The following is a 67,300-nucleotide window of genomic DNA, read 5'->3' on the forward strand; positions in this document are numbered from 1 at the left end:
AAACATCTAACTTCACATCATACTACTTTGCTCCAACTGTTCGTACGAGAAAAAGAGTTCCTAAAAGATATGATGATGGTGGAGTACCGACATCATATCCAATTGATGGTGTTCCTGACATTTTCTGCGAAATTGCACGGTTTGGTGGTAAAACGAAAGAAGTATGGTGGTCATGTGAAGAGGATAAACATAGTGCCCACACTTATATTCTGCTCAACTGCGAGGATGCAGTGACCCGTTACTTTGAAAGGTAAATATTTTTGTGAATGTTAATTATATGAATTGAAGTTAATTATGTATGACTTGATTATTTGTTTAATTTGCAGCATGTTTGTATCTCAAGTTGAAGAAGCAATACCAGGAATATCTGCAACTGATGTGGACACATGTAAAGATAAGTACTTTGTCAAGTGGTTAAAATCACAGGTACGTAATATATCTCATACATTGATTAATTAAGTAAGTGTTTTGATACTTCAATATTAATTAAGAATATCTGCTTTTTGCAGGTTGATTATGACGATCCTTATTATCCCGTATGGTTTCACGATTTGGTTCAAGGTCCAGTTGCAAAGGTCACCACATCACCTATGTATTTCACACGAGGATTTACCTTTCACACATACGAGTATGGGAGACATCGGGCAACGAGTAACTACGGAATATGTGTGAAAGGTGAAACAGACTTTTACGGGATCTTGCAGGAGATTATTGAAGTGGAATTTCTGGGGTTATTGAAGCTAAAATGCGTCCTCTTCAAATGTGAATGGTTCGATCCTGTTCTGAACCGAGGGATTCGGTATAACAAATTTGGTGCTGTGGATGTCAATTTTGGGAGAAGATACAACAAATTTGAGCCTTTCATTTTAGCTTCACAAGCCGAGCAAGTTAGCTTTCTTCCTTATCCTCGGCTTCGAACTTCCGGGATAAACTGGTTAGCTGCTATCAAAATTACACCTCGTGGACGCATTGTCGCTGGAGAAGAACCGCCCTTGCAAGAAGAAGACGCTATCAATGAAGTTGAGGTACCAGAACAACCAACTGATGAAATCCTTTTGATCGACCCGCAAAACTTTCAATATGAAGATATTCCCGAAGATGCGACAGATGAAGCACGTGAAGACGAGTTCGAGAGAAGCGACGATGATGATTGTAATGATAGTGATGAGAGCGAAAACGATTTAGAGTGATGTAATATTGATGAGAACGAAAACGATTTAGAGTGATGTAATATATGTAACAAATGTTGTATTTCTCTATTGTAACGTATGTTTAAAGAAATATTGTTTTTTACCATCTTAATGTATGTGTAACAAATGTTATTTTATATAATATGTATTTCTTTAGTTTTTAAAAAATTATTTGGAATTTTAAGGTAGTAGAGAAGAAGATATGATGTTAGATGATATGTGACTTTGGGGTTTAGGGATTTCATTCTCGGTGTTTATGGTTAAGCGTTGTAAAATCGTCGTAAATGAAAAACGCGGGCCTGGTAACTTCGTCGTAAATGGAAAAACGCGGGCCTGGTAACTTCGTCGTAAACGGACGTTTCGACGTAATTTCGTCGTAAACCGAAAAACACGGGCCTGGTAACTTCGTCGTAAATGGAAAAACGCAGGCCTGGTAACTTCGTCGTAATATTACGTCGCGTTTACGATGAAACCTTTTCTATATATTGAGACGCCGAGACGAGGCTGCCTCGTTCATTCCTCCCAAACTCCTCTCCTCTCCCTCTAAGGTACACTCTCTTTCCTCTTTTTTTTTTTAAGTTAGTTTAGGTGATTAATTAGTTAGGTATTTACTTTAGGTGATTAGTTAGATGACAGAATACTATAGTTTAGGTGATTAGTTAGGTAACAGAATAATTTTTTAATTATTTCATCATAATTGATTAAATTTATTTAAATTTTTTTAGATGGCTCCTAGAAGGAAACCAGCAGCACCTACTTATGCCCAGTTGTTTGGCGATGGTTCCGGTACATCTTCTTCTGGTCCATCGTCTTCCGATGCAGTTCCAGACTCTCAGACTTCTCAGAGAGTTTTTTCGAGTCCTCCTCTTCCACCGCAGATGCCTCCACCTCCTCCTCCAGCGGCTGCACCTCAGCCTGTCCCAGAAGGGGCAGTTCATCCGGATTTGCGTGTGCCTTCATATGCTCCATTCGCGAGATATACGGTGGAAGATTTGCTTGCCCAGCCTGGACGGGAGGGTTTAGATGTTCTAGACCCCGATAGATCCCGATGAACTTATTGGTAAGTTATTAATTTTTATTACATTAAAATTTAAATTATTTTTATTTTCTAACGGTTAAATTGTTTTTTTTCAGGTTTGGGGCTAACAACCGTGTTAGCCGGAGCGTTTCGGCGACGATTAAGGGTTACTACGACGGGGCATATCCGAACTGGAGTAAGACACCAAATCACGTTAAGATCACGTGGTTTAAATGTTTTGCGGTAAGATTTTTAAATTTAATTAAATTTTGACTTTTATATATATATATATATATATATTTTTAATATTTATTATTAATTGTAATTTTTTCAAAAATTTTCTGTTTCAGCAAAAGTGGCATTGGTCTTTGGGAATCACCGAGAGGGTGAAGGCGGAATTCGTTCCAAAGGCAAAGATCCGCCTCTGCAACACAGTCTCCGATTGGAAGGACAAGTGGGAGATCTACGGGTATGAGGGAAAGCCGACTGAGCTCACGACGGATGTGTGGGATGGCCTCATCGCCTATTGGGAGCACCCCTCTTCGATCAAAAAGGCCAATTCGTGCTCGGCTTCTCGAAGGACGAAGGATAAAGATGGTCATTTGCCCATGCTTCACAGAACCGGACAAAAACCTCATGCGGGAGTCCGTCTAGAAGCTGTAAGTTTTGTTTTAAATATATATTTTAAAATATTCAATTAATATAATTTATAATATTTAATTTAATTTTTTTTTGTAGTTCGAGAAGACGGGAGTCTTACCATCTCTGTCTGACCTATTCAAGATGACTCACGCCACATCCGACGGAGTTTTTGTGGATCCTGCATCTGAGAAACTCTTCCAAGCAGTGGCTGGTCGGATTGAAGAACGGGAGACGCAACTAACCCAGGAGTCTCCCGATGGATTACCAGTCACATTGTCCACCGAATAGGTCGACAGAATTCTCGAAGATGTACAACTTAAAATTTTTGTTTACATTATTTTAAATATTTTAACATAATTAACTATATTAATATATGTTTTGATTTTATAGTTGGCTCCTAAAAAGAAGGGACGAATAGTCGGTATAGGCTCTGTTAACGAAGTTGCAAGGGCAACTTCGTCATACACTTCGAGACGGGATGAAGAGACTGCTCAGATGAATGCTCGAATGGATAGCCAGCAGGTTCGCTTAGACTCTCTTGAGGATTTGCTAGACGTGATGGCCTGTGGGAAACCCGATTATGCAGAGAATGTTGAGTGAGAGACGAGCCGCTCTTGGGTTGCCAGTACGAGATCCCCAAGAGTCCGATCCAACCCGTCAACAGCCGAGCAACCCCACCAACTACTTCGAGGATATGTAGTTTTTTTTATATTTATGTTTGTATTATGAATTTAAATATTATTGTATGACTTTTTCAATGACTTTTTAAAATATGTTTTTCAATTTCATATTTCGTTTTAAAATTTAAATTATTTTAAATTATGAATTTGAAATATAAATTAAAATTTATTATATACTAATTAATAATAATATAATAAGAATCGATGTAAACTCCTCGTAAACATTACATGGAGTTTACATCGAATGTTTATGAGTGATTAACATCGAAAGATTTACAAGGGTTTTACATCAAAATGTTTACGAGTGATTTACAACGAAAGTATTTACGTGTGCTTTACATCGAAATCATTACGTGGGCTTTACCACGAAATCATTACGTGGCTTTACCACGACAAATTATTTCTCTGCACTTTACGAGGAATATATTTCGTCGTAAAGGTAACGAGTCGTTTACGACGAAACCTCCGTTACGACAGAAGTTTAACAACGAAACGTTTTTCGAGGTTAATTCGTCGCAACACCCCGTTTACGACGAATTTACAACGAATACTGCCCTAGTAAAAAATATGTTTTCTTGTAGTGAATATGTTAATGTTTTTATATATATTAAGGTGATTTAGATATTTTAGAGTATTCAAAATATTTTTGTAGTTTGTTTTATTTTTTATTTTGAATACTTTTTAGTTAATTTAGATAATTTAACTAACTTTTAATTAGATCCGTAAATAATTTATATATTTTGAAAAAAATTTGGTCAATTTACGAGATTTTTAAAAATATATTTTTGTACGATTTTAAACATGGGTTAAATCTGATCCAAACTGAACCCGGAAGGAACCGAACCGAACCCGATCCGATAATTAGTAAAAACTGAATGGTACTTATGAGCATAACACCGAAAATCCAAAAATCCAAAAATCCAAAATTCCGAATCACCCGGACAGAAACCGAACGGACCACCGAACGCCCATGCCTATTATCACTTTTGTAGTACCACGATATCTCATTCACAAACATGCTAGAAGATAAGCCAACATAACATTAATTGTTCAAACCTTGAACAAAAGAAGACAAATTCGGGGGAAAAACAATAGATTTTGTTTTTGCCATCAACATAAATCTAGTTACTTCTAAGCAGTGCGCCGCCGTCGTTATATTTGTTGCCTTTGTTTTGAAAGTAGTCTTTACTCTCTAATCATCAACAATATCCCACCTAAGAGAAGAGTCTGTTGGAACTATTTTTTGAACATTACGAATAAGGTATTCATATCATAAAAATGAAGTTTTATTTGAATGAGAAATGAAGGTGTAATGTATGTGATTTGAGTATTCTGTATAAAGTAGCAAATACATACATTAGATTTTTGATCTTGGATTTGTGTTTTGATTTGTTAGTTAGACTTCATATTCATTAACTTAAATCAAATATATGTTGATCTTTTATATTGATAAAATACAAAAAAGAAATTCATTTTAAAGTATATTATTTAGTTTGAATTGGTCAAACAAAAAAATAATTTTACTCTTTAATTTCTTTGTCAAAATGTGGAATAAATTCACATAATAATTGACAAGAATTAAAGACTTCATTAGTGCACCATGGAGGTTTCTTTTTTGTGTTGAAAAATGAAACTTGTGCTTCTCATGATTTTTCTATAAAAGGGTTTGCTAGCGTTATAGAAAAGATATACATTCATACAATCAAAGAAACAATTCTCCCACTCAGAATAGTTATGCTAGTATTTTTGTTTTATTTTGAGTCTGAGAGTACATCACAGAAATATGGTCGATAGATTCTGTTTTTTCGTTGATGGTAAACAGAAACAATGCTGCAGTTGTATCCTGGGAATCTGAGCGCCATGAAACCGTCACACTACGGGGCGTTTAAAGATATAAGGAAAGAGATTAACTATCTCGACTTTGCAATTCTTCTTTATTTTTATATTTCGGTGTTGTAATTTTAATTTATGTTCTTATTATTCTTTACAAATATCAGTTGTCCTATGTTAGTAAAATAAAATTCCTACACTCTTAAATCTTTAAATATTGTTTATGCTTTTGCACTAACAATACTGATATTTGTTAAAAGTTGATTTTTAAGACCAGGTAATGGAAACAAGAATTAGAAAATTCTTGGAACCGGAATATTCAAGATGTGAAAATCTGGATGTGTGCTTTCTCCAAAAAGTTTTTGATATTGTGTAAAGCTTGTGTTCTTGCGCTAACATTTTTTTTTTTGCAGGATCGATTGAATTATTTAAAATAATTCTCTTGCACTTATGTGTTTCTGGTTGTGATTTGCATGATTCACTGGTTAATATGGTTGAGAATCATCATATAAAATTGTGTGGTTTTGATGGCAAAAATAATATTTGTAATGATATGTATATTTGCTAAAAAAAGTGTTTGGAAAAGATCCAAAACATACAAGTTAGATTTATTAATTAACTTGAGAGAACTATGAAAATAGTTGTATGTAAAATGTGAATTTCTAAGAATGAAATACATTTTCTGAAATTGCTTTTATTCATTTAAATCTAAAAGAGTTGTAGATCAATTTTCTAAACTCTTAAGAGATGTTAAATGTAATTAAATATGCATATTCTTAAGTTATCTCAAGAAATGTGGGGGAAGCTTTGCTTACCATATAAAGTCATTGGCAAGAGGCCAAATGAACTTAGTGATAGTTATCACAATATGATTTTATTTTTTAAAAGAAAAGAAAAAAAAAACTAGTGTCATGCACTGAGTTTTGTGTACAATGATCAATTGTATCTTAAAAAAAAAGATGACAAAAATTATTAGACAATTGATCTCGACTAATCTCAAGAGATTATGTTCACTATGATGACAACCTAGGATCCTTTAATTAAATGTGTGTCATGAGATCAAGTTGTTATATCATCTAAAGGAATGGGTAGCCTGTGAATTAAGATGAGGTTTGGCGGTAACTCTACCTAACTGACTGGAGATCCCAAGAAATAGGTTCAAGGAGACAACTAAGTCAAACTAAATCTGCCCAAAGCACTGTAAGACTTCGGGTCTATATTCAGTTCCTATGATGATTAAACAGTGCTACATGTAAGAAATATAGGATAAACATTAGCTTTTAATGATTTGTGTCCATTGTTTTGAGATATGAATGGAGTAGTACATGATACTCCTCTAAACAAAACTAATGGCAAATCACCTTGTAAGTGTGAAATTGGGCCGTTTCTAGGAGAATGAAGGAAATGCTATATTCTCCAAGTTCACTCATGATTAACCTGGACTGTTCACGGCCAAAATGAACACAATAGAGAACCTAGTTCTGTGAGAGAATGAAGCTGTGTTATAGCTATTGTCTAGGTTTACACCAAAGCCCGGGAGGTTCAAGACATCATGGCCACCTCCTGGCCGAGTAAATCTGATAGCTATTAACAATGACTGGTTCAAGGCTGAAAAATTGCTACCAACTCATCATGCAGTGGATTTTTCGTTTGTACTCTCAAAAGTCCTAAGGTCGAGTCTTGTCTAGGAAGTCAAGTCTGTCGAGTCGTCTAGTGTCTAGAGTCATTTCTATTCATGTGGGGGATTGTTGAAACTATTTTTTGAACATTATGAATAAGGTATTCATATGACAAAAATGAAGTTTTATTTGAATGAGAAATGAAGGTCTAATGTGTGTGATTTGAGAATTTTGTATAAAGTAGCAAATACATACATTAGATTTTTGATCTTGGATTTGAGTTTTGATTTGTTAGTTGGACTTCATGTTCATTAACTTAAATCAAATATATGTTGATCTTTTATATTGATAAAATATAAAAAAGAAATTCATTTTAAAGTATATTATTTAGTTTGAATTGGTCAAACAAAAAAATAATTTTACTCTTTAATTTCTTGGTCAAAATGTGGAATAAATTCACATAATAATTGACAAAAATTAAAGACTCCATTAGTGCACCATGGAGGTTTCATTTTTTGTGTTGAAAAATGAAACTTGTGCTTCTCATGATTTTTCTATAAAAAGGGTTGCTAGCATTATAGAAAAGATATACATTCATACAATCAAAGAAACAATTCTCTCACTCAGAATAGTTATGCTAGTATTTTTTTTTTTGAGTCTGAGAGTACATCACAGAAATATGGTCGATAGATTCTGTTTTTTCAGTGATGGTAAACAGAAACAATGCTGCAGTTGTATCCTGAGAATCTGAGCGCCATGAACCGTCACACTACGGGGCATTTAAAGATTTAAGGAAAGAGATTAACTATCTCGACTATGCAATTCTTCTTTATTTTTATATTTCGGTATTGTAATTTTAATTTATGTTTTTATTATTCTTTACAAATATCAGTTGTCTTATGATAGTAAAATAAAGTTCCTACAGAGTCGTAGTCACATCACGCGACCAAGGACAATCCCAATATAGTGTAATGATATGTTGAAGAGAAGATCCCATCTCGAAAGTTTTGATGTGGAATCCTCTCTCCGGGACAATCCTACCAATCTCAATTTTTTTTTGTCTATATATTGATTTTTGAAAATCTGAGTAAACCAGTAATCTAGCATAATACACTACAATCAGTGTTAATTCATGATTACATGCTAAAGACCATTGCATATTGATTTTAATATCAATTTCATATATCTATACTATTAAAGCAGAATCTCTACTATGATTATTTCCTTACTTTTCAAGTTATTTACGATAGACTGCTACTACCTTTTCTATATTCTTTTAATAAAGCAGAATCTCTACTATGATTATTTCTTTACTTTTCAAGTTATTTACGATAGACTGCTACTACCTTTTCTATATTCTTTTAATAAAAACGTGAACATTTATTATCACCAATCAAAATAAAAAATCATCTAATTAATTAATAAACTTCTTTAGACCAATCGCTTTGCAACCAAATTTTATCGTAATCTCGAAGCCCATCAAAACAAGGTATTGTAATTATTACTGTCTATGACCCACCCATTAATTCTAACTTTACAAACTCTATATCCTAAAGAAAAATACTAAATACAAGTCTTAATCTCTAAAATATAACGAAAAATTAACAGAAACTAACATTGGACACCACAAAAAATTCAAAAATTATATAACGAAAGCAATTATATCATCTAGATTTCATTCAATTAAATTTACTTTTTATCCAAATTTTCAAACTATCAATCATAGATAAATGTATGTATTGTTTCATAACTGTTACGAAAATAAATTTCCTAAAATATTGGCAACACTCAAATCTATAGGTAATATATATTAAAAAAAAATAACTTGGGGTAGACAATATGTATTAACAAACTACATATACTAAATTGGGCATAAGTATATGCATTTAATGGAACTATATTTCAAACAATATATTATATTTCTATATTACGGTAACTTAATACCAAAAGTAGTTAGGATCCGCTTCAACAGATTTTATAAGATTTGAGAAAAAACCATTAATATAGGAACTTCTCAACTAGGCGATTTATTCCTAGACCAAAAGATTTTATTCCTAAGAATATATCGTCCATATTAATTCATTTCTAAAAATTGACTTATTATAAATTATCAACAATTTTTTTATAAAACTCAAAATTTGTGTTTACACCAACTTTTAAATTGTATGTTTAAAAATTTCCAAAAATGTTTACCGAAAAATGTACTAGAAACCTATAAAAGTCCCAAAAGTTTATCTAATTAATCAGCATAAAATAATAATGATGACAGCGGACAATTACAAAATTGATATTAATAAATTTTTGAAAAATATTACTTTTTAAAAATAAAATTTTAAAAGAAATCCGCACTTTGAAAACGCGGGTTAAAATCTAGTATACTATTAAAGCAGAATCCCTACTAGAATTATGCCCTTAATTTTTAAGTTATTTACAAAAGAATGCCATCATATCTTTTAGAATTTGTTTAATTATTTTCACAAACAATATATCTATACTATTAAAGCAAAATTCTGCCTTTAACTTTTGGAGATAATTACAATGGAATGCCATTAAAGAATATTCTGAAATTCAAAAAAGGTAACCTAAAACAATACATAGTTAACGCCAACTATTTCAAACGATGAATGTAAAAGCGTTTTCCTATATCAACAACCTATGTGACTAGAAACTAGAAGCAATAAAAATATATACATTCTCTTTCTAATAAATTTATTAAGTTGGGGAAAAAAAATTCTACGATTCTTTTCTAAATAAAATATTACTAGGTGTCTTCCTGCATCTTGTGTAGTAAAAAAATTTAAAATATTTTTTAACAGATAAATATAAATTATATTTTAAAATATTTTTTTTTAATATTTTAAATTTTCTTATTCATATCAATATTTTAATATAAATTTGTTTTAATTAAACATAAAAATTATATTTAAGAATATACATATATATATTTGAAATTATAATCTTAGATAGATTTTTCTATCTATTTATTTTAATTAAATATATTAAATAAATTTGTAAAAGTTGCATAATTACCAAAAATTAAAATCTCTCAATATTTATAAAATTTATAGATATATAAAAAAATAAAGATTTTACGATTAAATTTTTAGAAATTTCTAAAAAAATGTATACATTTTTGAAAATTTTAGTAATAAAATTGTATAATTTAATAATATATAATTAAATTATATTTCGAAATTTATAATGCTATATTTGAATATCTTTATTTTAATGATGATTTATGAGTTATTCCCATATTTTAAAAAAAAAATTCCAAAAATATAAATTGACATTAAATGTAATATATGAGTTATTACCATATTTTTAAAAGTTTACCAAAAATATAAATTAACATTAAATGCAATTGTCCATGTCATATTAAGTTATAAGATATGTCATCAATTTCAGTAGCCATGTCATATTTGTTTTGTGAAATTGATTGTATAAAGGACATGTGGCAAAATCACTTCGCAGATATAGTTTAGGGGATAACATTGGTTTCTTTCCTAGCTATAGGGAGGAGGTAGCTCTGAGTGGCGGATGCGTGAGAGATGGGAAATGCAGACAGTTTCTTTTTTTGACTGAAGAAAAAAAGAGAAACTCTGGTTGCTTAAGTATTAAGGTACTTGGTGTTTTATAGGTCATTAAAAGCCCATCTTGGGGCGAATTAGGGTTGAAGTTTGATGAAACATAGAAATGATATTAGGATAAAAATAAGATGTGGTGGTTGAGTGTATTGATCAGAGAGATAATCTCTCTTGCTTTGGTTAAAATATTTAGTGCATATCATTCTCTATGATGAGTAGATTATTATCTCAATTCCACTACTGTTATAAACGTAAGGAGTGAGATTAATTTGTTCTTAGACAGTTTTGTTTTGACAGAATTAACTGAGATGGCAGCAACCATCATAGGTAGAAATTTCCAATAGATAGTTAGGAAATTTAAAAAGATTTAATAACACCAATAGTTTAGGAATTTCCAAAACTAATTGTGTATATTCCAAAGAATATATTTTTCATTAACTAACTTTAATATCTACTACCAAACTTTAGCAAAAACAAAAAACTTTAAGATCAACCAACCTAATCCTATAAATACAATTATAGCTACTGTAAGTTTTCTCATCTTCATTCCAAACAAAATCCGAAAATGTCTTCTATTATACAAATCACCTTTTTGAAAAATGTGAAACCTTTCGACATAGGTTGTAATGTTAATCTTACATATGCGGAAGCATTACAACTCCATGTATAGAGATATCATAAACCTATTACAGTGGAACCTCTATAAATTAATACGAGATCAATTAATAATCTTGTTATAAATCATGGAATGGATTGCCATTAACCAGGCCCGGTCCAAGACTGGCCCAAATACCTAAAAGATAGAGGGACGGCCGAAGCCTAGAGAGAGGAGAGAGAGAGCCGACTTCAGGAGAGAGAAAGACGGCCACAAAGCTTACAGAAAAGGAAACCCTTTCCTTTTCTTAATAGATGTAATCTTTCCATTATTATGTTTTATTAGTTTTTCTATTTCCTGTTGGATTAGGATATGTCAATTTTCCTTTTCTCTTTATCTTGTAATCCTTATATAAAGTAACCCCCATTGTTCATTAATAATAACACAGAAATATTCAGTCTCTAAACTCTCTAATTACAACACGTTATCAGCACGATAGACTCCAAAAACCCTGAGACAAAACCTAACCTAAAATCCGTCACACATAAACCCTAAAACAGGTGTAACTTAAAATCGATATATCTCTCAAACCCTGAGGAAACAGGTGGCGAACCATATATCAAATTGAAGCTCTTGACGAGACGAATCCATCAGCGAAAACCGTTCGTCGATCCGATCTCAAGCGCGCCCACACTCGCAGAAACAATACACGGTGCCGTCTTGGTCTTTTGGAACCCTAATTCCGAAAAAACCCCAAATTGTTCTTGCTTGCGTTCCGGCTTACAAACACCCGATCAGCTCCAGCCCTAAGGTGTTCCTGATCCTAGACGACCTTAGTTTCCAGTTCACATCACAGCCAGCTTGAGTTCCCAATCAACCCGCTCGCGAACTCAAGAAGAAGACGCGTCTGACGTCCTCGGCGCACATCCGCGACCAGACGCCAAACCATCCGATCCCGATCAGACGTGTCCCGCGTCAGCACGCGACCGTTCCAGCTCGTCCCATCTCGTGTCCGTTCGAGGTTCTTTTGGTGGTCCGGGTTCTACAATCTGCAAAACAAAGGTAATCCTAATTGTGAGAACATGAATTGAACATGGTTGTTTTGTAAAGATTGAAACCCTAAAATCAGAACTCTAAAGATGAAAGCCATAGGAAAAATAGATCAAATCCTAAAGAGTAAATCGGAGCTCGAATAAGTCCGATCTCCTAAACCATAATTCGAGATTGATCCATTGATCAATTAAAATCAAAGTCTTAATGATTTTGAATCTCAAATCAAATCCCCTTGATCAAAGATCAAAGTTTTTCGAAATCCCCTAAAAACCCTAATTTTGGAAAATCGGTTTTAAAATTGTTTGATTTGAACTTTGATTGTTAGATCACCTAGAGCTATTGATAGGATTGTTTAAATTCGAATCTAAATCACTCAAACTGAAACCCTAAAAAGTTTAAATTCGGTTTTAAAATGTCTTTGTTTGATGATTGATGATCTGAGATGTTAGGATTGATAGATTGATTAATAGATCTAATCTCAAGATTCGAAATCCTTAAGGCCTTGAAACCATTAATCTTAATTGATATTCCTAAAGGTCTTGAAACCTTAAATCTCTCATTACTTAAAGATTGAAAGATTGATTTAAAGAATTTACATATTGAATGAGAGTTAGGTTGCTAGATCGTTTAATTCTAAAACTTAATAGATATACAACTAAGAAATAGAATTGAATCTAGATCTTGTTTAGTATATGGCCGTGTGGCCTAATGCATTGCTCACACTTGCGGCCTTGTGCCCTTGATTGATTAAAAGCCGTGTGGCTTAGTGAATATCAAAGTGACTGTGTGGTCTAGTATTCGAATGGTTATATAAACCGGATTGCATTATGATCTGATCCTTAAGATCGTTGTATCACATAATAGTCATGAGGTATAAACATCACAATGCAAAGCCATATGGCGTAAGAATCATATTGCAAAGCCGTGTAGCCTAAAGTATTATGGATAAGACTTATGAAATCATATGCACTGATTATTTAAATTAGTTGCAAGAATTCTAAATCATGAATTTATTGATGATTTCAGATGTCGAGATTTGAGCCTTCGGATTATGCTGCCCTAGATATCTCTGGAGATAATTATCCAGAATGAGAAATGAACATTTCAATTGCCCTGAAGTCTAGAGGACTCGGGAAATGTATCATTGAAAGAAATGATGAAATTGAAAGTGAAAAGCATAGAGCCATAACAATTATGCGCTATCATCTCACTGAGAAACTAAGAAATAAGTATGAAGATATTGAGGATCCTTATGATCTTTGGATAAAACTAAAATCCATATACTCAATGGAATTATGGCGAAAAGCCATGAATGATTGGAAGATACTCAGATTCCAGGATTTTAAATCCGTGGAAGAATACGATTCTGCTCTAATGAAAATCGCCCATAGTCTTGAACTATGTGATGAAGTGGTTACAAATAATGATCTACTGTATAAAACATATTCCACATTCCATCCAAAGGATCGGTTGCTATCATATACAGCTAAGGTTTTCACAACCTATAATGACCTATTGTCATACCTATTGGCAACTGAGCAAAGAAAGCAGAAAGTTAAAGATACCATTGACAGATTTGAGAAACTTCATAAAAGATGCATTGAGCAACAAAACAGTGAGATGAGATATCCTGAGGCATTGGATCAGGATGAATCCAAGAAAGCCGTGTGGAGTAATATAGATTGTGAGGCCGGCTTATACATTGACTAAAGAAAGATCTTGACATGATAATTTTATTTTAAGTCTATGATTTTGTGATTTGCTTTTGACCTACTTGATGATTCACGATTTTTATATATATATAAAAGAGTTTGCTTTGATTTCATTATATCTTGCCTGATCTTACTTGAACATATGAATGTTTTTACTGATAAAGAATTGCCTAAAGGGCATAATATCCAAGAAATCGTGAAAGTAGTATAGTGAGCCTAGTAAAGAAACTATGGCTAAGGCATTGTCTAAAGGACATTAGATACACCCAATAATATGTGACCCATTGAGTTATGATAATATGGTTTCTAAATAGAAACAATGGGCAAACAAAAGGAAACAAGTTCCTTCAGATTTTGAAAGAAAAATCGCCTAAGACCGTATAAGAAAGTCACTACAAGAAAACATCGGTATTCTGACGGACATTCCGACGGAAAATGAAATCCTCGGAATTTCCCGAAGAATTTCCGAGGAAATTCCGAGGAAACCCAAAATTTGGGTTTCCTCGGAATTTCCTCGGAATATACCGACGGAATTCCGAGGAAACATCAATCCGTCGGAATATTCCGAGGAAATTCCGACGAACTAGTGATCGATCGATGCGTTTTTGGACATATACCCATCGATCGATCACATTGTTACGCTTTGGTCCATCTTAGTGATCGATCGATGCGTTTTTGGACATAAATACATCGATCGATCCTTTTATAAAAAAACATTCGAGATTTTGAAACCCCAAACACTAGTTCCTCAGAATTTCCTCGGAATATTCCGAGGAAATTCCGAGGAACACTTGATATCCTTGATCGATCGATGGGATATCTCATCGATCGATCACATTGTTACGCTTTGGTCCATCTTAGTGATCGATCGATGCGTTTTTGGACATAAATACATCGATCGATCCGTTTATAAAAAAACATTCGAGATTTTGAAACCCCAAACACTAGTTCCTCAGAATTTCCTCGGAATATTCCGAAGAAATTCCGAGGAACACTTGATATCCTTGATCGATCGATGGGATAATCTCATCGATCGATCACATTGTTACGCTTTGGTCCATCTTAGTGATCGATCGATGCGTTTTTGTACATAAATACATCGATCGATCCGTTTATAAAAAAACATTCGAGATTTTGAAACCCCAAACACTAGTTCCTTAGAATTTCCTCGGAATATTCCGAGGAACACTTGATATCCTTGATCGATCAATGGGATAATCTCATCGATCGATCACATTGTTACGCTTTGGTCCATCTTAGTGATCGATCGATGCGTTTTTGGACATAAATACATCGATCGATCCGTTTATAAAAAAACATTCGAGATTTTGAAACCCCAAACACTAGTTCCTCAGAATTTCCTCGGAATATTCCGACGGAATTCTGAGGAAGAAAAGGGTTTCCTCGGAATTTCCTCGGAATATTCCGAGGAAATTCCGAGGAAATAGGGTTTTTAAACCGAAAACAACGTTTTGCGGTTTGAATAACACCTATATAACCCTTATTAAGTGTCTTACGTTCATTATGAAGTCAAAAATTTGTTCATTACCCTATAATAAACACTTTTCCGATTGTATGAACGAAATCCCCACAACATAAGAGAAACACTTATACACTTTAATGAACGGTAAAGAGAATACTTACAATTCGTTTTGAAATTTATTATTTCATGGTTTATGCTCATCTATACAAAGAATCCTCAATGGTATGCATTACAATTGTATAAGAAATGAAATACGGCAAAAAAAATTGATGTTTTGAAACCCCAAACACTAGTTCCTCGGTGTTTCCTCGGAATATTCCGAGGAAATTCCGAGGAACAATATAAATTAATAGAAATACATGCACAGGATATTCTTTTTCCTCGAATTAATAAAAATATTCCGAGGAAATTCCGACGGATATTTAAGTGGCCGTCGGAATTTCCTCGGAATATTTTCATTTAACCGGGCAAACAAGCCGCCAAATATTTCGCGAAAATTGAAATTGAAAATACTGAGGGAATTCCGACGGAAAATATCCGTCAGACCCAAGGTTTTATAAACTCGAACCGCATCTTCTTCCCCATTTCTCTCTTCTTCCCCATTTCTCTCTTCTTCCTCTCCGGCGATCTCTCTCTCCTTCCGGCGTTCTCCACCTTCTCTCGCGACGATCTCTCCGGCGAATCCTTTCCATTCCTTTACAAATCATGTAAGGACCTTATCCCACTCTCTTAGGTCCTATTTGTTAGGTTTTTAAGTAGATTTGATGATTTTAGAAGTTTTTTGATAGATTTTTGTTAGGGTGATTGGGTAGGATTGTGATTTGTTGTGTAATAGGTTTAGAATTGTGATTTGGTTGTGTTGAATTGATTTAGAACTTTTTTTATAAATTGTTTATTATTTTTGTATTTACAAAACCTTTATATAAATTCGATTTTACAAAACGTTTTTGTATAAAAATTCGATTTTTGGATTTATAAAAGATGATTTCATATTTATAAAAATATTTATATTTATTAAAACTAATTTTGTATTTATAAAACATTTTTTTGATTTATGCACTATTTTTTTATTTTTGTATTTATAAAAACTATTTTTAAATATACAAAACGTTCTTTGTATATAAATTCATTTTTTGGATTTATAAAAGATGATTTCATATTTTAAAATTAATTTTGTATTTATAAAAAAAATTTTGATTTATAAACATTATTTTATTATTTTTTGTATTTATAAATACTATTTTGTATTTATAAAAAGATGATTTCATATCTATAAAAATATTTATATTTATTAAAACTAATTTTGTATTTATAAAACATTTTTTTTATTTATAAACACTATTTTATTATTTTTTGTATTTATAAAAACTATTTTGTATTTATAAAAAGATGATTTCATATTTATTAAAACTAATTTTGTATTTATAAAACATTTTTTTATTTATAAAAACTATTTTATTATTTTTTGTATTTTAAATATGTTTTCTATTTCAATTTTAATTTTATATTTTTGAATTTCAATTTAAAAAAATAAATTTATAATTTTTTTTTTGAATTTTGGAAATATTCCGAGGAAGTGTATCCCTCGGAATATTCCGACGACATATTCCTCGGAATATTCCGAGGAATTTCCGACGAAAAAAGTCCTCGGAATATTCCGAGGAAATGAATTTCCTCGGAATTCCGTCGGAAATTTCCGAGGGATTTCCGAGGAAAGATGAATTTCCGAGGAGTTATTTCCGAGGACTTTTTTCGTCGGTATGTCGTCGGAATAGCGTTATTCCGACGACATACCGACGATTTTTTCCCTCAGTATGCCGCTGTTTTCTTGTAGTGAGTGGTCGAGACTATACCTAATGATCTCTACTGATTTAAACTATGCTATAAGATCAGTATGATGAGAGGCAAGAACCGTGGTGACCATATTGAGATACACCACGAAATTTTACACTATATGGCATGATAGGATTAGCCATCCTAAAGTCTAAACTCGATGCAAAGATTGAAAAGGCACAGAGTTATCCCGTAAAAGATCTCACGTTGTGAAACATGTACACAAATGGAAACTCATTAGGCTTAATTGTCCCAAGCACCACGACCTTATAGTATGGTCATGAGGGGGAGAGAGGATAAACCCATGATCAATACTACAAGTTCGTGTACCGCTATGGTCTAAAGACCATGTTATAAATGGCTCGGCCATAAAGGCCATTCCTCGGCTGTAGAGGCCATGTTTTAAAACGGCCAAACCATAAGGCCATTACTCGGCCAAAGAGACCATGTTATGAACAGGTCGGCCGCAAGGGCCATAACCGGCCGGAGAGGCCATTACCTATAAAGGTTCGGCCATATAAGCCATTATCTATAAGACTAAGATTCTACAGTCTATAAGCTTGGGGACATTATGAATTTACATGTATATAATGATAATATGCACCAGGCCATATAAGTGAGCATAGATATTCTCATCTCAGATTGAATACGGGTCATAAACCCAGACATACACCATCTTAAGAGATTTTGAATAAACCACCACATACATAAATGTGCCGTATAAGATGGAACCTCATAAGAGGATTGGAAATATATGTTGGATAGGAGTATTACTTTCTCCCACGATTTATAAAGAAAACTTGAGCCAAACATGGGTGATCAGATTGTGGCCAAGTACACGGATTGCATCAGTCTATCCAAACAATAAAGGAGAAAGATTATAAGCTGGATAAAGAATGATAAGAATGGTTTTAAACCATCATTGTCTTGGCAAAGATCCTCGGACTATACATTATGATTTAAGACGTCCAAAGAAAGATTATAAAAAGCTATCTAATTGAGAAGCTAATCGAAATGCCAGACACTGACCCGAGAAATGACTAACCAGCTTAGCAACAAATGAATGTCCTAGAAGAGACATAATCAAGTTGCTATAGAGTCTATACAAGATAGACCAAGTGTTCCATAAGATAAAGGAATCTCGGATAGAAAAGAATGGTGCAAAGAATACAGATCCGAGATTATAAGAGAAACCATACCAGACATTGAGAAAAGGCTGCGCAGCTACACATCTAAGGTACCGAACCATGTAGCTTGGGACGCCAAGCTACTAGGTATCAAAGGTCCTGGATAATGAAATCTTAAAGTGATCAGATCATGTCTGGAACATAATGAAACCACATGAAAGTGTCGACACACACACATTTGTATAAAGATACATAAAGTTATAGCACTTGAACATAAAGAGATGAACGAGGATCATTAACCCACGAATGAGTATTCATACAATCATAAAAGATCATAGAGATTAGAAAAGATAAAACGTGGAGGTTCAAAGTATCTAAAAGAGAGATGGGCGTATTGGCCATATACATGTACAGAAACGCCATCTGATAAACCAGTGAAATAGATGGATCTTGTGAGATAAAGAAACCGTGAGAGAAGGCACATGATCACGAGGTCTAAGAGTGTTCATGTCTTCCTACTTAACAGCATTAGATTATAGCTCGTTACACAAGGTACTCACATAGATCAAAGGAACAGATTATAAGGAAATAAACTCCTATGTGGTGGTTGCTGCTACAGAATTTTCGAAATTGACAATGGTTTGGTCATAAGAAAGAAATTAGATACAAATGATGTAGTAAGCAGCATATGGATCACTGGATAAGATGAAAGAACAGCTTCTTTCCTAAGCTGATTCATGGACTGAAACCTAAAGCAGCTGCATATAGTATGTAAAAGAAATTGATCACGCATGATCATTGATCTTGGAGTTGTATAAAAGACAATCCAATAACAGTCCATATACATTTGAAATCCCTTGTGTTTGTACTAAACCTAAAAGAGGTTAGTAGACTGATACATAACGTATCAGTAGGCGTCCGGTCCTTCGACTAAAGACGTCCAGCCCTTAAGCTAAAAGGCATCCGACTTTCTGCTAAAAGGCGTCCGGCTCTTATACTTTGATCACAGGCTAGTAGAGACAAAAGATCAACAGGATACAAATGTATTGTAGTCCATAAACTTGTGAGAGCCGAGATCTATGACCTAATAATATATATTTCAGTGTGTGATATAATCCACAGCAACAGAGGTCATGAGACACCATCAAGAGATGGATAAAGGACTACAATGTCCGAGATAGATATGGTACTACCTAAAGTAAGAAATATCGATGTCCACATGTGAGATACATGAGAGTGTTCGGCCACAGAGCCATAATGAGAGATTATAAAACTCACAGCAATGATCATTGATCTTGAACACTCATGAGGCAAGTAGTGGACACTTATAGACGAGGTCTATGACCCGGTCATGATTCGGCCAGATTGATACATGGTCGATGGTAACCATAAATCGCCAAAGTAAAGAGCAGTTGATAGTAGAAGATCACATCTAGACTATGGACATATGCAAACACGATTTGCAAAGACCCAATAGTGATCTCCGAGGACAATGTGATTCACATTGCTTAGCACATATGCTTTACCGGGACACTCGATGTCAAAGGACATGAGAAACGACCTAAGAAGTCGAAATGGTTTAATTACAGTTCAGTAATGAAACTGGCCGATTACTCTCATCCTACACATACAGGAAATATCACGCACCAAGATGCGTAGAATGTAGAACCTACAGTGAGGTTCACATCAGGGGGAGTAGTGCGTGTTGTACTCTTTTTCCTTCATCATGGTTTTGTCCCACTGGATTTTCCTGATAAGGTTTTAATGAGGCAACATGAAGCGTACTACGAATCCTGTATGGTTATGGGATCCATGGAATGGATTGCCATTAACCAGGCCCGGTCCAAGACCGGCCCAATACCTAAAAGATAGAGGGACGGCCGAAGCCTAGAGAGAGGAGAGAGAGCCGACTTCAGGAGAGAGAAAGACGGCCACAAAGCTTAGAGAAAAGGAAATCCTTTCCTTTTCTTAGTAGATGTAATCTTTCCATTATTATGTTTTAGTAGTTTTCCTATTTCCTGTTGGATTAGGATATGTACACTTTCATTTTCTCTTTATCTTGTAATCCTTATATAAAGTAACCCCCATTGTTCATTAATAATAACACAGAAATATTCAGTCTCTAAACTCTCTAATTACAACAAATCTGTATAAGCTAATAAATTTTGTCGCTCCCAGTTTGGACCAGTGTAAAATGACACAAAGCGATAAAATAATAAGATAATAATATTTTTTAAATTCTCATGTAAATATATAGTTTCATTAAAATCATAAATTAATAATCTATCTCTATATTTTTTATATAAGTACAAACTAAACATTATATTGTTGGTTTTATATTCACAATGAAAATACTTCCATTTTTCTTAATATTTTAATATATTTTGATAATATTTAGTAAAATAATATCAAAAAACACATAACAATTTTATGAAACATAAAAATATATACCAAATAAGATAATAAAATAATATGAAAGTAAAATTTCTAAAATTTAAATAATTTATATACAGTAAATCAAATATTTTCTTATTTTATTAATAAAAATATTCAAAAATAGAAAAATCTAAAAACGGAAAATTTTGTAAATTAATATCTCTATAAATTAATAAAATTTTAAAGTCCCAACATTATTAATTTATAGAGGTTCTACTATTTTGTAAACATAAACAATAATTAAAAAAACATTAAAAAATCAGCACAACGATATCAGCACAATTCTAAATGTCTTATACACAAACATAAAATCTATAAAAAAAAATACAGTTTACAAATATTTGTCTTTTTAATAAAATCTTGAAAAGAAAACGATCCCGCGCTTTGAAAGCGCGGATCAAAATCTAGTATACTATTATATCTGAATCCTTCCTATGATTATGTCATTGGTTTTAAAGTTATTTATAATTTCATGCCATTTTTAGATTTATGAATTAAATTATTAATTATTTTCAAGCAATATCTACACGAACATATTATACCATTTAATTAATTTTATTAAAGAAATTACCCTTTCTGTACAGTACATTTCAGTTTAAAATTACAAATACTAACTATATCTAATTTGCCTTTTATATTATAGAAACATTTGTTTGGTTTCGAGATATTTTCAAAATATTTTTTTCGTTTATTTAAAATAGGTTTACAAATAGAATAATATTTACCAAATATTTTGTTAATTCAAAATATGGTACATGATTTTCTTTGCTACAAATACTATAACTTGGGCAACACCCAACCTAATTTAATACACGGTAGAAATAAAAAATATCATTTAATAGTATAGATGAGTTTATAACTTGGCCAACACCCAATACATTTTATACACTGTAACAATATAAAATTATTATATTGATTTCTATAGAAACTTCGTTCATAATAATATCTATTTTATAAATATAAAAATAACTGATCAAACATTATTACTCTTTTTATAATTGGAAAATTAGTTAGCATAAATCATTATTTGTAATATTATTTATATTATTTGGCTAATGATATTAATGTTTTCCTGATTTTTATTATTTTAGATCAAACTAAAATAAATAAAATTAAAAAATTATTGATCAATAAAATTATAACAATTTTTTAGGACTTCACCAATAATAAATACGTAAGAAAAAATCACTTAACTAACTTCTCATTTAAAATATCGGTGGATTAATATTTGTTTATAAATGACTTATATGCTCTTATAAACAATTTTAAAATGAATTATAGATTGATTTTGTAAGCGGCGGTAAATAATTATTTTTATTAATGCTTTATAAAGTATGTGTGGAAATTATAAAATTTAATAATTATTATAAAATATAAAAATATAACTCGTTATGTAAAATACAAAATTATTAGATTTATTTTAGATAAAAAATTTGTTCATTATATTATATAGTCTATAAACATTAAAAATAATTGATCAAACATTATTAGTCTTTCTATAGTTCGGCAATTAGTTACCATAAATTATTATTTATAATATTTTTAGATTATTTGGTAAGTGATATTAATTGGTTTTAGACTTACTTTAATTTTTATATCTAATTAAAATAAATCAAATTAAAAATCATCTACCAATCAAATTATAAAAATTTCTTAAGACTTCACCGGTGATCAACACATAAAAAAAAACCCAATTAAATGACTCTTCATTTAATAAATAATTTAAATTTGTTTATTAATAACTTATATGTTCTTATAAAATTTTTAAAATGATTTATAAATTGATTTTGTAAGAGATGATAAATAATTTTTTTAATTTTTATTATTGATTTATGAAGTATGTGTGGACATTATCAGATGTTAATAGTTATTATATATCTACATAAAACTATAATTCATTATGTAAAATATAAATTTATTATACCTATTTTACATAAAAAAAGTCGTTTATTAAATTATATAGTTTATAAATTTTAAAAATAACTGATCAAACATTCTTTTTTATAATTTTGACAATTAGTTAATACAAGTTACTATTTGTAATATTTTTAGATTATTTGGAAAATGATATTAATTGTCTAGGAGTTACGTCTAATTTTTTGCTCTAATTAAAATTAAAAAAATTATCGACCAATCAAATTATAACAATTTCTTAAGATTTCACACGTGATCGACACATAAGCAAGATTCACTTAACTAACTTCTCATTTAATATATAAAGGATAATTAGCAAAAGACTGTGGGCTAAACAAGATAAATCTTAGTGCTTTAATCCAAAATTTTGTCTAGCCCAAGTATCACTTTCCTTAATACACCAAAGTGTTTACAAAGTTTTTAACTTTGTTTTAATTTCTCTTTTTTATACACACGAGAATTTTTATCTCATATTTCTAATATGGACATGTTACAAGTAATTTATTAAAATTTAACAAAACTATATTTCAAGAATTAATATTGCTTTTTATAAAATTGTGTCATTACCATCTTCTTTATAAATTATATAATATTATTTTTCAAAACTTATTATATGATGTCAAGATTATTGCAACATAATAAATTTATTAGAGATATTTATATTTTGACAAGAACTTAGACATTTCTATAATTTTATACCATCACATCAAAGATTAAAGTATATAAATATTTACTTTATGGGGGATAGTTAAATAATTTAATCTATATATAAGTTTATTACTCAATGTAAGCATAATCCTAATCAAGTTTCTAAATTACTGAACATTTAAAATTTTATAAATAAAAATTAGAAGCTAATTTTTTTTTAACTAAAACTAACAAAACTAAAATTTATTAAATTCTATTTTTAAAGAGAAATAAAGTAGTATAAATTATTGTTTCAAAAATGAAAAATAATTTTATTAAATTAAACAAATTTACATAAAATCAGAATATATTAACCAAGTGGTCTTGGCCTAGTGGTAAATGGGCTTCTGCTGGAGTTTCCGTCCAGGGTTTGATTCTCCTTGGCCATCCATAGACGCCTTAAGTGACAAGAAAACTCGGATTTATGTGGGTCTTTATGATCACACCAAGGTTATCAAAAAAAAATCAGAATATAAAATTAAACTATATAAGAACTAGAAATAGTTTATTTATACTTTTTAAAAATTAATGAAGTTATTAAATGTAATGTAAATATATTTTTATTTTAAATAAATATCTTTTAGACATTATTATTTCTGCACATAACGCAAGAAACGATCTAGTATAGTTATTACAATTTTCCGAAAGTTTAATTTTTCCATTAACCAATTTCATCTTTTATTATTATCCAAACTGAGAATTATACATAACTAACCAAAAACAATATATTTCATAAATATAAATATAATTTTTTAAAAAGAAACTGTCAATTTCTTAAAGGAATGTCATAAGTATATACGTCTCGTTCATGCACTTCAGTGCCGTGCCACAATATAAATAAATGAAACCTTCGCTTAGGGCAGTAGAAAATATTTAAAGATCAAGGCATCATTTATTACTTCAGAGACATGATATAATTATAAGAATTTGACTTTATACATTAAAACCAGTGTTTTTAAAACCGGACCGACCCGATGGTCGGACCAGGTTCGACCGTGAACCGGTTATATAGCCGGATTGGTCTAGTAATTGGTTCGACCATGAACCGGCCACATAGCCGGATTATATTTCAAAGTTATTAAACCAATAAAAACCACTAAAACTATCGAAAATCTATAAACCATTCATATAAACAAGAAACTAATTTATATTTATAATATTTTATGTTCAAAATTGATTTATATTTTAGCCATGCATCATATTTACTAATATTACTTTTATATTTACATACTAAAAAAAATATTAAACCATATTATTGAACCAGGTTTGACCCGGTTGAACCATATTGAACCGTGGCCCAAAATATTTCCGGTTCAGCTTCCGGTCCGGTTTTAAAAACACTGATTAAAACACTATGATAATAAGGACTAAAAAGTTGGGCTTATAATAAAAACATGGATTTCCTAAGTAACAAACAATGTAGATAATTTTTAATTGTTAAAGAATTAGAGTAATAAGATGCCGGAGATTATAGTTTCAAATGCGTTTTTTGAAGTATTAAAAAACTAATTTAAAAATTGTATCTTTATTCAATTATGACAAAAAGAAAACATTGAGTAAGTTGATTATTTTATTTTAAAAATAGTTATAAAATTGAATGATAATTAATAATATTTTTTACAAAAATAAAACTGTTATAAATTGATATTTTTGTAAGTTATAGTATTTCTATTTTTTTATTCTCTATTATAATATATATTATTATTTTTATTGAAAATTTTCTATTGTTCGCTTTGGGCAATCATTAATGCTCGCACCGCTCTGATGCACTTCCATCAGATTTGTCGTCGTCGTTATTATTTTTCTTGGTAAACCCAACGCAAACAAACACAAGCAGTATGACGCACACTACAACGCCAAGGATTAACAAACATGTCAACCATACTTCCATTGTAAAAATATCTAGAAGAGGTGTTTGTCTTTGGAAGGTGAAGCTGTCTCCTCTGTCAGAATTTTCAACCAGTACTTTCACCTGTAGGCACCAAAATTTACAAGATGGAAATACAACAATTTGTATTGTTTGTATTGGATGTGTATTTTCAGAATGGGATGAGCCTGGCTTTTTATAGCCCTATAAAATAATGTGTGCATCTAATAGCACCAAATGGAGATTACATTTTGATTCTCATAATGACAATATCATCAAATCTATACTATTATTTGAAAAGTGAATTTGCTTATTTGTCATATTTTCTATAATTGTAGGATAATTCATTAGTTTATTTAATATTAATATTCAAAATTGAATTTTAACATATATATTTATCATGATATTTAAAATATTAATAGACATTATCATATTCTACTGATATATACTATATTTTAATATATATATATATATATAATTAGGACATTTAATTAATAATATATTAACAATATCTACCAATAATATCATAATTACGTTTATCTTTTATTTAGTTTATGATTTTAATGAATAATATTATGCCCAATTGCACTGATTCTTATAGGAAATATTGATCCAAATACAAATTATTACAAAATTAAAATTAAATTAAAGGTAAAGCATCATTGAAAATATATCATAAAATATAAATTATATACTTATGTTAAATAATTTATATATATTTAATGTTAAACAGTCATATTCCTAACCTAAATTAATTTTTATTTGTACATGACGAAAATCAAAATCACAAATGAATTTATGCTAATAATGAATGCCGTAAAATCACAAACATTATCAAATAATATATATATAAAGCCAAATAATAATATTACATAAAAAAAATGAAAATTAAATAAAAATATATTGAAGAATGAAAAACTGGGATTAAAACATTAAATAACACAAATAATTTACAAATAAAAATCATAATATAAATATAATCAAAGAGAATACAGACATAATGTTTTGCAATTTATTTTTTTTGTTTTTGTCTCACTTGTTTTAAATCTTATTTATAGAGAATATAAAATGTTTGTTGGCTATTGTTATTTTGTTGATGTTTTATAGGTTTTGATTGTTTATAATCATTTCAGTGCCATTGAATTTTTTCCAGTCCACAAATACAATAAGTGCTTAATTTTAAATCTAAATTTCCTAATTTGAGCATTACTATATATAAGGTTTTGATCCAAAATCAACATCATAAAATATAATATGAAACAAAATAACATAATTTATTACACTGATTACCAATATGAATTTTGAAGTTTTATAATTTATAATATTAATTTAAAATTTGTTTCTAATTTAATAATTTAATTGTTTTATTAAAATAAACACTAGAAATAAAATTAGGTATATATATATTAATCCAGACAATCAACTAGTTGCCATTACTCAAAGATTCAGGCAAAACTTTAGTCAAAAATGAGACCAAAGAGATCTTACACTTTGTTATTAAATATAATAATTAGCAAAAGATTTTGGGCTAAACAAGATAAATCTTAGTGGTTTAATCCAAAATTTAGTCCAGTCCAAGTATGTCTTTCCTTAATACACCAAAGTGTTTACAAAATTTTAACTTTGTATTAATTTATACATTTTATACAACGAGAATTTTTATCTCATATTTCTTATATGGACATTTTACAAATAATTCATTTTTAGTTTTAAATATATAAATATAAGATAAACGAAATTGTTCATTTTGAGTTAATTTTACCTAATTTAAATAAACTAAAAATTAAAATAAATATTGTTAAGTCAAACAATATTTATTTTAATGAAAAATAAAATTTAAATCGATAAAATAAAATTTATATTTATATCTATATAAAAATTATTTTGAAAGATTTATTTCTGCTGAAACCAACTTGTGTAACCATATTTCAACTGATTCAAAGTGTCTTACATAAAAGATTCAAAGTGTCCTTAAACAAGATTCAGAATTCAAGATAAGATTCAAAAACAACAGAAAACGATTCAAGTTCATTCCTTATGATTCACTCGAGCATCTCTGCTTTCACCAGTTACAAACTCCAAATAAAGAACTTTGTTTTCATCATCTTCATAACTTAAGAACGTTTGCCTATTGTCAGGATCTTCTTTGAGATGTTGAATTGATGACTACATTCTTATACTAGTCAGCGAATGTAAAACCTTCATAGCCTTACTACAACTATAATCTGGGTGGTTCTCTATCAGCTGATTCCTGTGGGAAAGTATCTCATGACGTGATTGGCTATTGTCCCTAATCACTTGTGCTACAGCTTGGAAAGTAGAGACAATAACATAGACAGGTCGCTATCAAATAATCAGTTTAAGATGATTCAAAGATGAAATTCAGACCTTTATTTGTCTTTAGCATCTCTCTATTAGGATTAACTCCATAGAGTTGTTGGACGGCCAGCATACATTGTTTCTTCATCGTCTAAAATCAAATCCGTGTTATATATTATGCACATCCATTGTCTTCTCACTTCTGATTTCTTAATTTGTAGTAGAAGAGAGAAACCTAACCAAAAAGCAATGCACCAGATCAGTTTCTCAAAGAGAAAATAGAGAAGAAGCTCAATGCACCAAATCAGAGTCGATTGAACTGTTTTGGAAAGAGAAATACAAAGAAATGCTCAGCATATGGGTTCACCTTAATTTGTAATAAAAGCTCAGCACTTAAAATACACATGAATGCATATATGAGAGTTATTGAGAGCAAGGAGCGATTGAGAAGAACTGAAACACTATCGCATTTTGATCAGCTTCAGATTAATCAAGATGAAATTCAAAACCCATGATGTAAGTACCTCTGTAGCTGTTGTGGAAGAAGGTAGTCAAGATTGTTCGAGCGCGGTTCCTTCAGCTCTCACTTGAATCTGAAGATCCTTAGCCGTAGAATCGAGATCCTTACGGATACTCTTATGTCGAACATTTAGGGTTTCGAGAAATGTGGGGTAGATTTTAGGGAGGAGAAATGTTGGATAATTCCAATTAACTGGAGGAGCAAGTTAACTCATTAAAGTGAAGTTTGATGGGTTAAGGAAAAAGGAAAACATATCGAGCTTAGGAATGTTTCCATATTATTATTATGAAAAGATGTAGTTTCGCCCTTAGGAAAAGATGTAGTTTCGTCCTATATAAAGAGTTCTCATGGAGAGATGTTCCATCAAGAGAAACACATTGAGAGGTTTAGTTTTGAGAGAGTTTCTAAATCTAATAAGAAGAGAAGTTCTTATAATCTTTGTGTTTGTGCAACTTCAATTGGTATCAGAGCTCCAGGTTTCGAAAATCGTTTACAAGAGGAGTTGTAACTCGATCAAAACATGGGAGACGATGATAGTTCTCAAGGACGTGATAGAGGTCTTGAGATGAAGAAGGACATACGATGTCCGATGCTATCATCGACCAAGTACACTGTATGGTCGATGCAAATGAAAGTGATGCTTCGTTTATACGATGTTTGGGATACGATTGATCCTGGGAGCGATAATGCAAAGAAGAACAATATGGCGATTGCTCTAATCTTTCAATCAGTCCCGGAAGCGCTAATACTTCAGATCGGAGAACATGATACATCGAAGAAGATTTGGGAAGCTCTCAAATCCCGTAACCTAGGTGCTGATCGCGTGAGAGAAGCAAGGTTACAAACTTTAATGTCTGAGTTCAACAAACTGAAGATGGCAGACACAGACACGGTGGATGACTACGCAGGAAAACTTTCAGGCTTAGCATCGAGCGCAGCCGCGTTAGGAGAGATAATGGAAGTATCGAAGAAGGTAAAGAAGTTTTTGAAGGGACTTCCAAGAACGAAGTTCATTCACATCGTAGCTTCGTTAGAACAAGTGCTGGATCTAAATTCAACGGGGTTCGAAGACATTGTTGGGAGATTGAAGGCTTTCGAAGAACACATAAAAGAAGAAACCCAAGATGAAGATCAATCGAATCTAATGTTTGTGAAGAATGATACGCAAGGTCGTGGAAGCCATAACAACTCGCGAGGAAGAAGCATAGGTAGAGGTTATGGTGGAAGAGGAAGAGGACGAGGAAGGTCTAATGGTTCTGATGGTCATAACAAAGGAGGAGAAGCTTCGAAAAAGACCAATAAGGACTACTCTAAGGTTAGATGTTGGAGATGCGACAAGATAGGACACTTCGTGTCACATTGTCCTACACGACCAAGAGAAGAAGCTAACCTAACGGAAACACAAGAAGCAGATGCATTATATATGCATGAAGTAGTATTCCTCAACGAAGAGAGAGTGTTTCCTAAGAGGTTTGATGAATGTGATGGAAATACGAGTATATGGTACTCGACAATGGTGAAAATAACCATATGACAGGCAAGAGAGAGTTCTTCTCAAACCTAGATGAGAGCATCAAAGGCAAAGTCAAATTCGGTGATGGATCAAACGTCAAGATTGTTGGGAAAGGTTCGATCACGTTCATCGGAAAAACAGGGGAGAGAAGAGCACTCAAAGATATCTACTACATCCCAAGTCATAAACACAATATCATAAGTCTTGGACAAGTAACCGAGATGGGTTATGAGGTTAATATGAAAGAAGGCTTACTGATGCTGAAAGATCCCCGTGAAAGGCTATTGGTACAAGTCGCAAGGCAACCAAACCGATTGTACAAGACGCCAATGGAGGTTGAACATCCGAGTGTCTTCACATACAAGAAACTGATGTTACATGGACGTGGCATGCACGGCTAGGACATGTGAACTTTGGAGTCATGAAGAATATGATAGACAAGGAGATGGTAGTAGGGATGCCTCAGGTGATACACGAGAAAGATGTGTGCAGCGCCTGCTTAGTTGGGAAGCAAACTCGGAAGTTTTTCCCGCCTAAAGCAAAGTATCGAGCATCACACGCATTGGAGTTGGTACATGGTGACTTGTGCGGTCTGATATCACCATCAACACCAGCAAACAATAGATATGTATTTGTCTTAATTGATGATTACTCAAGATATATGTGGACGATGCTGCTAAGAGAGAAGAGTGAAGCGTTCGATCGGTTCAAAAAGTTCAAGGAGTACGTGGAGAATCAAACGAAGCTACAACTCAAGAATTTTCGCACCGATAGAGGAGGAAATTTCACATCTTCTGAGTTCATTCGTTTTTGTGAAGAAAACGGTGTAACTAGACATCTTACCGCACCGTATACACCGCAACAAAATGGTGTGGTCGAGAGACGAAATAGAACACTAATGGAGATGACTAGAAGTTTGATGAAAGATATGAAGATACCTAATCAGCTATGGGGAGAAGCAGTATGTCATTCAACGTATCTTATAAACCGCGTTGCTACAAAGGCTTTGGAAAACAAGACTCCATACGAAGGCTTGTATGTTATGAAATCAAATATTGAGCATCTAAGAGTTTTTGGATGTGTAGCTTTCGCAAAAATCAACGGTCCTCATCTTAAGAAGCTGGATGATCGATCAAGGATGGTGATCAACCTAGGCACAGAGCCCGGCTCAAAAGCTTACAGGCTCTATGATCCGGTCGCGAAGAAGATAGTTGTTAGTAGAGATGTAATCTTTGACGAGAAGAAAAGTTGGGATTGGTCTACACTATCAACAAACGCGGACGAAGAACCAGTATCATTCAAGCTTCCTCATATCGATGTTACAGAAGAAGAAGATGGTGATGAGCATCAAGATCACCAACACCATGAAAAGCAAAACAATAATGAAGAAGAAGAAGCTGTAGACGCTGGTGAACAAGAGCAAGTAGCAGAGAACAACGATGAAAACCAAGACCAGCATGTAACATCAAGATATGGTCGTAACATCAGAAAACCGAAGCGGTTCGATGATTACATCATACTCTCTGAAGTTGAAGGTGGCATACTCTTGCTCACCATCGATGGTGAACCAGAAAGTTACATCGAAGCTGCAGTGATACAAGCTTGGATCGATGCAATGAAGGCAAAGATCGAATCTATCATCAAAAACAAGACCTGGAAACTCGTCAAGAAGCCGGCAGGTGTGAAACCGATAGGTTTGAAGTGGATTTATAAGATGATAAGGAATGCAGATGGAACGGTGATCAAATACAAAGCAAGGTTAGTTGCAAAATGCTACGTGCAACAACAAGGCATAGACTTCGACGAAGTATTTGCACCAGTTGCTCGTATAGAAACCATACGACTACGCTTGGCGTTAGCAGCAACTAATGGATGGGAGATCCATCACTTAGATGTGAAAACTGCGTTCCTAAACGGAGACTTAAATGAGGATGTATACGTGACTCAACCAGAAGCACTATACGGTTTGCGTCAAGCTCCGAGAGCTTGGAACATCAAACTCGACCGTGTTCTCAATGAGATGGAGTTTACGAAGTGCACCAAGGACCCTGTGGTATATCAAAAGAAAGAGAAGAGGGAGCTTCTGATCATAGCTATATACGTTGATGACTTGTTTGTAACAGGGACTTCGCTCAACGTTATCAAGCAATTCAAAGATGATATGTCAAGAATATTTGAGATGTCAGACCTCGAGAAGCTTACATACTATCTTGGTATAGAAGTAACACAAGGAGCTGATGGCATTCGAATCAAGCAAGGAGGATATGCGCAAGGTATACTTGTCAAGACGAAAATGGAGTCATGTAACTATACTCACGTTCCGATGCACACGAGTTTGAAAATATCAAAGGCAAAGGAGGAGCCTGAGATTGATACAACATCGTATCGAAGCACCATAGGATGCTTAAGATATCTTCTTCATACACGACCGGACTTGGCGTTTTCGGTTGGTGTATTAAGCAGATATATGAAGAGTCCAAGAGAGTGTCATGGAGAAGTAGTGAAACATCTACTATGATACATAAGGGGCACTACAGAGTATGGTCTCTTCTTCAAATGGGATGGAACAACGGAGATTACAGGTTACAGTGACAGCAGCCATAACATAGACGTTGATGATAGAAGAAGCACTACAGGGTTTATGTTCAACCTAGGAACATCGCCGATCACGTGGACATCGTGCAAGCAACCCACAGTGGCACTCTCTTCATGTGAGACAGAGTTCATGGCAGCTACGGAAGCTGCAGAACAAGCAATATGGTTAAAGGAGTTGATGGTCCAGATCATGAACACAGAAGACAAGAAGGTTGTGTTGAAGATTGACAACAAGTCAGCGATAGCCCTCACCAAGAACCTGGCGTTTCACGGTAGAAGCAAACACATACTCTCGAAGTACCATTTCATTCGAGAATGTGTGGAGTTCGATTTGATCGAAGTGAAGCACGTACCTGGAGTGGAGCAGAAGGCAGACATACTCACTAAACCATTAGCAAGGATCAAGTTCGAAGCAATGCGCAAGTTCATCGGAGTTCAGAAGATTAACATACCCGAGATTCGAGTTGGAATTAAGGGGGAGAATGTTGCATAATTCCAATTAACTTGAGGGGCAAGTTAACTCATTAAAGTAAAGTTTGATTGGTTAAGAAAAAAGGAAAACATATTGAGCTTAATAATGTTTTCATATCATTATTAGGAAAAGATGTAGCTTCGCCCTTAGGAAAAGATGTAGATTCGTCCTATATAAATAGTTCTCATGGAGAGATGTTCCATCAAGAGAAACACATTGAGAGGTTTAGTTTTGAGAAAATTTCTAAATCTAATAATAAGAGAAGTTCTTATAATCTTTGTGTTTGTTCAACTTCAAGCAATAGCTGGATAACCCATACACCGAAAATGATTCACTTTTTTTTTGCTAACTGATTAAAAAAATCATGTTAAAATATCGATAGTAAACTATTATTTTGTTTAATTTATGCCAAAAGTTTTCCATATAATATAATTCACAAAATATAAGAATACATAAATTAATTTAAAATTAATAATTTCGTACATAAATAATGAATTCTATGAAGTATTGAATTTTATGAAATATTATATACTAATAAAAAAAAAATTTAAGTTGGCGAATTTTTTTTGCAACTTTAATATTACCTAAATTTTAAGACTTCAATTATTTTTATGTTTTTTGAAGTGTTGTAACTGTTGAATTTATATGGCATATAAACCAAACTGAAAGCTATACAAATTTGAAAAATATGACATATTATTTTATTATAAAATATTTGTTTTTTTTAATGTATTAATATATACAAATATATTAAATGGTTAGATTTATAAAGAAATACTATAAAAGGTCTATACAGTTAAACTGACAAATAACTTATGTAACATTTCCTTTTTGTTGATTTAGTATCTAACTATGAGAAATTAACACATATACAGTACAAGCAATTAAAAACACTAGGCGCATAGTCCCCGCGCAAGCGCGGGGTCGGCTACATTATAGGTGTATTGTATAGTTTTGTTTACGGGATTTTATTGTTTTTTGTCTATAATGTGATTGATGAGACTTTGGATATTATATAGGTTGATGAGTTTGACATAAGAATGAACGAAGAAGTCATATGTTGATATTTTTATATCTTATATGTTCAAAGTTGAGGGTGATGGAACTTGTTAGTGTTTACTTAGGTAGTTGTTTGTATATAAATCAAATAGTGCATGGAAAAAAATAATAAATTTGGATTTAAAATGTTAGGGTTTCAAAATAACTGGGCCTTGAATCTGTGGTTTAGTCTAATACTGAAAAAAACTGTTAGGACTTCAACTCTTTTTTTTCTCTATGTCGGGAATGTGGGCACTAATTTCCCGATTCATGTAGGTAAAATTGTTTCTTAGTTTGTGAGATTGAAAAGCGTAGATTGATTTTAAGCATGATTGATGAGAGGTTAACTTGCATCAGCTTCGTCTGCCGTGGGTGTTGAGTTTCGTCGGCGCCAGATGTTAGACATGCAAGAGAGAAGATCTGAATATGTTAATTTTGTGTTTTGTTTTTTCTTCTCTCGTGTTTTTTGGGTTCCACTCTTTGCTCAGGCTGTACAAAAGATGAAGTCTGGCTAGGCCGTCTCAGTTCTCTGAAGTATTCGCTTGATTAACCTCCCACCAACATCTATCTTCTGATTCTGCCTTGAAGTCGAGGAGCTTCCAGAAAAATTAGCTTCCATCTGCTGTTCCGCTTGGAATGGAGAGTTCTGAAATGCCGCATAAAAACATATTGGCAAATAACTAATGATTGTCAACAACTATCACTATACTAAATAGAAAATAAATCAAGGTTTTTTGTTCAGCACAAACTAAAATCTTACAACAGGGTTGTCACGGTCTTTTTTCAGGAGCAAGATCTGTTTCTTCCTAGAAACCATAGTCAATGCAATTTTTGGGAGAGAGCTATCCATGACAGAGGCTAAAGTTACGTAGATGAAAAAATAGATCAGAAACACAGTAGATTTTTTCAGATAAGGAAAATATGGGATAAGTTGTTGACTAATTACCAGTTTCAGTTGTTGGTATGTCATTCCACTTGAATTTGCCTGATTGTAATCTTGCTTGGAGCTGCCAAATATGCTATGTTTACCAATTTCTAGGTTTGTGTTCGCAATCACTTAGAGCACCTAGCAACCTCAAAACGATCGACTTTCACAATGGAATCTGCTTTCAAAGATGGCATGTAATGATTAGCATGTCCGACAGGAGTAAACCCATGAATCACGGAATCTGCAAATAGTATTATCCAACAAAGAATCAGGAAATAAATTAAAACAATTATGTTAAATAAATGTGATAGATCAAAGATTAACTTACCTTTTCATCGAGGAAAAGAACCGTGATTCCCACAAACTCCCTGTCTTTCTTGGAGTTCAGGGAATCCCAGAAGTGGAGGAAGCCAGAGGCTATGCTCTCACTACTAAGACCAAGACGGAGAGACTCGAAGGTTGAGTGACGGACGCCGGGACGCCGGTTTGACGAACTGGAGAGGCAGACAGAAACATTTTCTAGAAGATGGTTAAAGCTAAGAGGAATCAATGAGTTTTGTGGAGATGCAGATTGAGTTTATCAAAGATGAGAATCATATATATATGGTTTACAGAGGGGCTACAAATCAGGAACATTTATGATCAAGCGATTTAAGATGGGGACATGAAGAGTTCACCGGTGAAAAAATAGATTACGAACATACACACGGCGCAACTCTGTAACTCAGACTTGTTTGAGACAATGATGAAAATAACTCATATTAAACTACAACAGTTTACAATATATGAAAACCATAATTGTTGCAAACTTAAGGTTTTTTCATATAACGTGATTCCCATTTAAAAATGAAACCCATAACACACTTGTAGGTCCGACCCTCAGAGGAAGCCGAAGAAGCAAGGGCTTCCGACCTTCATAAATATATATTAGGTTCGGCCATCAATGTACAGAGGTATCAGTTAGCTTAGTGGTATAAATGTTGGTGTTTATATCTCAATAACCCGGGTTCGAACCATAGGCTTGACACTTTTTTACACTTTTTAAAAGTGGGGCCCACGAAACAATGACGTGGCGTGCTGAGGAGTGAGCAAAAAGTGATATATTATAATATAGATTCGATTACTAATTATGATCTGTTACAAATTAAGAAAACAAAGTGCAAGTTCCTTTTAAAAAAGGATTCAAATTGTATCAGATTTTAATTTTTTTTTGGGCTTAGGCCCATGGCTGTAGTACGCATCCGATTTTTTGAATTTTCAATATACTGTATTAGCTTTGTCGCCAAAAAGAAAGATAGAAAAGATCTCGTTCCTCGTGGAGATGCCACAAACACCGGCCAAAAAAGCAGATATCACAATTTCCACAGAGTTTCTCAGAGATTTTGAAGGAGATTTTACTCGAAAGTTTATATATAAAATGGAGGCAGATAGTACTACCAAATTATAAAATAATTTCTCCTTGAATGCCACGTTTTTGTTGACCACTAACCAATAAAAAATATTACATTACACATTTGGTAGACACACGATCAAACTATATCTATGAACAGAGGGGAAAGCAAATAATATAAGAAGGTTACAGAGAAGAAGAGTAACTAAACAAAAAAAAATGGAGATATGGCTACTCATCTTGGTCTCTCTCTCCGTATCTGTGCTCCTCTTTCGCCGACGTAAATCCTCCTCCCTTCCGCAGCTACCTCCTGACCCCAACTTCCTCCCCTTTCTCGGAACACTCCGGTGGCTCCGACAAGGCTTTACTGGTCTCAACATCTATCTCCGTTCCGTCCACCACCGTCTCGGACCAATCATCTCCCTCCGCGTCAGTTCCCGTCCCGCTATCTTCGTCGCCAACGGCTCCCTCGCTCACCAAGCTCTCGTCTTAAACGGCGCCGTTTTCGCCGATCGCCCACCCGCGGCTCCAACCAGCAAAATCACTTCCAGCAATCAACACGTCATCACTTCTGGGATTTACGGAGCCACGTGGCGGACTCTCCGCCGAAACCTCACGTCCGAGATTCTCCATCCGTCACGTGTGAGATCATACTCCCACGCCCGTCGCTGGGTTCTCGAGATTCTCTCTGATCGATTCCGTAAGCACGGAAGCGAAGAACCGATCGTTGTCGTCGATCATTTTCACTACGCGATGTTCGCGCTTCTCGCTCTTATGTGTTTCGGAGATAAGCTTGATGAGGAACAAATCAACGAGGTTGGATACGTTCAGAGACGAATGCTTCTTAACTTCTCTAGATTCAATATCCTGAATCTCTTCCCTAAGCTAACCAAACTGATTTACAAAAGCAAATGGGAAGAGTTTCTCCAGATCCGGAGAGAGCAAGAAGATGTTTTGCTTCCACTGATCCGTGCTCGGAGGAAGATCATTGAAGAAGAAAGGAAAGAAGAAAACAAAGACTACGTGCAATCGTACGTAGACACTCTTCTCGATCTAGAGCTTCCAGATGAGAAGAGGAAGCTAAACGAGAACGAAATCGTCAGCTTATGCTCAGAATTCCTCAACGGTGGGACTGACACAACAGCGACAACCTTGCAATGGATCATGGCCAATTTGGTGAAAAATCCCGAAATCCAAGACAGGCTATACCAAGAGATCAAAGGCGTTACCGGAGAAGTAGCGAAGGAGATCGAGGAGGAAGAGGCACACAAGATGCCTTATCTGAAGGCCGTGGTGCTGGAGGGTCTCCGGAGGCATCCTCCTGGGCATATGGTGCTCCCACACAGCGTCACAGAGGACACTGTGTTGGGAGGGTACAAGATACCCAAGAAAGGGACGGTTAATTTCATGGTAGCGGAGATAGGGAGAGATCCTGCGGTTTGGGATGAGCCAATGGCGTTTAAGCCGGAGAGATTCTTGGGAGAAGAATCGGTGGATATAACCGGAAGTCGAGGGATCAAGATGATGCCGTTTGGAGCGGGGAGGAGGATCTGTCCAGGAATCGGGCTAGCGATACTGCACTTGGAGTACTATGTGGCGAATATGGTGAGGGAGTTTGAGTGGAAAGAAGTCGAAGGTTGTGAAGTTGACTTGGCGGAGAAGGTGGAGTTCACTGTCGTTATGAAGCATCCACTTAAGGCTCGTGCTGTGCCCAGGTGAAGTTCAAACACTGGAGTTTCCGAGACGTTGATTTGGGAAGTGATCTGAAGTTGAGCTTATCTTAGTTTAATTTTTCCTATAAAAGGTGTTTGAATCTCATCATCTTTTGAACTTGAGATCCCCACAATCAAAGCTCCAATAAGAGGAAACAAATAAAATTAAATTTGAAACTATCTTTTGGGCAGTAACATATTTTTGGTGGTTAAATAAAAAACGTTTTATTAAAATCAAATATCCTAAAATTATGGAAAACACATTCAAATAGCATTTAAATTATTTTTTATTCCAAAATAGTACACAAAGAAAAACACACCAAAATAGCTCACTAAAATGTCAAATTACAAATATACTTTTGGGCAAATCTCCAAAATATCACATTTCTAAGTTTATATCACAAAAATAGCACTCCAAAACTAAAATGACCAAAATAGCACATTTCTAAGTTTATCCTTTGAAAATTTTAATTTTTTTATTTTTCAAAATTTGAAATCTTATCCTCAAAACCTCATTTCTCAACACTAAACCCTAAACCTTAAACTCTAAACCCTAAACCCTAAACTCTAAACCCTAAACCCTAAACCCTAAACTCTAAACCCTAAACTCTAAACTCTAAACCCTAAACCCTAAACCCTAAATCCTAAACCCCACCCTTTAATTCTAAACCCTAAGTTTGTGACTTTTGATAAAACATTAAGTGCTATTTTTGTGACTTTTGACCTTGAGTGCTAGTTTGGGAACAAAAACTTGATTTAGTGCTATTTTTGTCTTTCTCTCTATACTTTTATTTATAGCTAAATTATTTCAGTTTAGTGATTGCATGCTGAGGATAATTGATCCAGTCATTACTCATGCCTGCGAGCAGGACGTCGGCGTTTGATTCATGCCTAGACGAATTCCAGCTTCAGAGCCAGATTCGTTCATGCTTCCAAGTAAAATGAAAAACTTCTATTAAATGGAGATATTTATATATTTCACGATTTAGAAGAATCTAACCCAATTCTAACTAACGGTCATCTATAGAAAGGAGACTCCAAGAAAAAATAATCAACTATTCAAAATTTTGACTATAGAGTTAGACAATTAGATATATGGTTCTTTATCTAATACGTTGTAGTCTCGGTTCTAAAGATCAATAAAAAAATATTTTTGATCCTTGTGTCTATTTGTTACTACTTACTTCTTGTTTCTATAGTGTCGTAAAGAATTCTGCACAAATTTACCCTACCAATTTGGTGCTATAAGGAAGGATAACCAGATCTAAACAATGAGGCAAAGTGAGTATCAAATTTTTTTCACTCCAGCTGAAATTGAGTTATGAGCCCAACTCACAATCATGCCAAGACTTACCTTTAATTTTCAGCTTTAATTAAGATCAAAATTATAAATAATCAACCAATCAAATTATAAAAGTTTCTTAAGATTTCATCAGTGATCGACACGTACTTTGATTTAACATATAATAAAGGGATAATTAGCAAAAGACTTTGGCTAAACAAGATAAATCTTAGTGGTTTAATCCAAAATTTAGTCCAGCCAAAGTATAAATTTACTGAATACACCAAAGTGTTTACAAATTTTTTAACTTTGTTTTAATTTCTCTATTTTATATACAAGAGAATGTTTACCTCATATTTCTAATATGGACATTTTACAAACACTATATTGTAATATATTTTGACAAAATTATATTTCATGAATATAATATTGCTTTTATAAAATTGTGTGATTACCATCTTCTTTATAAATAATATAATATTATTTTCAAAAGTTATTACATGATGTCAAGATTATTGTAACATAATAAATTTATTAGAGATATTTATATTTATACTGTTTATATCATCACATCAAAGATTAAAGTATATAAATATTTACTTTTTTGGGGATAGTTAAATAATTAAATCTATAAGTTTATTACTCAATGTATGTATAAGCCTAATAAAGTTTCTAAATTACTGAACATATTTAAAATTTTATAAATAAAAATCAGAACTTAATTTTTAACTAAAAACTAAAAAAACTAAAATTTATTAAATTCTATTTTTAAAAAGAAATGAAATAGTATTAATTATTGTTCCAAAAATGAAAAATAATTTTATTAAATAAAACTAATTTACATAGAATCAGAATATAAAATTAAGCTAAATAAAAAATAGAAATAGCTACTTTATACTTTCTAAAAAATAAATGAATTTAAAATTAAATGTAATGTAAATCTATTTTTTATTTTAAAAAAATATCTTTTAGACATTATTATTTCTGCACATGACACAAGAAACCATCTAGTATAGTTATTACAATATTTCTGAAAGTTTAATTATTCCATTAACCAATTTCATCTTTCATTATTATCCAAACTGAGAATTATAAATAACTAACCAAAAAAATACCATAAATATAAATAAATATAAATAAAATTTTTGTAAAGGAACTGTCAATTTCTTAAATGAATGTCCCAAGTATATACGTCCCTTTCATGCACTTCCATCAGATTTGTCGTCATTGTTATTACTTTTCTTGGTAAACTGAAAGCCGATCACTTTAAGGAAAGCAAACACAATCACTATGACGGACACTACCATGCCAAGGATTAACAAACATGTCAACCATACTTCCATTGTAAAAATAACTATAAGAGGTTTGTCTTTGGAAGGTGAAGTTGTTTCCTCTGTCGGAATTTTTAACCTGTACTTTCACCTATAGTCACCAATTTAACAAGATGGAAAATTTTGATATGTCAAGAAAAAAAATATAAATAACAAGAATTAAAATACAACAATTTGTATTGTTTGTATTGGATGTGTATTTTCAGAATGAGATGAGCATGGCTTTATATAGCTCTACAAAATAAAGTGTGCATCTAATAGCGCCCACTAAATGGACATTATATTTTGATTCTCTCGTAATGACAATATCATCAAATCTATATTATTATTTGAAAAGTAAATTTAATTATTTTTAATCTTTTCTATAATTTTAGGATAAGTCATTATTATATTTAATAATATTATTTAATATTTTATTTTAATAGATATATTTATATTTATCATGATATTTAACATATTAATAAACACTAACCTATTCTACTGATATATACTATTATTTTTAAAATATATAAATATATATATATGTAATTAGGACATTTAATTAATAAATAGAGATTAATAATTGATATTAACAATATCTACCAATAATATCATAATTACATTTATTTTTATTTAGTTTATGATTTTAATGAATAATATTATACTCAGTTTCTCTCATTCTAATTGGAAATATTGATCCAAATACAAACTATTACAATATTAAAATTAAATTAAAAGTAAAACATCATTGAAAATATGCCGTAAAATATAAATTATATACTTATGTTAAATATTTTATATCTATTTAATATTAAACAATCATATTCCTAACCTAAAATAAATTAATATGTATTTGTACATGACGAACATCAAAATCACAAATGATTTTACCGTAAAATCACAAACATTATCAAATAATATATTTAAAAACAGATGAAATATATATACATATATATATATAAAATAATAATAATATTATATAAACTAAAAATGAAAATTAAATGAAAATATTTGGAAGCATGAAAAACTAGGATTAACACATTAAATAGCACAAAGAATTGACAAATAAAAAGCATAATATAAATATAATATAAGAGAATACAAAGATAATGTGTTGCAATTTTTTGTTGTTGTTTTGTCTCACTTTTTTTAAAATCTAATTTATAGAGAATATATAATGTTTGTTGGCTATTGTTATTTTGTTAATGTTTCATGAGTTTTGATTGTTTATAATCTTTTCAGTGCCATTGAATTTCTTTTCAGTCCACAAATACAATAAGTGTTTAATTTCGAATCTAAGTTCCTAATCTGAGTATTACTACAGATAAAGTTTTGATCAAAAATCTACATCACATAAATAAACTATGTAACAAAAGAACATAATTTATTACATTGATTATCAATATAAATACTGAAGTTTTATAATTTATAATATTAATTTAAAATTTGTATATAAGTTAATTTATTGTTTTGATAAAAATAAACACTAGAAATAAAAAAAATTAGGTATATATATATATATAAGTCCATCAACTAGTTGCCATTATTCAAAGATTCAGTTAAAGCGTAGTCAAAATGTTAGTCAAAGAAGAGACCAAAGAGATCTTATACTTTGTATCAAGTAAAACTAGTTGTTTGTCCGCGATTTCGCGGTTGATAATATTATACAAAAAGTATATGTTATGTTTATAATGTTATAATTGTTGAATAATAACTAGAAATATTAAAATTTTAGAATTTAATAGTTTGATAATAAAAAATTATGTATCTATTTTTACAAGATATTAAAAATTATTTAAATCTAAAATTCGTAGATAATTGATTGTAAAACTAATTTTTATTTTAGCAATAAAAAAATAAAGCAAATCTAAAATATCAACAATTGAAATTGTAAGATTTTACCTATGAACGTATATGTAATAAAAAAGCACTTAAATCAATTATATGTTAATATATAAAGAAATAGTGTGTTATAATTTTATATGATATAAATGACTTATTTTTTAAAACATAATAACCATAAGTCACTTAAATTACTTCTATTTTAATAAATATGATAATAAGTGTGAACTAATTCTATATGACTTATAAATCATTATAAATATACATTTATACAATTATAATTGATCTAGAAGCATTTACCATTTTGCATCTAAACGAGATGTGTTCAAGATTTATACTAATAGATTTGATAAAAGTCTCATAAATGATTTAGAAACTCTAATAAAATTATTTTGTAGGCCAGAATTAAAAAAAATGTTTTTAAATAATTTCAAAATATTTATAAATGATGGGTTTTAAAAAATATAAAATTTCTAAAGTGTAAAAATATATGTAAAAAACATAAAATTTCTAAAGTGTAAAACTTAAAATATATTTCAAAATAAACATAAAACACAAAATCCGAACCGAACCGAAAAATCAATCATCAACAATGTAAACATATAATATATCTTGTAGAATGTTACAAAACATATCTGATTATTAACCGAACGCGAATGGATAACCAAAAATTTTGAAACTATAATAATCAGTATAAATATATGAAACATTTTTTTGTCACAGATAAATATATGAAACATAAGTAATCCAAATACAAAGCAAATCCTCATTTTATTTCCATTATATATATATATATATATCTGAAGATTTGCCATAAAACTCCAAATCTACAATTCCTAAATTTAATAAATATAAAAATTTAATTTATATTTGGCATAACAACTTCCAAATATATTATCCCTAAAGTTAATTATAAATCACGAATTTGGAGGTATATTATGTGAATAAACCTTACAAATATTCAACCATTTAATAATATCTCTATCTTAACGTACCATAAAATCCTCATTTTGTTTTCACATTTATAATTTATAAATATCCAGATAAACTAATTGAATTTATATTTGCCATAACAACTCCAACCCTATTATCCAGATAGTTAATGAATACATTCAAATAGCATTAAAATTGATTTTTATCCCAAAATAGTACACAAAGAAAAACACACGAAAATAACTTACTAAAAAGGAGATTCCAAGAAAAAGGAATCGACTATTCAAAATTTTGATTATAGAATTGGACAGCTAGAACTAGTGTTCTTTATCTAATACGTTGTAGTCTCGGCTCGAAAGATCAATAAAACAATACCTTTGATCCTTGTTTCTACTTGTTATTATTTACTTCTTGTTTCTATAGTGTCATAAAGAACTCTGCACAAATTTACCCTACCAATTTGGTGCTATAAGGAGGGATAAACAAATCTACATAATGATGATGCAAAGTGAGTATAACGAACAAAAAAATTCCACTCCAGCTGAAATTGAGTTATGAACCCAACTCACAATCATGCAAAGATAGATCACCGAGATGCACACAACTCTGGAAAGCAACACCTCTGCAAATAACCCCATACTCATTTCAGAGGTCCAGGCCTTGAAAGATAGGATAGAAGAACACTCCAAGAAGTTGGAGCATAGCGCAGAAAAGCTACCACTGCTCGAAGCCAAAAATCTAGTTTTCCAAAAAGAAAAACTCAGCTCTCAGCAAAAAAATAAGGAAGAAACAGCACATGTTTCATACCCGCATTCCACATATGCAGCTTTAGAAACTCCGGCCAAGGGAGGTAACACGATTCAACGAGCTCCACCCTAAATGGAGAGCCAACAAATAGTACTGACACGAGGGACAAACTAAATGAACCCGATAGAAGATGATTCTGACACGGATACATATGAGATGTAGGAAGATACATTTTGCAGGTACGTGGATACAAATGAGGATAAACGCACATTTTTTCGTTATTTTTTTTGGGAAAATGCATCTTGTTTTTCGGTTTTGACAAAAAAATATTTTTGCAGTTTTGGCGAAAAATGTTTTTGCGATTTTTGTGAAAATGTTTTTTTTATGGTTTTTGCAGTAAATATGATTTGGCGGGGCTTGCGGGAAAATGTGTTTACTTTTTGGCAGCATAATGTAATTTTATGATTTTGAAAGGAAAAGTTTGTTTGTGGTTTTGATGGGAAATTATAACTTTGCTGTTTTGGCGAAAAAATGCATTTTTGTAATTTTGGCGAAAAATGTGAATAATAGTTTTAGCGAAATGTGGTTTTGCAGATTTTGACATAATATATCATAACTATTTGTTTGTCTAAACTTGAATCTAAATATTTATTAGAATAGTGATAAATTTGTCATTTGTTATTTTGGACAATTTTATCTTCAGATGGACCAATTTTATTTTAGACTAAGATTTTATAATTAATTTAGATTAACCATTTTGGATGATGTCTATTGTTATTTTAATACAAAACAAACATAAACTTTCATCTCCATCGAGATAGTCCACGTGAATTAACAGAACATTAACAAAACAAACGAATAGGCCTTACTCACAGCTCAGCTTCTGTAACAACGGTAGAGGACAAGTCTAGCAACATTGTACTTGTCATTAAAAACAAAGAGGCTTGTTTCTTGATTTCTCCAAACCAAAGTGTTCCCATCAGAGCTCTAAAAACAAGATTGAATTACTTTCTTCTCCGCAGATCACTTGAATGTAAGCTTCAGACCAAACATTCTCATGCCTTTCAGCTCATACACGTCAGGAAAAGTTAACAAAGTATTAATAGGTTCCGAGTATTTGACCAAATGACATTATTTAATACATTAAAATAAAGTACTTGTTACAACTTACAAGTTACATATACACAACTTTATAGATGTTCTACGAACATATATTATATAAATACATAAAGAGGGAGAGAGATTCTTTTCTCTCATCTTCTTCCCATATTCAGGAGGGGTACACATATCATCCAAACTCCACTCATTTCCTCTTTCCGGAACCGATAGTAAGCAAATCAAAGCTTCTCAGGGCGTCATCATTACGCCCAAGCCTTGCGGTTGGCTTAGATTCTTGGCCCGGTTGAATCTTTTGGGTACCGCTTGAAAACAGTTTACTTGAGCGGTTCTCGCTCAGCTCACCTGATGATCCAGGTCGGCTGCTTGACATCACCGCCCTTACACTCTCATTTCTTGTTTTCTCAGACACGAGCTGCATATTTGCAACCAAACATCACAACACGAACTCTCAATCACTTCTGAATAATCAAGTAAATTAAATTTCGTAGTAACACAGTTGTTTTAAGCGCAAATCTCCAAAATAGCACATTTCTAAGTTTATATCACAAAAATAGCACTCAAAAACTAAAATGACCAAAATAGCATTTTATCATTTGAAAATTTTAATTTTTTTATTTTTCAAAATTTGAAATCTTATCCCTAAACCCTAAACTCTAAACTCTAAACCCTAAACCCTAAACCCTAAACCCTAAACCCTAAACCCTAAACCCTAAATTCTAAACCCTAAACCCTAAACCCTAAACCCTAAACCCTAAACCCTAAACCCTAAACCCTAAACTCTAAACCCTAAACCCTAAACCCCACCCTTTAACTCTAAACCCTAAGTTTGTGACTTTTGATAAAACATTAAGTGCTATTTTTGTGACTTTTGACTTTGAGTGCTAGTTTGGGAACAAAAACTTGATTTAGTACTATTTTTGTCTTTTTCTCATGTTTTAATCCCAAAATAAACCTTTTAAGCCAAATGAAAAAAACAAGAAAAAAGAATACCCCTTCTTTGGAGGAGCGAATCCCAGGACTCGATATGTTTCGTCTGGCAAACGCTTCAACCGCACCTGAGAATCTTTCTCGCAGATCCTTCCCCTCTGCACCAAAATATAAAAGATCAACTTCTGAGATAACTCTTTAACTTATGAATCAAAATGTACTTATTATACCTGAAGGCTTTTCACTTTTTTCTGCGGATGGTCCTGGAGTGTCTAGAGCTGCTTTTGGATTTGGCTGGTACACAAACATGAGATCTCAGAGAATTTTTACCGTTTCTAAGAGTTAGTACTTCACACGTTAACCCGGAAAACACTAACCTTTGATCTCGAACTAGAGCCCATCTGAGGATATTTCAAGATTGTCCAATCAAACACATAGTCGAACTGATAACCTGCATGCATTAACATTAGGTAACCTTGTAGAGAAGAGGGGGAAGAACGAAAAGAGAAGAGGTTTCTAACCTTCCCGAATGAAAAGGTCCCTGAAGAGTCTTTTCAAATATGAATAATCTGGTTTGTCCTCAAACCTCAATGATCGGCAGTAATGGAAATAGGATGTGAACTCCGAAGGAAATGACTTGCAAAGAAGCTGTGGAATAAATGAAATGATGTTTAGTGAAAAGTCACGCAATAGCTAAACATAGTATTATAAGTACCTCAACAGGAGTAAGCATCTTCCTTTCACTAATCTTGTCGTACTTCTGTTTCTTGGTACCAGCTTTCAGACCTTGCCATGGTAGACTGAGGCAAGACAAGTTTAAAGAGATTTTCATGTTTCTCAAAAATGTCACTATAAATAAACAAAGTAAGATAGTTATCCTCCTTACCTTCCTCGTAGAAAATACATGAGCACGTAACCAAGCGACTCAAGGTCATCTCTTCTACTTTGCTCTGCATTAAACGAAAAAGTTATCTCTCACATATAATGATTGAAATGAAATGTGTGACATAGAAAAGTTCTCACCAATCCCAAGGTGTGTATTGACACTTGCATATCGAGCAGTTCCTGTTAGATTCTTATTCTCCCTGTGAAATTTCCAATCAACTCTTATGAAGAAACCCAATGAAGGAAGAAAGGAAATATTGTTAGATCCCACACCTGTATGGTATATGCTTATGTGTCTGAAGATCTCTATACTTTTTAGCAAGCCCATAATCGATGATATACACCTGATATTGAATCTAATCTGTTAATATTACTTTTATGAATATACATTCATCAATAAAGCCTGAAACTAGAAAAGTCTACCTGGTTTGCTTTACGACCGAGACCCATCAAAAAGTTGTCTGGTTTAATATCACGGTGAAGAAATCCTCTAATGTGCATGTATTCAACTCTGTTTATCTGCAAGTTAAATTACAGAGAAGTGTTTAGTATCTAATTATTTTAAATAGATTATTCATGAAATCAAAAGACAAACTTACTAACTGATCAGCAAGCATAAGAACAGTTTTCAAGGAAAAAGAGCGAGTGCAGTAGTTGAACAAGTCCTCTAAGCTGGGACCAAGAAGGTCAATTGCCATGCAGTTGTAGTCACCCTCCACACCGTACCATTTGAGATGAGGAATACCACCTGTGTCCAAAAAAGACAATTCAGCGACCATATGAAACAGAGAAATGAGGCTGAGAATAATGAGAAACTCACTCCCTCCTTGAAGAAGCATGTATACTTTTGATTCATAGTGTAGTTGAGGATGCTTTGTTTTCACGGGTTCCTAGCAACATGTAAAAAAAAATAGTAAGAAATGTGGCTTATTTACAAGAACAGAGGAAGAAAAAAAAAAGAATCAAATAAGATTCTGAAAGAGAGAAACAATGAACCGTTACTCTGGAGTTTTTGATATCCAATAAAAACTAGTCTAAACAAAACTTGAGAATATATATACAAATACAAAGATCCAAGATGATTCGGTATCAATTCAAACCTACTACTACTACTACTACTACTACTACTACTACTACTACTACTAGTGATTGTTTATTTTCTTCTTCACCTTTATTATAAAATTTACAAAACTAAACACCTTTATATATTCATTTTACTAATGCAGAGACTAGATTTCAAAGATTCAGTATGAAAATTGAACAATTATTTTACTCAGCACATCTCCAGGTACATACATATATATGGCCATCCACACTACTACATGTATTAAAACTACCCAAAAAGATGTAAAATAAAAACAAGAAAAATGAGGATTTGAGACGAGTGGGTTTTCATTACATACCAGCTTAACAGCAACTTCTTCTCCCGTTTGGACATTACTCCCTTGACAACAAAATCAAAAAATTAATGTCAGTTTACTATTTAAAGAAAAAAAGAAAAGGGTTAATTATTATTGTGAAGGAATCAGTAATCATATACTACCTATATAAATTTCACCGAAGGAACCACTACCGATCTTCCTACTCAACTTGAATTTGCCGCCGATGACATGCTCCATCCTTCTCTTTTCCGATTAAGGCGAGTGGAGTGGGATCCAAAGAATACCGATTTTCTCAGGAGATTGTTTGAAGACAATAAAAGATAAAAATAAAAAGAAAAGTGGGAGACCGATGACCGACGAGGAGGAGCAAGAAAGACGAATGAAGACGGCTTTCACAGATTTATATTATCTTGTTTCCTTTATTTTTAATAAATTAATGTTTTCGTCACGGGAAAGGCAAAATAAACGAGCCTTCTTTTAATTAATTAAGTTTTTGGCACACTAATGCCGAATACCTAAAATTGTTTTTTTTTTTTTTTTTTTTTACTAAAATTTACACTTATGCATCCCATGTGAAATTACCATTCAAGTTTCGGAAATAGTACAATACATCAAAGTAGATTGATATAATCTTAAATAACAAATTCTATTTAGATTTATGATATGATGTATATACCTTTGTTGTTTAAGTTGTTAACTATAGGTCGTGCTACGTCTTTACTACAAGTAGTAAAGAGTTGGATCCGTATTCTTGTCTATTAAGAATTGTTATAATGAAAATTTTGTTATAATGCATCTTCATCACAACTTTCTTTTCACATAGTGATAGTGGTGCTTTTCGATTAGATGGAACTCCCAATGTCTCACTCTAATAGTAATGCTATATATATATTTTTTTGTTCACGTATTTTCATTTGGTTCACAAACCACCAGCTGGATGGAAGGCAATTCCATCATAATAACATTTATTTTCAAATTTAAATAATAGATATAAACTTAATTTGGGATAGACTTTGTATGCTGAGTTCATTAACCTATACGTGTAGATTCATTTAAATTTTAAATACAATTTAGAAGCAAAAATAAATAAAAATCTATATGTATCCTGCATTTCTTACAAACGATCATTACTCTTTGAGAAAGAGCTCTTCAATCTATTTTATTTTGAGTCTCACTTGGGTTGTTTGTCCAACGACAAAACATATTAGTCTGTACAATGGTCTTTTATTCTAACTTAAACATCATTGTTTCTGTGAATTAAAACCACATCGTATTCCAAACATGTTGGAACATTTCTGTTTGAGTTTGAAAGTATCTTTTATTGTTCTTACAAGATTGAAATCATCGTTTTAAATTATTGTAAGACTTTTTAAGCATTTGTTTTAAACCGTTTCTTTCAATATTTTTATAAGTTAGCAGCTAGTCCTTACCTGTATATGTGCCAGAACAAAGTAACAAACTAACGATATATCAAACATGTTCGGAGCTAGATATATATATGTCCCACAAAAAAGCTAGATATCTAACTCTACTCTGCAAAAGACTATTGCAATACTTTTGTAGAAATAAGTAGGCCTGATAATTAGTAAAATCTGGATGAGATTTATGAGAATAATATTGAAAATCCAAAAATCCGAATCAGACGGAGCCCCCGAAAACGCCCAAGACTAGAAGTAACTTTCAAATTCAGTAATCAATATGCCTGACAAATTTAGTAAAAAGTTAAATGTTTTTGCTTTCTTTAGAAATTTGCCACATTTAACGATCATGGAAAGCAAAGCAAAGTAATAATATTAATAAAAATAAAACCCAAATGGAAAAGACAAGAAAATTAGAAGCAAAGTAGCTTGGTTTTACCGTCTCTCGAAACACTAACTTGATTTTAAAAGAGACATGGATTTTGCACAACTAATTGTATACACGAAATGAAAAAAAATTAATTTTTATCTGCAGCTGATTGATACAATTGTATAAGTGATAAAATTGATACAATTAATGATGGCACCAAGCGAGATTAAAAGACTAAACGAGTTAGTGAAGAGTTGGTGGTAAAAAACAAAAATTTGACAATCATAATATTTTTTTGGAGAACGACAATAGAAATCACTGAACCGTTTGTATAGTGATAACTCTTTCTTTCTCAGAAAACACTTTTACAGCTTAGTAAAATTTACTATTTATGGCTCAACTAAATTATAACTAAACGGCTATCTTGACCAGTATTACGGTATCGTAAGCATTGGTTACTGCATTATGTCACTAGACTAATCATACTATTTTCTGATTTTTAGAGCATTTCCGAAAGATACTTAATAACTTCAAATATGAAAATTTCTACTCTAAAAAAAAAATATAAAATTTCAAATTTGAAGTTTTGAGGAGTGAAACTCTATATTCACTTCTCAAAACTTCAAATTTGAAGTTTCATATTCTTATTTGCATTTTGGTCTCTACAATTACACATCACATTTATAATTCTTAAATATTTTTTCCGTTTATTGTATTAATCCTAAAAAATTTCATATCTCACAAAATTTTATTTCTTTTTTATAAATTTAAGTTTTACACATAAAATTAAATACAACTTTAAAATAAGATTTAAAATATTTTAAAACTAGATTTAAACAACAACAATACAAAAGAAACTTAACAACAATATCTTTTCAAAAATTACATGAAGACATAACTATTACACAAATTTAAATATTACAATACTAGTAGTCATGTAAATTTGATCCAGAACCTCCAAAATCTCAAAATATTGGCCAAAACAAATTTGTGTAACCGAAGATGGTTGTTATTTTGATGTCTATTTCGTATGATTCTTTTTTTATCAGATCGAATGTATTCACTGAGTTTTAATATCATTGATAGAAGTTAAGTCTTTTAAAAATATTTATTTTCATCTTTTACTTTCTTGTTCATATCTAATGTATTTACAAGTTTAAGATCACCTGATTTCAATAATTTTTAGTTTGTGTTCTACAAATTAAAAATAAAGAGAATCATTTTTTTACTTCGAAATACACTAGTTGATCATATATGCATTACAAAAATAGTTTATAGAATAATATGATATTTTTCTTGAAGTTTAATATTAATTATGTTATTTCTATTTAAAATTTGTATTTATTATAACATTTTATTAGTTAATACTGTTGTAATATTTTAGATATGTGCTTAGTTATTTATAAAACTAATATGAATTTAAATTAATTATGACAAATATAAGAACCATAAAATAAAATATAAATAGTTTTGAAGTTAAATTTGAAGTTTTGCTTTTAGAGAAAAATAATTTTAAATTTCAAATATAGAGTTTTGAAAACTTCAAAATAAAGTGTGTTTTTTGAGATGCTCTTAGAAATTCATTATATTGATGAACAATATTATAATAGTGTCGACTTGAATGTTTGTAGTGCAAAAGAAGGATCCTATGGGCTTAGAGTACGGGGCAATGATAAATAATGTGAATGTAAGGTCAGCTTCTGTCTGTTGTTACCGTTTACGCAACATATCATACATTTATGTCCAAACATTCCATTTATTTCCATTAATTGGTGGGCTTTTTGCAGAATTGACCTATAACTTAAAGTCAAACACAAAACTAACCTCTTTTTTTTTTGAAAATTGGTTTTGCCTTATTCACCCCACAAAGTTCATATAATTTACGAAAATGCCATCAATTTTTTTTTACTTTTTTTCTTTCGAAAATGACATTTTTACTCTCTCACCCTCATCATTTTCAAGTAATTATAAGATTGTCATTGTCATCAATACCACAACCACCATGAACAACCAATTTGAAGCTCTTAATGCTCACAAAATCGATTTACCCTTCTTTTTTTTCCATTCTTGTGAACTAAACACAACATATCTCTCACTTTCTCTCCACAATGAGCTAAAAAAACCCAAGATTTTGATTCTAAATTTTTTATGGTTCATAGAGTCATAGAAGCTAACGATTCTGGGTGGGTTACTTTCGTTTGTGATTCTGTGTGCTTGGAGAAGCCTTATGTATGCTAAGGAACTTATCTCACCAATTTAAGGTATGACATCGAGTTTTTTTCCAGATCTGTTCATCAGACGACTTACTTGGGAAGTCGTCTGGCTGTAGACAACTTACCTGGAAGTCGTCTGGTCAACGCAGAGGTTATTTTTGCATTTGACTTTGAAATCTGTAACCTGAGACGACTGAAAGTTAAGTCGTCTGTTTTTGTTTGGTTTCAAAAAAATTTCCAAAGAACCTAGACGACTTACATTTCAGTCGTCATAGGTTAGTTTTGCATTTGACTGGATAATTTCAAAAGTTTGACTTCCCCAGACGACTTACATTTCAGTCGTCTGGCGAAAATTAAAATAATAATATTTTTTTAAAAGTAGACGACTTACAGTTAAGTCGTCATAGGTTAGTTTTGCAATTGAAAAAAAAATTTCAAAATTAAATTATACACAGACGACTTATAATTCAGTCGTCCACGAGACGACTTACTTGTAAGTCGTCCACGAGACGACTTACAAGACGACTTACTTGTAAGTCGTCCAAGATTTTTTTCCGAGATTCTGGTCAAACCTCGTAAATCCTGGACGACTTACATTTCAGTCGTCTCGTGGACGACTGAATTATAAGTCGTCTGTATATAATTAAATCTTGAAGTTTTTTTTTCAATTGCAAAACTAACCTATGACGACTTAACTGTAAGTCGTCTACTTTTAAAAAAATATTATTATTTTAATTTTCACTAGACAACTGAAACGTAAGTCGTCCAGAAAAGTCAAACTTCTGAAATAATCTAGTCAAATGCAAAACTAACCTATGCGTTGACCAGACGACTGAAATGTAAGGCGTCTAGCTTTTTTGGAGTTTTTTTTAGCCAAACAATAGTAGACGACTTATTTTTCAGTCGTCCGAAATAACAGATTTCAAAGTCAATTGCAAAAATAACCTCTGCGTTGACCAGACGACGTATAGTTTAGTCGTCTGGACAACTTAGATTGAAGTCGTCCGCGTCTTCTCCGCTAGTTTTTAAGTCTTCTACGTTAGTTTTTGAATAACTTGTATTTTTAAGAGTGATAAGTAACTTCAAGATATGTAAAACTCATATTTACAAAATATGTTCTCTCCCTTAGTTTTACTAAATTTGACTAAGTTTTTCAACGTAAACTTATAATAAAATATGATATGCTTTGACTAGTTACTATTGTTTATTTCTATCTCTTAAGTATTATTGTTATAGACAATAATGATGACTATTGTTATGAGTTGGAAGAAGGGTTAAAATGCTTCTTAAAATGTTGTATCAATATAAAGCTACCAACATTCTTGTTTATTAAGATGAGAAAAAGGCCATTGGAGTTGCAGCCATCTGAGAGGAGGAGAGAGAATGTGTAAATATTTCTTTATATAGGGAGACAAAAAATCCAATTAGGTTAAATATTTTTTACTCAGACGACTTCCTGGACGACTTACATTTCAGTCGTCTGGTGAAGAAATTAAAACAGACGACTTACATGTAAGTCGTCCAGAAGAGTTTAATATTTTTAGCGGGAAATTAAATATTTTTAGCGGGAAACTAAAATAGAAGACTTTCCAGACGACTTACAAGTAAGTCGTCTGGTTTAAATTATTTAAGCGGGAAAATAATTTTTTTAAAAATTTTTAGGCGGGAATATTTGGACGACTTACATGTAAGTCATCTGTTTTAATTTCTTCACCAGACGACTGAAATGTAAGTCGTCCGAGTAAATTATTCAACAGACGACTGAAATATACGTCGTCCGAGTAAATTATTCAACAGACGACTGAAATATAAGTCGTCCACACCCTAAACATAACCCCTAAACTTAATTATCTAATTAAAGACTTCATAAAATCAAATCAAACTTGAAAAGTGTTTACTATACACATAAATAAACACATATAGGTGAAAACTAATTTTTGAAAAAAACATTTTAGTTTTCCAAAATCTAACCCTAACAATACATACAATACTACAACATATGTTTGCCAAACTCCTAAACCAAAGTATTTCATGATTCACTACTTTCACTCATCTATCTTCAAAACAAATCAATTTTATCATATCTTAATTTATATCACTTAAAACTGTTTATAATTACTTGATTTTTATTTTTCACGCATCAAAATATTTTTTTACAAGATTTATAAATTATTTTTAAAATAAACCGGTACCAGACGACTTACACTTCAGTCGTTCAGACGACTTCCAACATCTCAGACGACTCAGACGATTTACTAGGGTTATATTCGTAAAAATGGCTTCTGTTTTTTTGTTTGGTCACAAGGGGCTGAGCTGTAATTTTACTAGGCTTTTAGGTTAGTTTTGCATTTGATTCAAGTTTGGGTATAGGTTTGGGGTTAAAATCAAGTTGTGGGTTAGTTTTGGCAAAAACCCCTTAATTGTTTGTCAAATAAATACAAAATCATGCCAAAATCAGCTTTGATTTTGAAACGATGTCTAGTTTATATCCACATAATAATCATATATTATATCAAAAAACTTCCTTGTTTCAAATTATATGTTGTTCTAAGTTTTTTCGCACAGAATAAAAAAATATTAAATTTATTATTTTACCTATAATTAATACATTGATTTCTTTGATTATCTTGATTATCTTAACTAATGAGCTAGAAGAATAAGTGTAAATTTGGAAAAACTATCAAATAAATACATTGAAAACATAAAACAACATTTAAAATGAAACAAATTTAAACTCTAAAACAACAACTAATACGAGGAGTAATAAATTGCTTTGTATTGTTTTTACAAATCAATCAGTGTAGTAAAAACACATGTTCTTTATGCAACGTCGGACCGACTTTGAACAAACATAAGAGTAAGAAGCGTTTTTACAATCTCACTACAAGTTTACGACTGTCTCCACAAGGATAACTTCCATCGTTTAAAGGGTGGAATATGTTATTTATCCCTAACGATAATCGATCTTCGAAATAAACTGGCAACATAACAATCCTGTAGGAGATGGATTGCATCCCTCCACAAGGCCCATCAAATAACAGGCCGTAGCCCGACAATTTCGGTTGAGTTTAGTCGGCTTAGCGGCTAAAGACGTCGGCTCGACCCTAGAGTACTTTAAGCCAATCGGCTAAGATGATCAGTCGTACTCGGCTTAGACGAAATAATACCAAGGCCCGCATACTCGGCCTTTGGTGACAGGGCCCATAGGATAAGTGCGATTAGGGCATCACGAACAGAGGCGCTATAAGAGTGGAGGAGGAGGCAACGAGCAGTGGACTTTTTGGACAACCTACACACTAAGCGGCTAGATCTAGGGTTTCTAAACGATCATTCTGATCTTGTTGCTTAGACCTCACATCTTGTCTCCTTATTTCCCATCAATCTTGTAACCCTTTGTCGGATTCTAATAAAAACGTCTTTAGTCACCCATCTTGAAGTTCATCATTCCGATCAACTGAATCTCGTACAAACAATTGGCGCCCACCGTGGTCCCTGGATAAAGGAAGAAACTTTTTCATGAGCTCTGCTGTTGATCCTTCTTGTGGGAATTCTATCGAACACTTGGTGAGGTAATGGTAACATGAAGCAACAATGGCCATTCATGTTCGTAATCCCACAAAACGACATCAAAGACAATGATCTCGATCGCCACCGCCGAGAAAACGAGCCATCCTCGCTTCAGCCATCTCCTTCACTCTCTTCCCGACGTATCCTCGCCGTCCGTCAGAGCTCGAGCTATCTCTGAATCCCGTGACTGGTTAGCTCCAGAGCCCGAGCTATAAAAAAAAAAAAAAAAATCAAAGTCTCCGACAAATAGAAGATCCGGGCAAACCACGGTGGTCTCGGGATAAAGAAAGATTCTCGTCAGCTTACAGTCTCTTCATCAAAGAGAAGAAATGCAATTAGAAGCTTTCTGCATCAATTCGTCGAACACTTGGTGGGCTAATAATAACGTGAAGCAACAATGGCTATTTCCCTCTTTGCCGACTTCAACCTCGACCTTGCCGACGAAGATCACGATCTCGTTAACTTTGAAGACTTCTGGCTGTGGCCGTGACGAGCAATCAATCATCTCCTCACGAGGGTTCGATCAGTGGGCATAGCAGAATGGAGGGTAATGACCAAGAGCTCGCCACGTTAGTATGAGCATCATCATCAAGTTTATGATCTCCCGACAGTAACGAGCCAAGAAGCTTCCGACGAACCTCTCGGCTCGGCCGTTCGTTCTCCATCAGTGACAACGTCTTTGAGCTCTATCAAGATCAAGTTTGAGCTTTGTCTAGAACAAGTCTTGAGCTTCGATATCGTCGATCTCTGGTCTATGTGGATGCTGATGGACCGGGACACAGACACCGCTTCTTCTCGCCATCAAGGCCCTGCTTCCTCGCTGAAGCTCTCGAGACAAGGTTGCCGTAATTGGCAAAAGCTTCTCGTTGTACCAAAGCAATGGCGAGCAAACGTGCTTGACCCCCAGCATAATCTCGCCACAAGCAGTGGCAGAGTCAGTGACGAAATCCCATCACATTCCATTGAAAGTTGTTGCTTCTCTTTGTCGGCTTTTTCTGTGGTACACATAGCTCACCACCATCTCAGCTCAGATAAGAGCGATACATTGAGATTTTCTTTGTGAAGATTATCTTTTTGATGATGACGCTCTCAAGCTCCACAAGGGAAAGCTTATTGACCACCTGAGCTCTGTTCTTCAAAGACTTGAGCTCCATCAACGGCAGCTGAAAGCAGAGTTGAGCTCTGTTCTTTGTCATGACGAGGCCTCCACCAAAGGCGTGTCTTTCACAAGCTTGCTAGAGTTGAGTTCGGCAGGTCCATGCTTGATGTTCGTTGCAAGACGTGTATTAACTCGTGCTTGAGTACACTTGGAAATAAAGAGCTTAGCTTATGATCATTCACTCGGATGGAAACGAGACGCTCTCAAGCTCCACAAAGGATAGCTTCTTGGCGACTTGAGCTCTGTCTTTCAAAGACTTGAGCTCCAACGTCAATAGACAGTCTGTGTTTCTTCTTCATCATGACTGATTTTGAGAAGTGGAGATTGCAACATCTCGCAAGGCATGCTCCAGCTTGTCACTGCCGCTGTTGTGATTCCACTCAGCTTCACAAGCTTGTTCACTGCTCAAGACTCATTCCAGTCGCCTCTCTCATCCGTCTTTAAGCTCGGCCTCGGACAGTAGCAATCACGTGATGACCTTGGTAGTAACGATCTGATCTCCGCACCCGGCTTCTTACGTTTCACCGCCATGACGTCTTCAAAAGCTCCGTCAACAGAAGCTTGTCGCCAAGTTCTCAAGACTCCGCACCGGCTTTGTTCTCGGCATTCATCTCATCTCGTCACTCATTTTGTATCTTCACCGAGGAGACACCATGATTAATAGAGAATACAGTGAGATGTCCATTGCCCGGCTAGAAAGTATGCACACGCCACTAGTGTCATCAAGGGATCATGGGAGTCACGAGGAAAGAGACAACAAGATGCGCAGTCACACGTTAAGCTTCAGATAAATCAAGTTCTACGAGCTTTTACTCATCTTCAACACGTGTCATCACGTTTCCATCAAAGCATGAACAACTCCAGATTATCATCACGAGACAAGCACTTTCCCTTATACAAACAGAGTAGAGAAGACGAAGAATATGAGACGCTCTTTGCAAATGATGGCGATTTGGTCACAGTCCTCACAACTCTCTTGGCGACTTCATCGTCACTGATCACCAACTTAACAGCACAAGCCGACACATTTCTCAACATCATCATAGCCCGACGAACACACAAGCCAACAACTTGTTTGGCACACACGATCTCAACACGAGGCTTCGGATCAGCAATAGTTCGGTAAATGTGTATTTTAGGCACACGTTTAAATTGAACTTGCTTTTTATTAGGCACGAATTTGCGGTCGACTCGCTTATTGTTAGACACGAGTTTACAGAAACTCGTCTTTGGCTAGGCATGAGTTTACAGAAGCTCTCCTTCTACTAGGCACGAGCTCTCAGTAAACTCGCCTTTGTCTTAGCATGAGTCAAGTAAACTCGTCTTTCGCTAAGCACGAGTTTAAAGCAAACTCGCTTATTACTAGGCACAAGTTCAAAATAAACTCGCCTAAACCGTCATAGGCATGAATGTGTCTAGTTCATTGTCTAATAAACCCTATTCGTAAAATTCACAGAGATCCACCAAGTAACCAGCGCAGCTCCGCAAATAGAGAGTGTACTCGCCGCAACCTCACGTACTCCTTTTACTCGCGCGCTGACTAGCGTGCAACTCGGGAAGATAGAGAAGCTGCGCCTACCCGAGTATAAGCCCGGCGGAGACCCGGTGGAACATATGACAGCTTTTAACATCGCGATGGCGCGAGCTCGACTCCCTAACGACGAAAGGGACGCAGGTTACTGCCAGATGTTCGTTGAGACTCTTCACGAGCAAGCCCTGACTTGGTTCTCCCAGTTGGAGGAGAACTCGATCGGATGTTTCCGCGACTTATCAGCAGCTTTTCTCAAGACTTACATTATGTTCACCAAGCGCAGCGCCACTGCCTCTAGCTTGTGGAACCTCAACCAAACTAAAGACCAGAGTCTTCGCGACTACATGGAGAAGTTCAAAGCCGTAGTCTCCAGGATTGACATTCCAGACGGTATTGCCATTGACGCCTTGCGAAACACTTTGTGGGTTCGTTCTAAATTCCGGGAGGATTTATACCAAAATCCAACTACGTCGCTTCAGGACGCTATCGCGCGATCCGACAACTTCATCCGAATGGAAGAAGATACCAACGCCATTCTCAGCAAGATGAACGCACCCAAAGCGCCAGCGGCTAAAAACGCCAACACGCGACAAGAGCCGCGCCAGCACGCTCCAAACGACAAAAACGGCCGCAAAGACGGATACATGTATGTCGTCAACGAGAATAACGAACCGATCTCTACTCTCGTGGTTCGCGGAGAGGGGTGGAACAAGTGGGTAAGAGAACTCGAAACATCCGACAAACAAGTCGACACTGTTTGCACCACCCAACCTACGGCGGGAGCCGGATCAGCAGCGGGGCCTTCCAGGACCATCGATCTCACCAAGCACTGCAAATATCACGACGTCAAGGGACACGATACAACGGAATGCAAATCTCTCTACGCACATTATCTCTCTTCTCTCGCGAGCGGCGGGTTTAAGTTCGAGCCCTTGAAAACTAAACCAAAGAACGGTAAAAGCTGGAGCAAGAATAAGGAAAGAAGAGCCCAACGCAAAGCCACAGGAAAAGGACAGCAAAACGATGCTTCGCGACGAGATGACGAGGAACAAGCCCCGAAGGATAACGGCGAGGGAGACTCCTCAGCCGACGAAGAGCACCCGGCTAACCGCAGACGCATCGAGGTGATACTCTCTCAGCAATCCTTGTCGTCCGATGAAGAGAACGACGATGCTCTTGTATTCGGAGATCTGAGAGACGTCCTTAAACGGAAGTTCGAATCAGAAAACGAAAGCACTTCCAAGCACAGAGATCTCCGAACAATGCTGGATGCACGGAAGTCTCGACGCATCTCGGCAAGCGACGCTAACGACAACGAAAGACCAGTTAGCGATCTCCGAGATAAACTCAATTCCGGCGCATGCGATCTTCGCGTAAAGCTCAACCGTTCAAAACCAACAGACTTACGACGACAGTTGGAGCGAGTTAAAGGTCAGTCTCAATCTTCACCACCCGAGACCAGCATATCCAAAGACCTCCGCGCCCTACTGGACTCTAAGCGAGTACAAGCGGGGCAGTCTTTGAACGTTATCATGGGAGGCTCCCCCCCTAACGGGGACTCAGTCCGTTCCGTGAAAGATTATCGTCGACAAGTCGCGACGTCCCAGAAATGGCCGACTAAACCGACAAGTCATCCTCCGATAACCTTCTCACCAGATGACGCTGTGGGTGTCCACACGCCCCATAATGATCCACTCCTCGTCGTCCTTGGAATTGGAGAGTACGATGTCACCAAAATCCTTATCGACACCGGAAGTTCCGTCGATCTCATCTTCCGAGAAACCCTGCAGAAGATGGGAGTCGACCTCGATGACATAAAAGCGTCCTCCAGAACGTTAACCGGATTCAACGGGTCTTCAGAAACTATCTTGGGAACGATCCGCCTCCCGGTGCGTGCATGCGGCGTTACTCGAACAGTCAAGTTTGCCGTCGTAAGCACGAAAGCTCCGTATCACGCTATACTCGGTACCCCTTGGTTACACTCAATGCAAGCCATTCCTTCCACTTACCACCAGTGCGTCAAGTTCCCTGGCACGGACGGGAAGATTAAAACGTTGCGCGGGGACCAGAGAGCCGCCAGAGATCTCCTAGTCGCCACAGTCAAACTTCAGCGGTCGTCATTATCCGTAAACTCAGTATCTACTCCAACCTCAAAAGTCTGCTCTCAAGAAAGCGAAGTCCTAGAGTTACCTATTGACGACGTCGACCAGAGTCGAATTGTGAGGGTTGGCGCGTACCTTTCTGAGGAAATGCAGCAGTCAATTCTGGATTTTCTCAGAAAGAACATTTCCACGTTCGCTTGGTCTATGGCAGACATGAAAGGCATTGATCCGACTATAACGACTCATGAACTAAATGTCGATCCAACTTTCAAGCCCATCCGCCAGAAGAGACGCAAACTCGGTCCCGATAGGTCTAAGGCTGTAAATGAAGAAGTCGACCGGTTACTCGGTGCAGGTTCGATTGCCGAAGTCCGCTACCCCGAATGGTTGGCGAACCCAGTAGTCGTCAAAAAGAAAAATGGCAAGTGGCGCGTCTGCGTCGACTTTACCGACTTAAATAAAGCCTGCCCAAAGGACAGCTACCCTCTTCCCAACATCGACCGTTTAGTCGAGTCTACGGCTGGAAACGAGATGCTAACCTTTATGGACGCTTTCTCTGGATACAACCAAATAATGATGCACCCGGACGATCGCGAGAAGACAGCCTTCATCACAGATAGGGGAACCTACTGCTATAAGGTCATGCCGTTCGGCTTAAAGAACGCTGGAGCAACCTACCAACGGCTCGTAAACAAGATGTTCGCAGATAAATTGGGTATCACCATGGAAGTATACATCGACGACATGCTGGTTAAGTCTCTCCACGCCACTGATCACCTCAGTCACCTGCAAGAATGCTTCGAAACTCTCAACAAGTACGGCATGAAGCTGAACCCGGCAAAGTGCACGTTCGGAGTCTCCTCTGGCGAGTTCCTCGGCTACATTGTCACGCAGCGAGGAATTGAGGCGAACCCGAAACAGATATCCGCGGTCCTGAACCTCCCGAGTCCAAAAAACAGTAGAGAAGTACAACGACTCACGGGGAGAATAGCCGCTCTAAACCGGTTCATTGCCAGATCCACTGACAAGTGCTTGCCTTTCTACGATCTCCTGAGAGGAAACAAGAAGTTCATTTGGGACGAGAAGTGCGAGGAGGCATTTACTCAACTCAAGCAATACCTGACAACACCTCCTGTACTCGCTAAGCCGGACGTCGGTGACGTCCTGTCTCTCTATGTCGCAGTATCACAAGCTGCCGTCAGCAGCGTCCTGATAAAGGAAGACCGCGGCGAGCAAAAGCCCATCTTCTATACGAGCCGGCGCATGACCGGGCCAGAAACGCGATACCCGACTCTGGAGAAGATGGCCTTAGCAGTCGTCGAAGCAGCGAGAAAGCTTCGACCCTATTTCCAATCGCATTCGGTAGAAGTGTTGACTGATCAGCCTCTCCGAACGATACTCCAAAACACCAACAGGTCTGGAAGACTCACAAAGTGGGCCATTGAACTTGGCGAGCTCGATATCATCTACAAGAACCGCACTGCAGCAAAGTCACAGGTTCTTGCGGACTTCTTGGTCGAACTGGCCCCAGAGTTGGAACAAGATCTCGCACTCCCAAGTTTGAACTGGACGCTGCACGTCGATGGATCGTCGACCAACAAAGGAGCAGGCGCCGGAGTCCAATTACAGTCTCCGACCGGAGAGCTAATCAGACAGTCTTTTAGCTTTGGCTTTCCCGCTTCAAACAACGAGGCAGAATACGAATCTTTGATCGCCGGACTCCGCTTAGCAAAAGCCGTAAAAGCTAAACGACTAAGCGCCTATTGCGACTCCCAGTTAGTCGCCAATCAGTTCAGTGGCGACTACGATGCCCGCAACGATCGAATGGACGCCTATCTCAAAATAGTGCAAAGCCTAGCAGCAGAGTTTGAGTCCTTCGAACTCATCAAAGTTCCCAGAGGCGAAAACATCTGCGCCGACGCCCTCGCAGCCCTTGGTAGCAAGCTTCATGACCAAGTTAAACGAACAATCCCGATACATCGTATCGAGAAACCAAGCATCGATATTCTGACCGACAAAACCCTCATCGCCCAGGTTGTCGAGCCCATTGCTCCAGACGACGACGGATTTGGCCCAGATTGGAGAACTGAGTTCATCGACTACCTCTCGAAGGGGGAACTCCCAGCAGAAAAATGGGCAGCCCGCCGGCTAAAAACCCGCAGCGCCCATTACGTCGTTCTCGACGATGAACTGCACAGATGGACGGCGAGTAAAGTCCTCCTCAAATGCATCCATGGCGATGAGACAGCAAGGGTTATGGCAGAGACGCATGAAGGCGCTGGCGGAAATCATTCGGGCGGACGCGCGTTAGCAATCAAAGTAAGGAGCTTAGGGTTCTTTTGGCCGACAATGAACGCTGATTGCGAGTCATACGCGAGAAGCTGCGACAAGTGCCAACGACACGCCCCCAGCATCCATTGCCCAACCGAGATGTTGCGCACAACCACCGCCCCTTACCCGTTCATGCGATGGGCGATGGATATCATAGGACCGCTTCCTTGTTCCCGCCAAAGACGCTTCATCCTGGTCCTCACCGACTACTTCACTAAATGGATCGAAGCTGAAGCATACGCTCAAGTCACAGACAAAGAAGTCCGCGGTTTCGTCTGGAAAAACATTATTTGCCGCCATGGTCTACCTTATGAAATTGTCACCGACAACGGATCGCAGTTCATGTCAGGTAATTTCAAGGAGTTCTGTAGCAAGTGGAACATTCGATTAAGCCCCTCCACCCCTCGCTACCCGCAAGGTAACGGACAGGCAGAATCCTCAAACAAACTCATCATCGATGGCATTAAGAAGCGTCTGGACCTGAAAAAGGGTCACTGGGCCGACGAACTCGACGGAGTCCTATGGAGCCACCGCACAACCCCGCGAGGATCGACTAAAGCGACACCTTTCTCCCTCGCCTACGGAGTCGAAGCAATGGCTCCTGCTGAAGTTAACGTTTCAAGCCTTCGACGTTCCAAGATGCCTCAATACGTCGAGCTCAACAAGGAGATGCTACTCGATGCCCTCGATGAGATAGAGGAACGACGAGACCAGGCTCTGCTGCGCATCCAGAATTACCAACACCAGATCGAAAGCTACTATAACAAAAAGGTTCGAGCCCGACCTCTGGAACTCGGCGACCTCGTCATGCGCAAAGTGTTCGAAAACACTAAGGAGTTAAACGCCGGCAAACTCGGCGCCAGGTGGGAAGGACCTTACAAAATCATTAAAGTCGTCAAACCTGGCGTATACAGACTCCAAACGTCGCGCGGCGAAGAAGTCCCACGTTCATGGAACTCAATGCACCTACGACGCTTCTACCCGTAGGAGTATGTCTTAAAAAAAAAAAAAAAAAAAAAAAAAAAAAAACCGAGTAGATGCACCCTATGGTCACTTCTACTCGACCGAGTAAATGCGCCACTCACGGCCACTTTTACTCGGGAAAAACGAACTACGAATGGCTTGATCCTCAACCGAGGTACGTAGGCAGCCTTAAACAGGTTCAGCTGTAACAAAAAAAAACCGAGTAGATGCACCCTATGGTCACTTCTACTCGACCGAGTAAATGCGCCACTCACGGCCACTTTTACTCGGGAAAAACGAACTACGAATGGCTTGATCCTCAACCGAGGTACGTAGGCAGCCTTAAACAGGTTCAGCTGTAACAAAACCAAAGTCAAAACCTTACCTAGATCTCAATCGAATAGATAATGGCTTTCATATCGAATGGCTCTCGTACCTCCAGCAGAGGATACGCGGACGCTCACACTCCTTTGCTTACAAGCTATGTCCTGATCAGACACTTGGCTCCAGGACCTTAAACAGTCGCGATTCACCTATGCCTAAGCATTGAACCGACTAAACAGAGTGAATCCTTGCCTTTTCTCGACTAAAATGTAACGGCTTAGCTACCCGGTTACTTAATTGTCACTGAGGAAACGGACAGAAGAACCTTCCACTCTTATACTCAACTCTTTGTTAGCAAAATTGGACAACTTGTTATGAGTAGATGCGCCCCCGTGGTCACTTCTACTCGACCGAGTAGATGCCTTGGATTTAACTCCAAATCGAAACATGATAACAGCCGAGTAAAACCAATTACCGGTTCATCACTTGTCCATTTGCAAAAGGTTAATGATAAAAATCTGATGTTTCCAAACACTACAGATAGGCCGAAAGCACGAAGAAAAAAGAGAGTCTAAAAACACAACAACAAGGTCTGTCAAGACCACAGAAGAAAACATCCTATTATTACATACAACGAGATCAAACGACAATGTCTTGGTCGTCCCTGCTCGGGGCAAGCGGTTCAGCCGTTTCTTCTTCAACGGCTTGAGCGTCAAGGTCTTCAACCTGAGCAGGAGGGTCTGAAGCTGACAAATCCCGGACCGTCTCTTTGATAAGTGCCGGCGACGACCTGTTCTCTTCCTCACCCACCTCGTCCTCTTCTCGCTCCTCGGACGAAGAAACCAGGACCGGATCTTCGGCGGCTACATTCCCTGTGTCTGCTTGAATCGCGTCCCCGGTCGCCTTGAGATCGTTCCCGTCAGGACGCTCCTCGGTGGGAGTTCCTTCGGGAACGACCATACGCTCCGGCGGAGCGGAAGTGATGTCTATCATCGGCTCATCGACTGGATCTTCGGTCGCCTCGCGGGAAGTGATCAGCTGGGAAGCCGATTCGTGGCCAATCAAACCAACGTTCGATCCGTACGGGTCGAGTACCCCCATGAGATCTTCACTTACAAATCGAGAAGGGAGGTTGAGAGGAGAGAGAGCAAAGTCATCCTCGGAGAATGGCTCAAGACGGAGCTTAGCGACCTCAGCCTCATGCACCTTCTCCTGTTCCGAAAAGATGTCGATCATACTTTGCGGGATCTCAGTCCCGCTATCTCTTATCATCTCAAGGCACTTTTTCGTCCCTGAAGCCTGCCCGTACAGACTCTTGGCCTTCTCTAGCGCGTTAAGGCGATCCAGATAACCCTTCATCTTATCAACGCAGCGAGTAGACTTGTCCGCCATAGCCGTTTGAACCTTGATCCTCTCGCGGGTGACCTCCTGCACCCTAGAGTTCCTCAGACGTTTCCTCTCCTTGATCAGCGTTTCAACGACAGCCCCCCTCTCTTCCTCGAGCTCGGCCTTCTCTCCCTCAAGGGAAGCGACCAACCGCTCTAAGCGAGCTTTCTCGCGTAAAGCTTCCTTCTTCGCAAGACGGTCAGACTTCAGCTTCTCTTTCAACTCCTCAAACTTAACCCGGAGGACCTCTTTCTCTTTGACCGCTTGGTCGCCGGCCTTTTTGTTTTCGGCACGTAACCTCTCGATCACGCCCAACCTGGTTCGTGCGAGCTTCTCCGAGGCGCCCAGCTGGGTCATCGTCTGCTTCAAGGTGCTATCGTACTTCTCCACGAGATAATTCATGCTCCCGTCACTCTGCATAAAGCAATAAACACTTAAAAAATTTGCAAGAAAGAAAAAGCAAGGGAAAACGAGGTTACCCTTTTGCTCGCCACAGCTGCATCAATATACTCCTTCTTGAAATACAAGTCATCGAGCGGCGGCAACTCCTTCGTCCCGCCACGGATCTGACGGGTTAACTCCGCGCATCGAAGCGGGTTCAGCACCAGCGGAGTCCTCTCGTCGTACAAGAATTCTACGCGATCCGGGAATCCTCTTCCCGACATCTGCGGAAGAGAACCTCCACTCTCACCATCTTTCCCCCTCGCGGCAGAAGAAGGGGCTCTTTTACTCGATGGAGATCCATCCTGAGAGCCGCCTCCGCTTTTAGAAGGGCCCTCGGGAACGGGGGTCCCATCACGTCGACCTTCATCCCCCGCGGCTGTCCTCCTAGTCTTCTTCTTGGGACACCCTTCAGATGACCCCCGAGTAGAATCGATCGGGTCAAGTCTTCCCATATCATCACTCCCCATAGCCGCTGAGGTCCCCGCTGGTTCCATAAAAGTCTCCTCGCGAGACCTCTTCTTGCCGTCTTTCTTCTTCTTCTTTTTCTTCGCCGCGACTTCAGAGGCATCAGCGGAAGACGGGGCCATCTCTAAAGGAACATTCCTTTCAAGAGTAGAAGGCTGTTCCTCTGGGCTCTGTTTCTTGCTTTTGGTAGCCCTTTCCTTCGGAGGGCTACGGGCTGGAGGCTCCGAGTCCGCGTCCCCATCTGCGCGAGTAGGTCTGACCTCCGAAGTACCAGCAGAAGACGAAATCATTTGGAGCTTCCCTCTAAGCAGCGCGCTCAAATCCGGGATTCCCTCCATCTCTCTGGCTTTGTCGAGAAGTTTTTGCTGCTCCCGGGTAAATAACGAGAGACGTGATTTGCGAGTGCCTAGTACACAAGGAAGCCTCGACTCCCAATCAACTGCAGAAGGAAAAGAAAACCCAATATAAGAACTCCAACGGTTCATAACTTCTCTAAACGAAAACAGCGTCCTTACCTCTAGCGATCCTAGCTTGCTGGCGACGAATCCACTCTCGGCTAAGGTCCGGCCAACGAAGATGACTGTGCGCTGCGATAAGTTGAGCGTTCTCAAAGAACTTTTCAGGATAGGCGATCGTGTTAGGGTGACGAACTGCGAAAGAAAGAAGGGTGTTAGAACTCCTAATCATAACGCGAGTAAAACAGTCAAAACTCTACCGAGTAACGGATTCCATAAAACGCGATAGTCGTCCCCCGGAGGCTCTTCGAAGGCATGCTCGTCAGACTTAACATAGAAATAAGCTCGCTGCCAATCCTGCGTCTTGTTAGGATGGCCCGTCAAGACG

General features: G+C 35.1%; 2 protein-coding genes across 2 annotated transcripts; one reads left to right on the plus strand and one right to left on the minus strand.

Moving 5' to 3' along the window:
• The first annotated feature begins 35,954 nt into the window (after nucleotides 1-35,954).
• Nucleotides 35,955-37,937, plus strand: LOC106399758 (cytochrome P450 89A2-like). Its single transcript, XM_013840213.3, has one exon. The coding sequence runs from the start codon at nucleotides 36,265-36,267 to the stop codon at nucleotides 37,762-37,764; it is 1,500 nt and encodes a 499-aa protein (XP_013695667.2). The 5' UTR covers nucleotides 35,955-36,264; the 3' UTR covers nucleotides 37,765-37,937.
• A 7,050-nt stretch (nucleotides 37,938-44,987) lies between these two features.
• Nucleotides 44,988-48,593, minus strand: LOC106446248 (casein kinase 1-like protein 10). The gene is made up of 14 exons (XM_048746281.1): nucleotides 48,346-48,593; nucleotides 48,206-48,246; nucleotides 47,623-47,692; nucleotides 47,402-47,550; nucleotides 47,226-47,321; nucleotides 47,076-47,146; nucleotides 46,941-47,002; nucleotides 46,804-46,867; nucleotides 46,633-46,717; nucleotides 46,439-46,565; nucleotides 46,295-46,368; nucleotides 46,148-46,211; nucleotides 45,981-46,075; nucleotides 44,988-45,402 (listed from the first exon to the last, which is right to left on the minus strand). Exons 1-14 carry the CDS (start codon nucleotides 48,419-48,421, stop codon nucleotides 45,175-45,177), a joined length of 1,302 nt encoding a protein of 433 aa, XP_048602238.1. The 5' UTR covers nucleotides 48,422-48,593; the 3' UTR covers nucleotides 44,988-45,174.
• Between the last annotated feature and the right edge of the window lie 18,707 nt (nucleotides 48,594-67,300).

The sequence above is a fragment of the Brassica napus genome, chromosome C1, assembly GCF_020379485.1.
Source record: "Brassica napus cultivar Da-Ae chromosome C1, Da-Ae, whole genome shotgun sequence".
NCBI classification, from domain to species: domain Eukaryota; kingdom Viridiplantae; phylum Streptophyta; class Magnoliopsida; order Brassicales; family Brassicaceae; genus Brassica; species Brassica napus.

Excerpts from the sequence above, each read along its gene's own strand:
- LOC106399758 (XM_013840213.3), top strand. The coding sequence starts at position 36,265 with ATGGAGATATGGCTACTCATCTTGGTCTCTCTCTCCGTATCTGTGCTC.
- LOC106446248 (XM_048746281.1), bottom strand. The coding sequence starts at position 48,421 with ATGGAGCATGTCATCGGCGGCAAATTCAAGTTGAGTAGGAAGATCGGT. Across the intron at positions 46,868-46,940 it reads CAATACACACCTTGGGATTG|AGCAAAGTAGAAGAGATGAC; the intron begins GTGAGAACTTTT and ends CGTTTAATGCAG. Across the intron at positions 46,212-46,294 it reads GCTCTAGTTCGAGATCAAAG|CCAAATCCAAAAGCAGCTCT; the intron begins GTTAGTGTTTTC and ends TTTGTGTACCAG.